Source organism: Odocoileus virginianus, chromosome 3 (genome assembly GCF_023699985.2).
Source record: "Odocoileus virginianus isolate 20LAN1187 ecotype Illinois chromosome 3, Ovbor_1.2, whole genome shotgun sequence".
NCBI classification, from domain to species: domain Eukaryota; kingdom Metazoa; phylum Chordata; class Mammalia; order Artiodactyla; family Cervidae; genus Odocoileus; species Odocoileus virginianus.
The window spans coordinates 33,658,635-33,730,723 of record NC_069676.1 but is presented as its reverse complement, the minus strand read 5'-3'; positions in this window follow the sequence as shown (position 1 = coordinate 33,730,723).

Below are 72,089 nucleotides of genomic sequence, written 5' to 3'. Positions count from 1 at the left end.
TGCTGGCATGTTGAGTGCAGCACTTTCACAGCATCATCTATTAGGATTTGAAATAGCTCAATTGGGAGAGAACTTAGTCCCTCTTAATTTCCAGGTCATGGTTCAGAAAATGATGGTTTAAATACTGATTGTGAACAGGTCGGTCATTGTGCCCATTCATGATGATAATATTTAAATACATGATATTTAACATTTTTTGGCCTTTTTTTTTTTAACTTATGGAATTGTAGAGAGCCTTCTTTGTACCCCGTTCAGTTACCTTTTCCTTTCTAACAGAACATTATTTTCTTTTAGTTTGACCTCTCAGTCAACTTAGTTGACTTGAAGGATGCTAAATTCAAACCATTTCAGGACCTAGACAAGATCTAATCACCTGATTGGAAATATTGGTTTGGCCAAAAATTTCATTTGGGTTTTTCCATACGCTGTTATGGAAAAAGCTGAACAAACTTTTTGGCCAATCCATTATTTTTGATCCAGGCATGGGTACTAGTGTAATTTGGCCCAGTCAGTTTGAAGGGAAGGACTGTAGTTGCATAACTCTGGAAATCTCTCCTCCTCTTCACTAATGCTGGTCTCGTTGCTGCTGGCCTCCCTCCCTCAGTCAAAAGCAGACCTAGCTGAAGCTGTTAAAGGAAGACAGAGACAAGAAGATAACTTGGGGTTTTTATGACATCACTGAGTCACTAAATCAACAAAGTCAGGGTTTTCTATTTATTGTGAGATAAATTTCTTTCCTGCCTAAATCACTTGGAGTCTGAGTTTATGGTTACTTTCAGAAAACAGCTTCCAAACTGATGGAAAAGATAGTCAGTTTTTCTCTCCTTAGTGTAAATGTCTGATGTTGATTAATATTTGGTGAATCATGCCATTAGCTGGGATTTGGAATTTTCAATTTTGAAAGCATACATGTGTATCTTTATAGATAATACATGTGCACACATTTATGAATAAACATGTATATGGAAATAGGCAATACAGTTAATATGTGTGTAAGTATGTATATGGCAATTATGTTTGTACCTTCATTTTTGTATATGTAGAGCATATGTTGTTAACCTTGTTGTTATTTAATGATTAAATGGTGTCTGACTTTTTTGTCATCCCATTGTAGACTGCCAGGCAAGTCTGTCCCTGGTATTTCCCAGGCAAAAATACTGGAGTGGGTTGCCATTTCCTTCTCCAGGGAATCTTCCTGGTCCAGGGATCGAACATGACTCTCTTACATTGGCAGGCAGATTCTTTACCTACCATTCTTTAGCTACCGTGGAAGCCTGTACTAATCATGTTTTATATTAAAATACTTCTATTTCTAGTTTTTTTTTTTTTTAGAGTAGAAGCTACATCTCTTGTTATTTGTCCTTTAAAGCACTCACCATCTTCTGGTGAAAAATAATGCATTCTGAAGTAGAGAATCTCAATCAGGCATTTTGAAAATTTGGTTAGTTTCCAAGAGTCTGGGTTCCCTGGGAACCCAGGCAAAAGTCTAGGTTCAGACTGTATGTCAGAATACAATTATGAGAGACAGAATAAATTATAAATTTTGAGATTAAGTCTAGGTGATGTATGTGGAAAAGATACAGACCAAAAATAAAAGGAAGACGTGCAGTGTGCTCAGGAGTCAATGAAGTTTTTAGTGAATTTTTCACTGTGCTTCAGTCCCCTTGTCTGAATTGTGTGCTGCTGTGGGTTGGCTCTGGTTGTCCCACCTTCCTACGAAACAACACTGCCTGCTCCTCCGAAAGGAACATCCACAAGAAAGGGGATTTTTAAGGAGAAAAATAAAAATGCCTTTCAGCTTTCTCATGGGATTTGAGGCAATGAATTCATGGAAATTTATTCAGAAGATATTCTTTGATAATTTAGGGCCCAAGTTTTATAAATGATAAACAATACATTTTTTTTTGCAGCTGTTTTTTTTTAAAGTTTTTTTTTCTTCAAATTAAGTTTAAACAGATGTAGCTTAAGTAAAAACTGTGACCAAGAAACTCTTTTACAAAAATTTAATGTTGCTGCAGTTCATGGTACCCCAAACTTGGGAGTTCCAAAGTTTGATATGAAGACTATACTAAGACAGAGTTACATTTCAGCCCAGTGGATCCTAAAAAGTAAGGACTTAGTCATCTAGGCAGTCCCAAATGAGGACTCTGAAGGGGAGCAGAGCTTAACAACATCCACACAACAGATGAGTTTGTTGCAAGATGGATGGGGATGATGTAATACTGGTATATAACATAGGTGAGGGCACTATGGGATACATTTTGATATTTTAGCAAGTGGTGAACGCTAAGAAACATTTTTTTTAATCCTCCTATATTAGAAGCTCAGAGACAAACTACTCCTCCACCTTCCTCACATCACCCAGTACAATGCAGTATTTTCATTTCTGCATGTGTGTGAGTGGGTGGCAGAATCAAAATCTAATATAACATTTGCCTGCAAAGCAGGTACTCACATGAAAATGTAGCTAGAGGAGAGGTCTAAACACCACTTGTACAAGAGGCCATATAGGTTTGCTCTCACACTCAGGACCCATTGCTTTACCAGCTGACTAGTTTATATTTTAAGAAAGAAAGAAAATTGAGTTTAGTGTTATACAAATAAATTGGGCATTTGGAATAAATTGTCATTCCACAAAATTCATGATTAGCACATCCATCTTGCTTTTTTCTAAATACTAAATATTGAACCAAATTGTCTCTATGTAACTGTAACTTTTAATTTAGCAAGCCCAGCATAAAATTCATGTCGGGTGGTGATCATTAGTACTTAGGGCTTTTTAGAATTAATTAAATTTCTAGTTGATATTTATCACTGCTACTGTATCAGAGTTTTGTGCCAATTAGCTCACCATTTATCTTTGCCACCCCTTGAACAGGCTCCTTTGTTCATGCAATTCACCAGGCAAGAATACGGGTGTGGGTTGCCATTCCCTTCTTCAGGGGATCTTCTTGACACAGGGACCGAACCTGGGTCTCCTGCTTTGTAGGCAGATTCTTTACCATCTGAGCCACCAGGGAAGCCCTATTTGTTATCAGTGAGAAAAAAGTGTGTTTAACTGTTTGGTGTTATGATAAGATGTGCTTATCATTTTGTAACTGAAGGTAGAAACAGCACTAGTTTCGGGGTCAGAAAGCTTTGGAATATTAGGGCAATTTTCAGGTCTTTTCTAATCTGTAGAAAAGGATTGAAGATCCTCACTTTATATAACAAGTTTGAGAGTAATGAGGCAATGTTTTTAAAAATAATTTTAAAAAGCGCAATGTCCTATACTATTGTGAGGTTTGGTTATTTTAAATATTTGGGAACTAGCATGGTATTTCACCTCAGATGCTTTCAACTGCAAGTAATAGAAACCCCGATTCCAAGTGGTTTTGGGATAAGGAGATTTGTCATCTTAATTAACAAGAAGTCCAGGAGCATGGAAGCTACACGGCTGGCCAACTCAGTGGTTCAATGGCATGATCATGGATTCTGGCTCTTTCCTTTTATAAAATCTTCCCACCTCTAGCGTGCCAGCTAGCTCGCCTCATGGTCAAATATCTTTCCAGGAGTCTGATGCTGTCTTATTCTGCAATGTCTACTAGAACGAGATACCACAAATGGCAATTTAACAGAACAAAATTTCTTTCCCATAGTTCCAAAGGCTGGGAAGTCCAAGGTTAAGATGCCAACAGATTGTGTCTGATGAGAGCCCTCTTGTGGGTTGCAGACTATCCTTACATGGTGGTAGAAGCAGGGGAATCTCTTTCAGCTTCCCTTATGAAGATCCTAATCCCCCTGGTGAGAACTCTGCCCTCATGGTCTTATCGCCTCCCAAAAGGCCTGCTTCCAAACACAATCACATGCAAATATAAACTCAACATATGAGTTTTGGGGGAGGACAGCAAACCTTCGGTCCATAGTAGATGCCTGATACAGCAGTGTCCTCATGTCTCTTTTTAAGGCCTAAAAAGCTATTCCCTAAAATCTTCATCTCATCCTCCAGTAGAATTCTTTTTATGTATTTCCCTTTTTGCAAACCATTGGCCAGAAGCACTGGAGGGAATGATTGGCTTTGACTAACTTGTCCTCATCCCCTGTCTGGCACAGACTGGGCATAGGGGTCAAACTTGCTTCTGTCTAACATTATCGAGAAGGGGGCAAGACAGGGATCCTGACTCTTATGTGGTGGCACTCAGCAGTTTCTGTTAAAAATGGCCTCAGAAATGAGTAGTTCTAATATATGTTATACTTTAAGCAAAGCAAAACCCCACCTAAAATGGTTTAACCAACAAAAGAATTTTATTGGCTCAATAATTGAAAAATCAGGTGTCGACTGTTATCAGGCATATTTATATGCAGAAGCTCAGGATGTCATCATGGTTTCAGCCTCATCTCTCTATGAGTCTGTGAACTTTCCTCAGTTTTGAAGGTCAGCGTCATCTTTGTCTTCAGGCTTTCTTCATAGCAGTGTTTTTCAGTTGTATATTTTAACACCACACCATCTAGAAGAAGAGAGGACTTCCTTGCCTTTTGGTCACCATGGAACAGAGAGGGAGTTAAGATACTGGAAACTCTAATAATAAAGTCTCCTCATGTTTCATTGACTCTAATTAGGATTTGGATTCACTTTTTGACCAAAAGTTGTGATGAGGGAATGGAATGTGGTGATTGGTTTAAGTCATCAAACATCCACCCCTCGAGTGCAGGCGGAATCTGCCACATCTTAACCTCAGGATGGTTAGAAGTTAGACACTGGATGCTGTGGAAGATGGCATTGGATGGCTCCTGAATGGAAATGGATGATGTGAAGGCAGCCGTCAAATATTCAATATGTAGTTAAGTTACAGGGAGGACTCTTGGGACATAGTGGTTGAAATGGCCTGTCTGTTGATTACTGACAGTACCTGAATGCAAGACTTTTAACTTCCAAGATGCTCCTTCGAGTAAATCACAATTTCTCCTTTTACTCTTCAGTATTATCTCTTCTTATAGTTTATTTATTTATTACAGTTTTTGTTAACATTTCTTTGGCAGTTACTTCCAACATTTGAATATTGCATATATTTTCCTAAAGCTGAGTTTAACCGTAAATTGAGTTTTTGAGGTTTCAGCATTATTTCAAATTACCTCATGCAGAATGTGCTTTGTGGCATTCACATGATTTGTTGTATTTTAGGAAATGTAGTAAATTTAAGTCCTTAATAGGCTGGGAGAGATTGATTGTTTAACTCTTCCTATTGTAATAAACCCTTTCAAGACTCCTGAGTATTATAAAACAGAGGACATATATTTTACTATCTTATATTTATAAGCACCTTTATGAATGAAGCTAAAGTTAATAGTTTTGAATTAATCCTTTGTATATTAGTTTGTGAAAATATCATAATTTACAATCTGTTTGACATTTATTCTACATTGTAGCTATGAGGTATATTCTATCACTTGACAGCTTGATTCCCAGAGGAAGACATTACGTGTGAAAGAAATCTCAATTTCTTCCTTTAGTCTTAACTATTTGCTTAGAAAAACGTGTACATAGCCAACTAGGATTTGGTTCAGATCACCAGTTATGTCATTTGAAATTAATTTTTTTAATTAACTGAACAGTGTGTTGTTTCTCATAGTAACAAGACAAGGGTGATTTTATTATTTAATAGCATTGAGAAATAACAGCTGCATTTTGGACTTAGGATACTTGGAACACACTTGATGTAGTGAAAAGACTGTGCATCTTTGTCAGGGGAACCTGGATTTTGGTTGGGGTTTGAATCAACATAAACTGAGGTCATAGGCAAGACGCTCATGTATCAAACTAGATAATGGTAAGGGATTACTAGTTGCCAAATGCTTTGAATAGCATAATTTTTAAAAAATAAATAAGATCTTTTAAAAACTTTTTATTTTATATTGAAGCATAGTTGGTTAACAATGTTGTGTTAGTTTTAGGTATACAGCAAAGTGATTCAGTTATATGTATGCATGTATCTATTTTTTCACAAATTCTTTTCACATTTAGGTGTTACAGAATATTGAACAGAGTTCCCTGGGCTATACAGTAAGTCCTTGTTGGTTATCTATTTTAAATATAGCAGTGTGTACATGACATGACATTCCCAAACTTTCTAACTGTCCTTTCCTCACACTCTTCCCCCAGGAACCAAAAAAATCTTATATGGATGCCATTGCATAAACAGATAAAATCAGAATATTCCGATTGAATCAGTTGAAGGCTAAAAGCTAAGCCAGCATGGTTTCACTCTCTGCCTGTTTCCTCTGCCACTGAAGAACTTTAGCAAAACTCCAGAACTCGAAAGAAGGTATTTTGTAAAACAATGAAATAGATGAATGAGTTATTTAAAAAATAGTCATTGGGCTGCTACTTGCTGGGAGCAAAAAAATAGTGGGAAAATAGGCCAAAGCAAAGTCACTGATTTCCTAAAGTTTATATTCTAGTAGAGAGAAAGAGAGGAAAAGACAAGTAAATAACATAACTTTGAAGATGGGTTAATGATAAGAACATAAGTTGGGTACCATGATAGCCCTTGGCAGGTCTGTGGATATCACTACTCAGTGAGGGTGAACATGAAGGTGTTCCTGAGGAGGTGACTTTTGAAGCTGGGTCTAAAAGACCTCAAGGGAGGAGAAAGGTTGGGTTATTTCAGGAAGAAAAAAAGACCAGTATGAATGAGCAGGGAGCTAGTGGAGCTAAACTTTGCAGTAAAATACTCAGGGACTAGATTTGCTGTAGGCTTTATGCCGTGTTCAAGTTTGGACTCTGCCATAAAAACAAATGAGAAGGCACTTGAGCGTTTCAAGCAGAGAATTATAAGATTCTATCTGCATGAAATGGTTCTGTTAGCTGTTGATGAAGAACAGAAACAGAGAGGGTTTTCCAAGGTTCCAATCAGGTAACAGAAATGACAGGATAGATGCAAAGAAGTAGGAAAGCTCGATACATTTTTTGGATAAATTAACCAAGGCTTGCTCATGGAGTAAATACATTAGATGAGGGAAAAGGAGGAATCAAGGATGAAGCCTAGTTTTATATTGGAGCTCCTGGCTTTTATTGAACTAACTGAGGTTGAGGAAGAAAAAGACTGGGGTGGTAGGGAGGTTTGTTTTAGACATGCAAGTGGAGATGTCAAGTAGGCAATTTGATATTAATATATAAATCAGGGGAAAGGTCAGAGTGATATAAATTTGAGAGTCATTGACATACAGATGATATTTAAGAGAATGGAATGGGTTGAGATCACCTAGGGAGAGAGTAGAGATGGAGAAGATAGGAGGGCAAAAAAGCTGAGACCAAGACACTCCAACTTTCAGACCTTTCCAGGCAACTCTCAGGTCTCTCTTAGTTCTGGAAGTCCTAATCATACTGAAAAAATATAGCATCTTCTTTACTGTAAGGCTCTTTTCACCTGAAACTTGTGGTTAATGGTCTCAAACTTTCTTCTCTGTCCTTCAGTTCTTTCTGTCTTCCCTCTTTTTTCTTTTAATATTTATTTGGCTGCACTGGGTCTTAGTTGCAGCATTCAGGATCTTCAATCTTAGTTGTTCCCTGTGGGATCTAGTTCCCTGACCAGGGAGGGATCGAACCCTGGCCCCTTCCACTGAGAGTTCAGAATCTTAGCCATTGAACTGTCAAGGATGTTCCCAGTCCTCCTTAATTGGGAATGTGTGAAAGGTGCTGCTTAGCATGACCCCACAGATCTATTTGTCATGCACACTGTGATTGTTAGATAGTGTTTCCTCTGGTTAGGATCATGTGGGCAGGTGGTACTTAGTTATGGAACAAAATAGTTTCCAGCTGCCAGATGTTAGGAGTTTCTAAGACTGTTGGACTTGCAGCCCATGGAGAACTTGCCATCATCCAGGACTCAGCTTGCATACTGGCTGAGCTTGAATGGCAGCCTAAGCCTTCATATCATACATGTTTGGGTTTTGAAGTAAGAAAGGATAGTCACTTCTGAAGTGTCGGTCCTAGAAAGGTGCCTCTATTTCTTGTGCCAGTTGAGAGGTCCAGAGGTAAGTATTTTATCTTCCATTAGGGAAGTTGGCAGTCCACTGGGCAAAAATGAATTTTTACCTCTGAATGCCACATGTGAGGGCTGACCTATAGCCTATGGATATGGTTATTATTTAGTCATTAAGTCGTGTCTGACTCTTTGTGACCCTATGGGCTGTAGTCTTCCAGGCTCCTCTGTCCATTGGAATTTTCCAGGCAAGAATACTGGAGTGGGTTGCCATTCCATTTTTCCAGGGGATCTTCCTGATCCAGGGATCGAACCCGGGTTTCCTGCATTGCAGGCAGATTCTTTACCATTTGAACTACTTGGCAATTTGTTGTCTAGGAGACATTGTATTCTCTAATGATTCCTACTCTTGGCTTTCTGTCTAGTTCAGGTAAAAGCAATATCCTCAGCATAAAACATAGAAATCACCTAATGCTGAAACTTGCAAAATCTAAAGATTGTAAATGTCGTAACAGTTCTCAAAATGTTAAAACTAGAACTGAATTTGGAGCATGTCTAACCTGCCATTTTATAGATAGCACATATATTCAACACCCTCTACCCATCTCCAATGGGAAATCTAAAGGCATTTCAAAATTAAAGTTAACAAGATTGAAACTGGATCTTTGATTACTATCACTTTCCCCAATAATCTGTTCCATCTTCAGAGTTCTCTGTCTTAATAAATGGCACCACTATTCAGTGAACTCCTAATGCTGAAAACATAGAAGCTATTTTTTTGTTTCTTCTCTTTTCCTTACACAGCATATTCAGTCAATTCAACTCAAATCTGAGGTTTCTACCTTTAAGATATCTCCAAATGTGGTAATATCTTGTCTCTTACATGGCTTTCACTCACATCTACCATTTTATTTCCCCTTTACTAGTGATCTATTGTGTACTGTCTTGGCTAATTATTACTCCAGTAATGCTATGCAACATACCATTCTCAAAATGAAGTGTATTAAGACAGCAAACGTTTTTCCTCATGACTCCAGGTTGTTAGGTCAGCATTTAGGACCTGGCATCTCTAGTAGATAATTGACAGTAATGCTGCCTGTTGGTTTCACTTTGTGCCAATCCCCTGGATTTTTATACCTCACTACTTCTTGGATCTGCATTTGGTTTGGATTTGATATTTCCCGATTCCTGGGCCATGGAGACTAGTTCAGGGATGACTGTACATACCATATAATGAATGTTACGCCTGCTGGGTGATGAAGTGGAAGAAGGGTTTCCTTCTAGACGGTGAGGGCAGTATGGTATGTGCCTGGAAGTTGTGTTTGTTTAGCTGATGCCTGAGGGGTGAGCCCGGAGCTGCTGGATGACCCTTTAGGAGTCTGAGGATGAAACTGACACTGGAAAGCAGAAGGGAGAACAGAGAAAGCCGTTTCCTGGTGAAACAGTTCAAAGCTTGCCTGAAACCAGCATTGCTTCTGGAGTCTGCGGTAACAGGAGCCATACATTTATTTATAAAGGTCAGTTTGCATCGGGTTTTCTCTCCCTTGAAACTGACAAAGTTCTGACTGCTAGAAGATCTTAGATCATAGCACCATTTGCATAGGAGGGAAGGCCCTCACTGCCCTGCAGATAAAAGTGGCTTCAGAATAGAAGGGAAGCAAATTGTTCATTAAGTGCCTGGTGCTCTGAGGAACGTTGCATATATCACCTCATTTACTCGTCAGACAGTCCTCAGATGTAAGAATTATGCTGCCTAGATTTAAGGCAGTGGAAGTTAAGGTTCAGGAACACTGGGGGATTTCCTAAACTTGAATCTCTCATTTGGCTTTTGTCTTGTGTGAGCTGACAGAGAAAGTTACATGTGGGAACGGTGATGCAATTCATAATGCTGGCATTGATAGCCTTTGACTAATCAGGTCTCATGTTGTGCTCATTTTTGTCCCCATATTTCCCATTGATTTCTCACTTTAACACGTCTGAACTTCACTTTATCTGCTGCCATATTATTATGGGTGCTTATAACTGTTCTGACAGGAATGCAGTCACACTGCTCGATCCATAATGTCCAAGCATAAAAGTATCCACTTTCTGGATGGAGATGGAGGGAGAAGCATATATTTAACAGCTCAAATCAATAAGACATTTGCCCAAAGGAGCAGATTGATTTTATTTACACCTGCGGCAGTGGGCTCTCTGCATCTCTCCTCCTTGGAGCTCATACTGTTCATGGCATTGACAGTGACAAGACTGCCAGAGATCAATGAGAATGGAAACCACATTTAAGCGATGGTCGGCTGCAGCTGGAGATCTAGCTGCCTGTAATCGACTTAAAGGCAGAACAGTTGAATTTTCGCCGAGTGCGCGACTCTACTTTCCTTAAAAAGCATTTCTTGCCAAGTAGAAGTTTTTGTGTTCACCATGATTTTCTGGAAAGAGGCCTTTAAAGAAGGCATTCTCCAAAGGTAGCTGAGACGGTAGTTGACTTCCTCTTTGGAAGTTTAACACTTAACTGCATCAGGCTCAGTTGTTTTATGATTCTGAATGGTAAGTTCAAGTTCAAAGTCTTGACTCTTTAAATGACCTTGACAAGTCATTTCTCTCCTTGAGAGCTAAGTGTGCTTTCAGACTTTGGGTGGTCAAATCAATATGTAGGTTCTTTAAAATTAAAAAAATAGTCTTGGCCTTTCCTGTCTTCAGCAATTGACAAATCATAACCCCCAAGCTCAATGGTTGGTTTTTCTCTTCCCCTATGTTAATCTTTCAAACTTTATAATTCTCTCCTTAGCAACTGCTTTCTCTTAACAGTTTGTTCCACATTCAGTAAATGTAGCCCCTCGAAAATCCTAGATTGCCATGTGACTGTCCCCAAGTCTATTTTTGCTAGGGCTTCCCTAGTCATCCCTGAGTGGTTCTTAGGCCATAAATGGCAAACAGACTCTGTGTCATATGCCAACTGTGAATATGCAAGAGTGGCTGCCTGGAGCCCTGGGTTGAGGCTTGGAGGCCAGGCTGTATCTGGGTCCAGTTGGAGGGAATTCTGTGATTGGGCATCAAAGTCTTCCTTGGCTTTCACACAGCAGGAGTGATGGCATCACCCTTTCCAAGTGTCTGAAATGAAGTATCTATGGCTGCATATATGTATTTGTGGGTTAGGCAAGGGCTCAGGAAGGAACAAAGCAGTACTTTTCATCCTGACTCAGGCAGTTGTTTACTTCAAAGTGGCAGCTGTCACACTGGCCAGGTGGCTGTGGAGATGTTCCGAAGGCCATGGAACTGGAGAGTATCTTTCTGGATCTAGACAGACCTCAAGCTGAGGTGACCTTAGGAGGACAGCCCAGACTGAGAGCTGGGACAGGACTTCACAGAATGTGCATGCTGAAGACTCCACTGGTGTCTGAACTTCAGCCTCTGTAGTCAGTTTCACTTAGGTGAAAGTAACCTGTCTGCTTGTCCTCGGAGATTTAAATGCAATCTGAGCTATGCCGGATAAGGTCCTTTTTACATGGACCTTACCATGTCAAATAATCATAATCTTTAGCTAAATTTAGCAAAATTCATTAGCCCAGATTATAAACTATTGATCCTTCTTTAACCATAGCAATTGGTTTTACTAGGGATATTTTTTGAATGCTACCTCAGTTTGAATATTTGAAGCACCACTTATCAGATCAGCTCTTGTTAAGCTTCCATTTATGGCACCTAATATAATAGATCACAGTCCTAGAATAATTTGACTATGCCAAATTAGGCCTATTTATTAGCAATTGAGCAATCATATTCATATTTCATAGAATATTCTGTCATCGCTTGTCCATATCCATTACTTTTTATGTGAATTTCAGTAACATATACCAAATTGTTCAGTATTACATCATATTAACCTTCTATTTTTATTTCAGTATTTTCAGTTGTCCCTATTGAGAGAGTGATGGAGCTTCAGTTTCATGTGCTTCTTTATACTCTTCCAACATTTAGCATAGTGCCAGATAGAGCAAAACATGTTAGGACGTGTAAAATATAATATTCTCATTTTAGTGAAATAATGACTTCTTTTGCTAGTCTACAAGAAGAGACTAATTAATAGATCCAGTAAAAGCGACTTCAGCATCTGCACCGTTATATTTGAAAGAAACTACAGATCTGGTGTGTGAATTAATCCATTGCCTCCTTGTTCCACTGAAACTTTATGATTGATGTGGACTTGGATTTTTCTTTTTTTTTTTTCATAGATGGTTAAGTCAGCCAGAGGAGGAACTTACAAGTTAATGAAGAACTTGGTAGAAAGGATGAACCTATTAACTACAACTTCATATAATAATTTTTTCTTTTTTGTATATTTAATCCTTTTTCATATATTTAAACCACTTTAACTGAAGATATTTTTTATATCATAAAATATATTTTGGGAATGTATAATACAGGTTGCCTTGAAAAAAAAGTTTTATCATGTAGGAATTATATGAAGGTCCCCATTTGTCTAAAAAGTTCTACTCATGAAATTTATGGAAGTACCTACTCATTTTAGAGGTCATATTTGTGCTACAAGTATACTGTAGCCTTCATATGAGTAAAATCTGTGATGTATATAATAACTTATTTTAGAGAAATGAAGAAGCAAAAGCTTATCTTGCGCAACATTCCAGAATGTTCATGTAACATTGAAGAAATTGCTGTGTGCAGTCCCACAATCTGAAAGGCAAGTGTTGTTATTACTGCTCCACACCCAACCTCCCTCTTCTCAATTTGATGTTGTATGGGAAGAGAGATAATTTTCTTTATGGTTTGAATTAGGCAAACGATTTGTAATGCATTGCATCTGGCCCTCTCAATAAAAATGGACCAAAAAATATTTTGCATTCCATTGTAAATTAAACTACAAATTCTGTTATTCCAGATGTTTGTCTCCTGACTGGGGATTATTTTCTGGGAAAGAATATTAATTTCTGAATGTCAGTCTGGAGGTTCTCAGTCTTGTCAGTGATGGTGTCTTATTTCCCTTACATTCAGAGTAAAAAGAGAGTCCCAAAAGCAGGTTAAATGGCCATAAGGAAAAGACCAGAATTGACTGATTGAGGTGTCTAAACTTTTTACAGCAGGGATTCATTACTTTGATTATAAAAGCCTTTTTATTCTTAGTGAGTCTTCTATTAAAACACAAATACTCAGGGAGAGTTAGAATTTAAAAGCACAAACTAATAGTGAGAAGTGGGAGGTGGATTATTCAATACTTGATTACACTCCCAAGGAGAGTGGGCCATGGGAAGGGGATGTAGGCTATGGGAGAGGAGGCTTGAACCTAATCAGGAATAGTCAGATAAGAGGAGAGGTTCTTAAACTTGACTGATTAGAACCACTTGGGAAAACTTAGTTGGAATAATTGGATGGAATTAGTTATGAATTCTTGTGGGCCTTGAAGAAATGTGATCATGGTTTTTAAGTAATCATTGAAAAAAAGTTTAGAATGCAGGTATGTGAGATCAAAGTATCACTTTTAATAAAACAAGATGACTGTATTACCTTAGGACAGGTAGTTATCCTTCCCTAAAGTTCACTTTTAGTTAGACAATAAGGTTTTGGCTTAGATAATGAAATAAGCAATATTTTTTCTTTTCTCTTTTGCATCTCTGACAAGCAAATATAAGATATATGTGTTCATCTTGATATGTTTTTCTTTATCACTGGTAGGTAATAATTGTCTTAGTGAATTATATATTGTGAATGGTTGTCGTATAATCATTTTGACATGAGAAAAGTTAGAATAACTAAAGACTTTTTTGCATTAAAAATTAGAAAAATTTCCCTTATGTCTGTTATATTTAGTACTATTTGGTGCTATGAAACTTAACTAGAAGGAAAATAAAGAATTGAACAATTTATGTTCTCTATTTTCATAGTAGTTTCAAACCACTATGAGAGACCAGAAAGAGTGGTGAGTTACAAGTCTTGGTTGTCTTTATGGACAGGGAATCTTCCAGTTCAGAGCTGTGATTTGCTCCACTGTGTAAAACATAGGTCTCCTGAAATAACATTCCTTTAATCATTTACTCCTACATTCTTTAACCCCACATGACCATTACTACTGGAACATAGTCACTGGGGACTGGGACCTGACTTGAAGTCAGTTTCTTAGTAGTGAACCCACTAAACATAAGGGTGCTCACTGGTATCCATTTCTCTTTTTATGGTGGTCTGAAGGCACAAGATAATTGTTTTAAGGTACTGTGGGAAGTTGACTTTCTAGCGAGCTAGTAGTTGCTAGAACACCCTGGTGGGAGATAATCTCTGATCCGATGACTCTGTCTAAGATTCTCTAAGTAAAGGAGACAAAACTCTGCAAATAGAGTGAGATTAAATGCTTATGTCACACAACTGGCTTTATGTGTTTCCAATGTAGAATGACCGATTTTTTATTTTGAGAGGAAAGAGGCTTACCATTTCCTGTATTTGTCATCTACAAATTGCTTTCAGACCCAGGAAATCATTCTTTTCTCACAAGGACAATGCAGTGTACAAAGAACATGTATGACTCTGTTCCTTCTATGAAGAGAAACAAAGCATTAGAATAGCTTAAGTGATAGATTGTAGCTCTCACTCAAGGTGTAGAGAGAATACCCCTCCTTATCGTGGCCCTTAAGACCCAACCGTGGAGCTGGGGGCCAGGAGAGGCAGGATAGAGGAAGTCTCCATCCATTTGCGATGAGCTCCTGGGAGGGAGAGTCTAGAGCCTGCCTCATGACACGTAAGTGAGGTAGCTCTGGAGAGGCCGTCTTCCAGGCCTTTCTGTAGAGTGTGGCAGCGACTGCTGTGTTCTTACTCCCAGGAGTGTGTCTAGGCACACAGCAGAGGTTGAAAGCCATATTAGTGTCATGGGGACTGCCTTGGTTAAGAGCAAGATGATCATATGGCTAAGGCAGAGAGTCGAACACTCAGTTGGGAGACAAAATGGAGGTTGGTCCAAGACTTTGTGTATGTCTGTGCACAGAAGAGCCCAGGTTAGGTCCCTTTGACCAAAACCAGACCCCTGCCCAAGCCAAGAGAAGGAAGCAGTACCACTACCCACCACTGCCCTAGATTTGAGAGGAACAAAGGACTCTGCCGGGGAAGCCTCTTCTCTTCACAAGAAGGTTTTAGAAGCCATTGCCCTCATCTACCCCTGTACCTCAGACATGCCTAGCGGTGCTGATGAGGGGGCCAAATCGAGAGCACTTGAAAAAGATGAAATAACATTCTTTTAAAGGATTAAAAAAAAAATAATGGGTCAAAATATATTTTAAATTGAATAGCTTTCCTGAACTCAATTTTCTAACTAGCCAGTAGGGGCTCAGTAAGAAAAGTAGATTGTTCATTCACAAATTAAGGGACCTATATAAATTGTGGTGTGAGTAGATTTGGGATCCCCTTAGACTTACATATACAGAGGCTTCTCTTAATATACATGGCTGTTCCTTCAAAATAACTTGTTCCCAGAACATGTATTTTAGACTTGTGTTATTTGCAGCTCAAGCCTGCAAATGTTTAGAGTTACTGTAGCTTTTATTTTACAATGTTCAAGAGTAACTGGGTAAAAAAATAAATAAAAGAACTCAGGAAAAGTGCTTACTTTATTAGTCACTTAAATGGGGAGTACTGCCATAAAGAAAAGAAGGGAAATGAAAATTTTAACCTGAGGCACTTAAGGCAAGGCTAGTTAGAGGTTGTTTACCTAGGGAATTCTATTTCCTCCACCTACATGTGAATTGTGGGGAGGGAGGGTGGAAAAAAATCTCCCACCACTACTTCTGGACTCCTGTAAGCAGTTGACATTACTAAATGTTCCCTGGTCATGAAAACTTACAAAAACCATTCTGGTACTCAGAATGATCTTTGAGTTTATATAGCATTTGATCCAGAGGAAAGGGCATCTGATAATACAACAGAACTATTTCATGAACTTCTCTGGGTCAGAAGTTTGATTACACTATTGTTTCCACTGAAGTTGTAAGTTCTGCAAATTGCCTCTTTTTTCCCACGTTTAGAAGCTTCTTATTGTTAATATGGTAAATATTTAATTGCCCACAGCTGGAAGTTTCCTTCAGTAATTGAGATTCTTTTCTGCATTTATATTGTTGATGATCCTGTGTGAGATTCTGTAACAGCCCTCATCTAACTCTTCTAGAGTGCTTGAAAAATGATCACTTTGGAGACAGGAACAAGATCATATGAGGTACTTTTTTTTTCCTTTTGGCATTGGAGCAGGTTCCCACTGTTAAAAGTAGGAATGATTAAAATATTTTAAAATCATTCTCACTTGTTTGGGAATTAAAATTCCTTTTAGATTCAAGCTTGAAGGCTTTGATCTCAGTCTGAAACTTTTTTCTTCTGCTTTTATGAAAGTGACTTCCCCCATTTTTGATTTTGAAAAGCAAAAAATGCTATCCATGTGCTGGAGACTTTCCAATTTCTGTCCCATTTGAAAAGTACATTAGCTAGTTTTCTTTCAAGACAGATTTATGAAATTACTATTACTTTATCTATTGTTATTTCACCCATTTTAAAACAAACTCCTTAAAACCATTTTCTGAATTTGCCTTTGGCTCACTTTAATGTAAAGCTTTTAGCCTCAGTGAAACCCATTGAGTTGTAAAGGACAGTCCTCTACAGAGATTTGCTCACCATCACCACATGGAATGGGTTGAAAGGCATGATTATAATTTATATTACCACACTACTCAACAAACATACATTAATTTCTTCTCCCAAAAAGAGAGATGAGGTTTCCCTCTAGAGTATGAGACCTTGACTCAGAAATTAACATATACATTTTACATTTTTACCTTTTCCACTTAAAACTTTGTGTTGGCTTCTTATCTGGATGAGGGAAAGCAATTTCAGTAAGTACTATCTAATTGTTTCATATCCACAGGATCTCTGGGGGTTTTCTTCAATATTCCACTGTGTATTTTTGTGTATGTGTATATGTGTAAAACATTCCCCCAATTCTCTCTGTCTACAAAGAACTCTTCCCTCAGGACCTGTGTGTTACTGGCTGTTCATTGTACCTGTGTCACACTTATTACATAGCTTTGTGAAATCGTGTTCATTAACTGGACAGTCTTTGCTCAGGAAGGACTTGAGAAGGATAAAACTGCAGGGAACCAAGCAAGTTGAATGTACACCTTCAACAAGTCACTGGAAGAATTTGTTGGTTTCCCTGTGTGAGATATCACCCATGTATTTTTAAATAATAATTATTGCTAATATTTATTGAGAAATTGTTGGTCTAAGTGCTTTGCATAATCATCTCACTTTGTCCTCACAATGTCCTTATGCAGTAGGTACAGCTATTCACTGTTGTGAACCAGAGGAACAGAAAATTGGAGTTACTACTTTGCCTGAGTTCCCATAGCCAGTAAGTGCCAAGGTAGTATAAATCCAGCCAATGTAACTCAAGAGCTTGAGTGCGTAAAATTCTCTGCTGTTCTTGTCTAGATAAGGGCTTCATGGTTTCAAGTGCTCAATGGTGGCGGTGTGTGTCAGCTTTCAAAACAAGCGTTACTTGAAGTAATTCCAGACTAAAGTATTAAATTGGATTTGATCTTACAGTTTTCTAATTTGCTTGTACTTTATAATTCCTTTTGATGCATCACTTTTTCCTTGTTGTTTGTTGTTTAGTTACTTCAGTTGTGTCCAGCTCTTTGTAACCCCATGAACTGTAGCCCACTTGTCCATGGAATTCTTCAGGCAGGAAAACTGGAGTGGGTTGCTAGTCCCTTCTCCAGGGGATCTTCCCAACCCAGGGACTGAACCCGAGTCTCTTGCCTTGGTAGGTGGATTCTTTACCACTGAGCCCCCAGGGGAGCCCCATTAAAAAAAAATAGAGTTCTATAAAAATGCTCACAACAATTTAAAAATGCTACATTCAACACAGTAAACAAAACATTTAAGAAGCATTTAAAAATTAAAAAAAAAATACTCAATAACTTCTAGAAACTCCCAGGTATGGAGACACATGGAATTCACAGTTTCGATGGAGCTTCTGTGACTTCTTCCATGGTTAAGATCTCTTCCTTGTCACCTTTTCCAGTTTTGTGTGTAAACTTCTCCCGGAGGATCTTGTGGTCAATTTGATGGTTATCCTTCAATTTATCTTTGATCTATGGAACTGGCGAGAATAATCTGTGCATCCTGAGGAATGGAACTCAAGGGGCTGGCTCTAGGCAGTGCAGTGGACTTTCCGGCTGTCCACTGTTCTTATTTTCACAATATGTTTTGCTTTGGTCCCTGGTTTCGGAGAGTTGTATCCATTCCTCAAGTTACCAAACACCACAATCAGTTGATTTCTACCACTTTTAGTATCATGGCTTCTCTGGCTATCTTATTAAACATATTCACTGGTATTACATATCTCATTTAGACCATAAGATCACTCCTAATATGACCTCTATTTCCCTCATTCACCTATTCATTCATTCATCCACCAAATATTTATTGAACTAACACTGGGTCCCTGGCCTTAGTTTATCCTTCATTTATTTGATAACATCTGGTTTCTCAGAACAGTTGGGGCTAAGGAACTTGGAGGGGGAAAACCCCAGGGATTGTGAGTACTCTGAGAAGAAGAGCAGGAAGAACATCACAGGAGCACTGGAGGCGGAAAGGCGGGAGCCACAGGGTGACTCTAGCAAGCAGGACCTGAACAGGAGATGGTGGGCACATGCGTCCTTATCTATTTATGTGATAAGATATAATCCTACCTTTGAAACTAACAGTTAAGTGATGAGTCTTTGCAGCTCTCTGTAGTCCAGTAACATGCCCATTAGGCGTGCTTAATTAACATTCGTTTTTAAAATGAATGAATCATGTCAGTCACACTGAGAATACATAAATAAGAAGGTAAATCAGTCAAATAAGCTGCAAAGACCTTCTGGTTGATATGCAAGAAGGAGATTCTGGTTACACTGAGTGAATCTTCTTCAGAGCCTAGTAAGCTCTGCTATGGGGCTGATGAATCCTTGGTGTAAGTTAAGCCTTCTCTTCTTGGAACAGTGTGGTGGGGAAGAACTGTTTCAGCTCAGGTTTTCTCTGTTCACTAGCTCATCTTGATGCTGGTTTATCATTTAACCCACTCCAGATAATAGAGGCTCTCACTATGTCTGAATTACTATGTTTTAGGTCTTGAGAGTGCCTTGTATATTGTTTTTGAGTATGTTTATTTTTATTTAATTTATTTCATAGCTTCATTCCCTGGGTGGCAAATTGGAAATCTGCCCAAGTATATAATATGCTTTATTCAATGGTCTAAAAATCACTTTAAAATATTTCCCTTTAAAAGACTTGAAAAATAATACAATTGGGCCAATAGAAGGAACATTAATGCATTTTTAAAAAGTATGTAATGGCTTTCAATTTATCCATGAAATGTGGTGCAAATTCTGATATCTGGGAATTGGACAGTGTATGTCAGAGCCATGTTGCAGTGCTCCATCTCCTGAGCAGTTCACACCACAGAGTGACTCGGAGAGCAGCTAGAGGTGAGTGCATCATTGGGCTCCAGAGCTTGACTTCATGGGATGATACGTGAACTGTTTGTTTCTGCCCAACCAGAGCTTGGGAAGGCAATCCTCTTCCGTCTTCAGGATGTGGGGTGGCCTGGGCAACTGTCGTGTGGATAACCAGGAGAGGAGAGAGAGGAGCCCTGTGTCATGGTTTCAGATTTGTTTAAGGGCAACATGAGAGGTAGACAGCAAACGTTTTAAAATACTGCAAAGGGTTCTCTCCAGGCATATCAAGGGCTTAGCATCAGGGGAAAGGATTGTGACAGATGCCCTCCAGATTACCTTGCTGAGTGGCTTTGTGGACTCAAGCTGCTGTTTTGTGTGGCTTCCAGCTGACCTTTCATTAAAGCCATGCCTTGGGCTGACCCCCAGGCCCTGGCCTCTGCTCTGGTGCGCTTCTCTGCATAGGCAAATGGCCAGGACCACAGACGGTTGTGTGATGAGCTGGACACCCCTGGGGTGTAAGAGGTGCCCTTCTCCTGTCTCTGCAGGCTCTGCCAGATAGGGCAATACCCTGCCTTTTGAAAGCCATTAGTGTGACCAGATGTGCCCTTGGAGAGCCTGGGCCTCTCAGAACCACTCAGAAATAACAACCAGCAACAAGGGCTCATTATGTCTCCAACGTTTAAGTGTTTTCAAATAGAAACAACTTAGGACACGGCTGAACTGTGGGAGAGTCTGCCACAGTCTCCTGCCCGTTTCTTGTCCCTGGGTTTGCTCGGCCCGCCTGAGAGCAGCATAGCATGATGGAATTTTATGATTGCATTTACTCAACCTTTGCTGTTCAAAGTTACGTGAGGGGCGTGTGGTTCATGCAGAACCAAAATTTAAGTAATGGTTGATTAGTGGAAAAATGAGCCTTGACTGTTAAGGAATCCCTCCCATGTAAATGAATCCTCGTGTTAGTAACAAAAGGGAATTTCTTATTCTGCAAAGCTAGATGCATTCGACAAGTTTTTGCTAGTCCACAGAACACACCTTCAGGGTTTTGTTGGTGGCAAGCATTTTACTCTTAAAAGCAACAGCATCTTGGTATTCAGTATTTTAGGGAAATGGCATTTATAAAGATGCTCTAGGCACTTTTGCAGGATGCCATTGGTGCTCCCTGGCCATCTCACTCAGCATCAGCATCCTCCACTCAGATGGGAATTGATTGCTGCTGAACAAATTACCACAGCGCTTTGGGACAGTCAGAGCACCAGGCCCCGGGCAATTTACAACAGGAACAGGGCTGTGCCCTTTTGCAATTCACTGTGAAAAGGAAGACCAAATGGAGAGAGACACTAAAAGTGGTGGATGAATCAACCGATCAGCATCTTCCTCTGCCAGATCCCCTCTGAATTCCTCCCCTCACCAGGTGAAGCGGCCCACTTAGAATGCTTATTCTTCCCTGATCCAGAAGGACATGACCTTTCAAGGGTCAGGGGTCAGGCTCTTGCCACCCCCTACCCCCAAGCTTTGTGCAATGTCCTAAATTTTTCTGACGGGAAAAACATCCAGAGATAGTGCAACCAGCATATAAATTTTGCTATAAATTCTGGTATGTTTTTGTTCCCAAGAGTCATGGTAAAAACAGCCAAGCTTTTCACCTTCCCCTCTTTTGAACTGACCAATAAGCAACTCTAAGCAAGTCAGGGAATCCCAAGGGCTTCCATTTTACAACTTGTTAATTGGGGGGAGTTGCATTTAGAGGCAACTTACACTAACATCCCATTCAGCTCTAAAATTATAAGCCTCAGAGGCTTTCTCTTTCTGCCTGCATAAGTCTTTCCCTTCTCTGAATTCGAACTAACTTACTTTTTGTGCTTTATAGTATAGGAGAGCAACATGGCATCACCTGGGAATTTGTGAGAAATCGAAATTCTTGGGCCCTGTACTGAATAAAACTCTGCAGTGGACCATCTCTGCTGGACCATCTCTGCTGATTCTGATACACACTGAAATTGAGAACTCCTGGTCTAGGGCTCTGATTATTTATCTACTTTTAGCATGTTTTGGGGAGGAGTGAAGCCTAATACAACTTATTTTTCCTATGGTTCAGAAAATGAATCCTGAAAAACACTGTTTATTAAGTGTGTTTGCATGATACCAAATCAACTGTTACCCTGTGATACACACCTAAATTCCAGCAGTGACTTTTGCCAAGAGCTCTGTACCACAGGGTAAGAGAAATTAAACAGTTCTTGCCTTACTCACAAACTGCTTTCTCTTTCATTCCTTCTCTCTTAATTGACCTCTTCCTTCTGCAAAAAACATTCTCTCATTTTGCCTTTTGCTTCCTATGATTTATTCTTTCAGTGGACCATGTTGCATTTTATGGAGCTGAGAGACAAAGGTATTGATACTTTCTTTAAATACATCAGGAGGCTGAGCTTCCTTCCAGCAGGGAAACAAACAAACAAATAAGCAATGTTTATTTTAGTATTTGAAGCCATGATTTAAGACCTGTTTACATGGCTAATTATTAAAGCATGATCAATGGACTTTTTTGAAGACATGAGGAAAAGTGCATTTTTTAGCCTACCTTCTGTTTCTGCTGGTTTGTGTTTCCAACAGATGGCAGGACCATCTATCTGGGAAGCAAGCCAGTTAGACGCACTGATGGGCCCTGTACTTACATAGCAACGGCTCCTGGTCATTTCCATAAGTCAAGAGTGCGGATGAGAGAGGTATTAACGCTGAGCTTAGACATAAATCCTGAGCTGTCTCCCAGAGCGAGACCGGAAGTAAAGGGATCATAGATTTGATAGAACTGGGAAGGATTGCTAACTTCCTTGCATTTTAGATGTGATTAGTGTTGGGAAGAATTCATATGTGTAGGTGCGTTTTTAATGATACAGAGGTTATCTCTCTTGTTGAAAGGACCACAGCCAGAGGAAATTAAGCATGTCATTCCCTGCTGGCAACTGCTGGGTTTCCGTGCTGTTTTTATGCCCATTTAGCTGTTTTCCACAGTAAAATACTCTAGAATCAACAAGGACATATATGTGACAGGCAAAACATCCACTTCTTGCAATTAGTATCTCATAAAACTATGAATGGCAATATCTGAGAATGCAGTTAGCTTTATAGAGCATGCAAAATTTATTCATGGGTAGATCTGCAGGGAGACTTGGGTAAATACTGCAAAACAGTCACAAGACACTGAATAACTTTGCAATTCTGATGACATTTCTTGGAGCCAGTATGCAACACGATGAAGGAAGATTCACATTTTGTGAAATAAGTTGAAGGCTGCAGGATAAAAAGAGGAAAACACATTTTCCTTTAAAAAATAGAATGCATTTGACTTGAAAATCAGTGGCAGAGATGGCCTTTCCAAAGGAATACTAGAGAAGGTATCATTCTCAGCTTCAACTACCCACACAGAAATGTCCTGAATACACCTGGGAAATTGTAAGTAAAACAGGATAAACATTTTAAGGAATATCAAAGACCATTTCACTAAAAGTAAGGTACAGAATAAAACAAAAGCTTTCAGGGAATGTTTACCCCTTTGGGTTTGTAGTACCAGTCAGCAATTGGCAGGGACCAACCAGTCTTCTCTAGAGTTTGGGCCTTGATTTGAGGAGCTATTACACTATCCCCGGAAAGACAGGAAAACTTTACTTTTTTTTGGGCCCCCATGGTCAAGTCTATAAGGACTGAATAAACGTAGAGTGTTCCCTGACTTAAGTCCATATGGAGTCTCTGGTTGTCAGACTTAAACTTGGCTTGTTATCAAACCCAGCTCTTTCTTTATCATCTGTCAGTGACCCCCTGCTCATCTTAGGCCCCTTGCCCAGATTCTGACCTCCAGTTAGCTTGGCTGCCTCTCACTTGACTCTGATACTGGGGGCCCACAAGAGAAGTGGAGGTGGGATGGAAGGAATGAACACTTAAGAAAGGCTCCGTTTACAAGGAAAATTGCATTGTAGTGGGCTAATCACATCGTTTCCCTCTTTCTCCTGGGAAGAATCCTTAGGGGCAAGTGAAAATGTCCATTCTGCTTATTTGAATCTTCTGTATAGTAGTTCTTTTGCAGTCAGGTCTGTCTTTACCATTCAGGAAAGGCAATAAAGTGAATAGTGTAGAATGTGAAGGCCAGATAGGACAATGGACTTCTTGGTGTTATTTTGGGGAATATGGCAGCTGGATTCTTGTTCATCCCCAGATTTCTTCCTTCTACTACTTGTTAAGCCTACAATTCTACAGTTGGTGTGTATATATATATATATATATATATATATATATATATATTTCATTAAGTGTAAAGAAACCTGCACATATTCCTGGTAGAAGTTATAAATTACCCATCCTGTAGTATATCATTATCAGGGTTATACAACATTAGAATATGTGATCATCATTCACATTGCTATGAATCAGTTTACTATTTCTAGGTACTTTAAGCATCTTGCCACAAAAATCTTCACCACAGACATTTTCACTGCATGACCAATTGGCTGTAAGGCAATTTTGCTACAAAAGATACACTATTTGGTTGGCAGTTTTGTTTCAATTGATTGAAGCACATTCGTGTTTCTTTTAGTTACAGATGTTATTGATGGCTTTATTGAGCTGACAGGTGATGGTGGTTTGCCCCCAAAGTTTTATTTTTATTGAGGTTTAGTTAATGATGTACAATATTATCTAAGTTTTAGGTATACAACATAGTGATTCACATTTTTAAAAGTTATATTCCATTTATAGCTATTAAAAATATTGGTTGTATTTCTTGTGTTGTACAGCATATCCTTGTAGCTTATTTACTTTATACATAGTAGTTTGTATCTCTTAATCTCCTACCTGTTTTGTTCCTCCCTTTCCTTCTACCTACTGGTAACCACTGGCTTGTTCTCTATATCTTGAGACTCTTTATTTTTTTGCTAATTTACTAGTTTGTTTTAATTTTTAGATTCCATGTATAAATGACATTGCATGGTATTTGTCTTTCTCTTACTTCAAGTAGCATAATACTCTGAGTTCATCCATGTTGTTACAAAAAGCAAATTTTGATTCCTTTATATGACTGAGTAGAATTCCATTGTATATACACACCATTGTTTCTGTATCTATTCTTCTTGTTGAGGGATGTTCAGGTTGCTTCAATATCTTGGCAGTTCTAAATAATGCTATGAACATTGGGGTGCATGTATCTTTTAATATTAGTCTTCTTGTTTTTTTATATGCTTTTTGGATAAATAACCAGAGTGAAATTGCTAAGTCATATGGTAGGTTTTTGTTTGTTTAATATCCATACTGTTTTCCACAGTGGCTTTACCAATTTGTACCCCACTAACAGAGTGACTTTTCAACAGTGTATGAGGATCCCTTTTCATCACATCCATACCAACTTTTGTTATGTGCAATCATTTTGATGATAGCTATTCTGAAAGATGTGAGGTGATATCTCATTGTAGTTCTAATTTGTATTTCTCTTGGTTAGCTATATCGAGCATTTTTTCATGTGCTTATTGGCCATCTGCATGTCCTCTTTGAAAACATGTCTATATATGTCTTCTGCCCATTTTTCTGGGTTGTTTGTTTTTTGAGTTTTGAGCTATTTGAGCTGTTTATATATTTTGGATATCAACCCCTCATCAGTTCTATCATTTGCAAATATTTTCTCTCATTCAGCAGGTTGTCTTTTTTTGTGTTGTTGATGATGATGGCTTCCACTGGTATATAAAGCTTTTAAGCTTAATTAATTAGATCCTATTTTCATGTATGGATGTGAGAGTTGGACTGTGAAGAAAGCTGAGCACTGAAAAATTGATGCTTTTGAACTGTGGTGTTGGAAAAGACTCTTGAGAGTCCCTTGGATTGCAAGGAGATCCAACCAGTCCACCCTGAAGGAGATCAGTCCTCGGTGTTCATTGGAAGGACTGATGCTGAAGCTGAAACTCCAATACTTTGGTCACCTCATGTGAAGAGTTGACTCATTGGAAAAGACTCTGATGCTGGGAGGGATTGGGGGCAGGAGGAGAAGGGGACAGCAGAGGATGAGATGGTTGGATGGCATCACCGACTCAGTGGGCATGAGTTTGAGTAGACTCCGGGAGTTTGTGATGGATAGGGAGGTCTGGCATGCTGCGATTCATGGCGTCGCAAAGAGTTGGACACGACTGAGCAACTAAACTGAACTGAACTGACTGTTTTGCTTTCATTTTCTTTGTGTTAGGAGGCAAAAAAAAAAAAAAATGTGGTTTACATTAAAGAGCATTCTACCTATGTTTTCTTCTGGGAGTTTTATGCTTTCCAGTCTTAGATTTGGGTCTTTAATCCATTTTGAATTTATTTATGTAAATGATGTTAGAGAATATTCTAATTTCATTTAAGACATGTAGCTGTCCAGTTTTCCAAGCATTATTTATTGCAGTGACTATCTTCCCTCTCTTGTATATTCTTTTTAAAAAAACAAAACTATTTGTTTTAATTGGAGGCTAACTACTTCACAATATTATGGTGGTGTTTGCCATACATTGACATGAATCAGCCACGGGTGTACATGTGTCCCCCAATCCCAATCCTCCCTCCCACCTCTCTCCCCATCCCATCCCTCTGGGTTGTCCCAGTGCACCGGCTTTGAGCGCCCTGTTTCATTCATCAGACTTAGACTGGTCATCTATTTCATATATGGTAATATGCATGTTTCAATGCTATTCTCTCAAATCATCCCACCATTGCCTTCTCCCGCAGAGTCCAAAAGTCTGTTCTTTGAATCTGTGTCTCTTTTGCTGTCTCACATATAGGGTCATTGTTACCATCTTTCTAAACTCCATATATATGCCTTAATATACTGTATTAGTGCCTTTCTTTCTGACTTACTTCACTTTGTATAACAGGCTCCAATTTCATCCACCTCATTATAACTGACTCAAATGTGTTCTTTTTAATAGCTGAGTAATATTCCATTGTGTATATGTACCACAGCTTTCTTATCCATTCATCTGCTGATGGACATCTAGGTTGCTTCCATGTCCTAGCTATGTAAACAGTGCTGCGATAAACATTGGGGTACATGGGTTTCTTTCAGTTCTGGTTTCCTTGGTGTGTATGCCCAGCAGTGGGATTGCTGGGTCATATGGCAGTTCTATTTGAAGCTTTTTAAGGAATCTCCACACTGTTCTCCATAGTGGCTGTACTAGTTTGCATTCCCGCCAACAGTGTAAGTAAGAGGGGGGGTCCCTTTTCTCCACACCCTCTCCAGCATTTATTGTTTGTAGACTTTTGGATAGCAGCCATTCTGACTGGCTGCTGAGATGGTACCTCATTGTGGTTTTGATTTGCATTTCTGTGAAAATGAGTGATGTTGAGCATCTTTTCATGTGTTTGTTAGCCATCTGTATGTCTTCTTTGGAGAAATGTCTGTTTAGTTCTTTGGCCCATTTTTTTATTGAGTTGATTTATTTTTTCTGGTATTGAGCTGCCTGAACTGCTTGTGTATTTTTGAGATTAATTCTTTGTCAGTTGCTTTATTTGCTATTATTTTCTCCCATTTTGAAGGCTGTATTTTCACCTTGCTTCTAGTTTCCTTCATTGTGCAAAAGTTTTTAAGTTTAATTAGGTTCCATTTGTTTTTGCTTTCATTTCCATTACTCTAGGAGGTGGGTCATAGAGGATCTTGTTGTGATTTATGTCGGAGAGTGTTTTGCCTATGTTTTCCTCTAGGTGTTTTATAGTTACTGGTCTTACATTGTAGATCTTTAATCCATTTTGAGTTTATTTTTGTGTATGGTGTTAGAAAGTGTCCTAGTTTCATTCTTTTATAGGTGGTTGACCAGTTTTCTCTGCACCACTTATTAAAGAGATTGTCTTTTCTCCATTGTATATTTTTGCCTACTTCATCAAAGATAAGGTATCCGTAGGTGCATGGATTTATCTCTGGGCTTTCTATTTTGTTCCATTGATCTATATCTCTGTCTTTATGCCAGTACCATACTGTCTTGATGACTGTAGCTTTGTATATAGTCAGTCAGGCAGGTTGATTCCTCAAATTCCATTCTTTCTCAAGATTGCTTTGGCTATTCGAGGCTTTTTGTATTTCCATACAAATTGTGAAATTATTTGATTTAGTTGTGTGTGAGATACCATTGGTAGCTTGATAGGGATTGCGTTGGATCTATAGATTGCTTTGGATAGTATACTTATTTTCACTATATTGATTCTGCTTCTGATCCATAAACATGGTATATTTCTTCATATATTTGTGTTATCTTTGATTTCTTTCATCAGTATTTTATAGTTTTCTATATATGGGTCTTTTGTTTCATTAGGTAAATTTATTCCTAAGATTTTATTCTTTTCATTGCAGTGGTGAATGGGATTGTTTCCTTAATTTCTCTGTTTTCTCATTGTTAGTGTATAGGAATGCACAGGATTTCTGTGTATTAATTTTATATCCTGCAACTTTACAATATTGATTGTTTAGCTCTAGTAATTTTATGGTGGTGTCTTTAGGGTTTTCCATGTAAAGGATCATGATTTCTGGAGAGTTTTGATCATAAATGGGTGTAGAATTTTGTCAAAGACTTTCTCTGCATCTATTGAGATAATCATATGATTTTTATGTTTCAATTTGTTAATGTGTATCACACTGATTTGTGAATACTGAAGAATCCTTGCATCCCTGGGATAAAGCCCACTTGGTCATGATGTATAATCTTTTTAATATGTTGTTGGATTCTGTTTGATAAAATTTTGTTGAGGATTTTTGCATCTATGTTCATCAGTGATATTGGCCTGTAGTTTTCTTTTTTTGTGGCATCTTTGCCTGGTTTTGGTATTAGGTGGCCTCATAGAATGAGTTTGGGAGTTTACCTTCCTCTGCAATTTTCTGGAAGAGTTTGAGTAGGATAGGTGTTAACTCGTCTCTAAATTTTTGGTAGAATTCACCTGTGAAGCCATTTGGTTCTGGGCTTTTGTTTGTTGGAAGATTTTTGATTAGAGTTTCTATTTCTGTGCTTGTGTTGGGTCTGTTAAGGTTTTCTATTTCTTCCTGGTTCAGTTTTGGAAGGTTATGCATTTCTAAGAATTTGTCCATTTCTTCCAAGTTGTCTGCTTTATTGGCATATAATTGCTGATGATAGTCTCTTATTGTCCTTTGTATTTCTGTGTTGTCTGTGGTGATTTCTGCATTTTCATTTTTAATTTTGTTGATTTAATTCTTCTCCCCTTTTTTCTTGGTGAGTCTGGCTAATGGTTTATCTATTTTAGTTATCTTCTCAAAAAAACCAGCTTTTAGTTTTGCTGATTTTTGCTATAGTTTCCTTTGTTTCTTTTTCATTTATTTCTGTTCTGATTTTTATTATTTCTTTCTTTCTACTAACTTTGAGTTTCTTCATTTCTTCTTTTTCTAGCTCCTTTATGTGTAAAGTTAGGTTATTTATTTGACTTTTGTCTTGTTTCTTGAGGTAAGCTTGTATAGCTATGAATCTTCCTCTTTAAGCACTGATTTTACTGAATCCCATAGATTTGGGGTAGTTGTGTTTTCACTTTCTTTTGTTTCTATGCATATTTGGTTTCCTTTTTGATTTCTTCCTTGATTTTCTGCTTATTCAGAAGCGTGTTTTTTCGCTTCCATATGTTTGTGTTTTCGATAGTTTTATTTTTCCTTCTGTAGTTGATATCTAATCTTACTGTGTTGATATCAGAAAAGATGCTTGAAATGATTTCAATTTTTCTGAACTTTCCAAGGCTAGATTTATGTCCCAGGATGTGATCTATCCTGGAGAATGTTCTATGTGCACTTGAGGAAAAGATGAAATCCATTGTTTTGGGGTGAAATGTCCTATAGATATCAGTTAAGTCTAACTGGTCCTTGTGTTTCCTTCCTAATTTGCTGTTTGGTTGATCTATCCATAGGTGTGAGTGGGGTATTAAAGTCTCCCACTATTATTGTGTTAATATTAATTTCCCCTTTCATAATTGTTAGCATTTGCCTTATGTATTGGGGTGCTCCTATTTTGCGTGCATATATATTTATAATTGTTATATCATCTTCTTTGATCATTTATGTAGTGTCCTTCTTTGTCTCTTTTCATGGTCTTTATTTCAAAGTCTGTTTTATCTGATATGAGTATCGCTACTCCTGCTTTTTTTTGGTTTCTGTTATCATGGCATCTGGCCCCATCACTTCATGGGAAATAGATGGGGAGACAGTGGAAACAGGGTCAGACTTTATTTTTTGGGCTCCAAAATCACTGCAGATGGTGACTGCAGCCATGAAATTAAAAGATGCTTACTCCTTGGAAGGAAAGTTATGACCAACCTAGATAGCATATTAAAAAGCAGAGACATTACTTTGCCAACAAAGATCTGTCTGGTCAAGGCTATGGTTTTTCCAGTGGTCATGTATGGATGTGAGAGTTGGACTGTGAAGAAAGCTGAGTGCCGAAATATTGATGCTTTTGAACTGTGGTGTTGGAGAAGACTCTTGAGAGTCCCTTGGACTGCAAGGAGATCCAACCAGTCCATCCTGAAGGAGATCAGTCCTGGGTGTGCATTGGAAGGACTGATGCTGAAGCTGAAACTCCAATACTGTGGCCACCTCATGTGAAGAGTTGACTCATTGGAAAAGACCCTGATGCTGGGAGGGATTGAGGGCAGGGGATGACAGAGGATGAAATAGCTGGATGACATCACCGACTCAATGGGCACGAGTTTGAATAAACTCTGGGAGTTTGTGATTGACAGGGAGGCCTGGCATGCTGCGATTCATGGGGTCTCAAAGAGTCGGACATGACTGGGCGACTGAACTGAACTGAACTGCATGAAATATCTTTTTCCAGCCCTTTACTTTCAGTCTGTATATGTCCCTTGGTTTGAGGCAGGTCTCTTGTAGACAACATACATAGGGGTCTTGTTTTTGTATCCATTCAGCCAGTCTTTGTCTTTTAGTTGGGGCATTCAACCCATTTACATTTAAGGTAATTATTGATAAGTGTGATCCCACTGCCATTTACTTGGTCGTTTTGGGCTTGAGTTTATAAACCTTTTCTGTGTTTCCTGTCTAGAGAATATCCTTTAGCATTTGTTGAACAGTTGGTTTGGTGGTGCTGAATTGTCTCAGCTTTTGTTGTCTGTAAAGCTTTTGATTTCTCCTTCATATTTGAATGAGATTCTTGCTGGGTACAGTAATCTGGACAGTAAGTTTTTCTTTTTCATCACTTTAAGTATGTCTTGCCATTCCCTTCTGGCCTGAAGAGTTTCTTTTGAAAGATTAGTTGTTATCCTTATGGGGATCCCCTTGTGTGTTGTTTGTTGATTTTCCCTTTCTGCTTTTAATATTTGCTCTTTGTTAGTTTGATTAATATGTGTCTTAGGGTGTTTTGCCTTGGTTTATCCTGTTTGGGACTCTCTGGGTTCTGTGGACTTGGGTGGCAATTTCTCCATTTTAGGGAAATTTTCAACTATTATCTCCTCGAGTATTTTCTCATGCTGTTTCTTTTGTCTTCTTCTTCTGGGACACATTTGATTCAAATGTTGGGGCATTTAACATTGTCCCAGAGGTCTCTGAGGTTGTCCTTATTTCTTTTAATTATTTTTTCCTCTCTGCTTCATTTATTCCCCCATTCTATCTTCCTCCTCACTTATCCTCTCTTCTGCCTCAGTTATTCTACTGTTGGTTCCCTCCAGAGTGCTTTTGCTCTCAGTTATTGCATTATTCATTATTGATGGACTCTTTATTGTTTTTTTTTAGTTTCATGTTAAACATTTGTTGCATCTTCTCAATCCTGTTCTCTGGTCTATTTATCTGTAACTCCATTTGATTTTCAAGATTGTGGATCATCTTCACTATCATAATTCTAAATTCTTTTTCAGGTAGACTTCCTATCTCTTCCTCTTTGGTCTGGTTTGGTGGGCATTTATCAAGCTTCTTTACCTGCTGAATGTTTCTCTGCCTTTTCACTTTGTTTAGATTGCTGTGGTTGGGGTGCCCTTTCTGTAGGGTGGAAGTTTGTGTTTCCTCTTAATTGTGGAGCCTGCTCCCTGTGGGTGGGGTTTGAGTAGTGACTTGTCAAAGTTTCCTGGTTAGGGGAGCTTGTGTCTGTATTATGGTTGGTGGAGCTGTATCTCTTCTCTCTGGAGTGCAATGAAGTGTCCAGTAGTGAGTTTTGGAGTGTCTATGGGCTTGGCACATAGCTTTGGGCAGCATGTTTTTTTAATGCTCAGGGCTGTGTGCCTGCCTTGTGGGAGAATGAGCATGGTATGTCTTGCACTGGAACTTGTTGGCTCTTGGGTGGAGCTTGGTTTCAGTGTAGATATGGAGGTTTTTGGGTGTTTTTGTCTATTACTATTCCCTGGAATCAGGAGTTCTCTGATGTTCTCAAGTTTTGGAGTTAAACCTCCTGCCTCTGGCTTTCAGTCTTTCTTTTACAGTAGCCTAAAGACTTCTCCATCCATACAGCACAGATGATAAAACATCTAGGTTAATGGTGAAACAATTCTCCACAGTGAGGGACACCCAGAGAGATTCACAGAGTTACATAGAGAAGAGAAGAGGGAGGAGGGAGATAGAGGTGACCAGGAGGAGAAGAGGGGGAGTCAGAAGAGTAGAGATCAGTCTAGCCAGTAAGCAGTTCCCTAAGTGTTCTCCACAACCTAGAACACCCAGAGAGTTTAACAGAGTTAACTAGAGAAGAGAAGGGGGAGGAAGGAGATAGGGTGACCTGGGGGAGAAAAAGTAGACTCAAAAGGGGAGAGAACAATCAAGCCAGTAATCACATCCCTAAGTGAAAATGGATACTGAAGATTACAATCTTAAAGGTACAAAATTGATAACAAATACTAAAAAGCAAAGATTAAACATCTAGAATAGAGGTTAGACTCTTAAAAATACAATATAAAAAATACAAAACAAAATCACAAAAATTTAAAAAATGTGTATATGAATTTTGCTTTAAAAATAGGGCCTGTTTTTTGCAAGGTAATAGGTTATAAAAATGAAAATTAAAGGAGTAATAAATTTAAAAAAATTAAAAGGTGATAATAGTTTAAAAAAAATATATAGCTGTGGTGGGCAGTGTGGGGTCAGTTCAGCTTCAGATAGTTCCTTCTTCCAACTTGTACTTGTTTTCAAGGTCTATAGGCCCCCTCCAATGCTTAGTCAATGTTAGCTACAGGGTTTTAATCTGTTGCACTATCACTTCAGAATGGTCCCCTCTTCTTCATTTTGCTTCCTCTGTTTGCAAATCTCTTTAGTGTCCAATGTCCACCCTGGCACAAGGGGGCGGAGGTGTTCACTTATCTAGGCTCGCTTGTTCAGCTGTGCTGTGGGTGGGGAGGGACACTGCAAACAAACATTGCTGGCGTGTGTGGGGAGTGCGTGCCCTGTATGGACCACACTGGGTTTGCCGCAGCTAAAGGTGGCATGTGCTTCCTGGGTCTACACTGCTCAGGCTCCAGGTGCTTTGCAGTGGCACAGTCCGAAGCGGGCCCTGCCTTTCGTGCACTTCCCAGGTCTAAGCCACTCAGGTTCTCGGGTATTCCGCAAGGGCACTGACTCGGTTGGGCCTGCGTTTTGTGCCCTTCCCTGGTGTGAGCAGCTCAGGAGACCAGGTGCTTGGTGAATGCACTGTCCCAGGTGGGCTGTGTGTCTTAATCACCTCCCTGGACCCGGCTGCTCAGTTTCCCAGGTGTGCTGTGAGAGCACCCTCGCAGATGTGACCTGTGTCTCCTCTGGGGAGCTGATCTCAGGCTGTGACCCTCCTGGCAGATGTCAACCATCCAGAATCCCAGGAAGACGTGGTTAGCAACTGGGAACCTGCTCACAGTTTGGTGGAGGATGCCGTCTCTGGGGCCGAGATTGCAGCAGCCCCTTGCTTTCTGGCTGTGGCTGTCTCATGCCTGCCTCTCTGCCTCGGTGGTGGACAGGGGTGGGTGGGGGGTGCCTCTGTGCAGCTGGCTAGCTCTCCTTTGTTATTTGCTCAGGCCTTTGTTCTGTGAGCGGGCCAGGCTGTGTGTTAGAGCCTCTCACAGAAAGTTCTCTCTCTCTCTTATTTTTTTTCTTCTGGCGATCGCACAGTTTGGGTTGTTATCTCATGTTCGTTCCCTCAGATTGTCCTCAGGGCGTTCAGGCCTTGTCCTACTCTAAGCACCAGTGACTCAGCCGGTGCCTCCCTGCCCAGCCCCAGCTTGCTGGTGACAGGTGGGAGCGTCTGGGCTACTTCTCCACTGGCAGTTGTGGTTAGGTGCGTATTCTGTGGTTTTTCTTTTTCTTTGTCCTGGTTATGTTGCCCTCTGATATTCCAAAACTCCCCACAGATCAGCTTGTGAGAGGGCTTCCGACTCTGTGGGAACTTCTCCTCCTCATGACTCTCTTTCCAGGGAAGGGTCTTCATCCCTAGCTCTTTTGTCTCTCTCTCTTTGTCTTTTATATTTCATCTACTCCTTTCAAAGAGAATGGGCTGCCCTTCTGGGTACCTGGTGTCCTCTGCCAGTGTTCAGAAGTTGTTTTTGGAAGTTGCTCAGCATTCAAATGATTTTTTGATGAGTTTGTGGGGGAGAAAGTGGTCTCCCTGTCCTATTCCTCTGCCATCTTGGGACCACCCTCCCCTCTATTGTATATTCTTGTCTCCTTTGTCATAGGTTAATTGATCATAGCATATAGGTTTCCTTCTGGGTTCTCCATTCTGTTCCACTAATCTTTGTGTCTATTTTGTGCCATTACGCTTAGATTACTGTATCTCTGTACCAGAGTCTGAAGTCAGGGAGCATGATACCTCCAGCTGATCTTATATCTCAAGATTCTTTTGGCTATTTAGGGTCTTTTTTGTTTCTATGTGGGCTTTCCTGGTGGCGCAAATGGTAAAGAATCTGCCTGCAATGCAGGAAACCCAGGTTCAATCCCTGGGTCGAGAAGATCCCCTGGAGAAGGGAATGGCAACCCTCTTCAATATTCTTGCCTGGAAAATATCATGGACAGAGGAGCCTGGTGGGCTAAAGTCCAGGGGATCGTAAGGAGCTGTACATGACTGAGTTGCTTTCACTTTTCTTTCTTTCTTTTTTTTTTTCTGTACAGATTTTAAAATTATTTGTTCTAGTTTTGTGAGGAATTCTTCTGGTATTCTGGTAGGGATTGTATTGCATCTGTAGACTCTCTTGGGTAATATAGGCATTTTAACCAATATTTTTCTAATTAAGCAATATGGTATACCTTTCCTTCTGTGTGTAATCTTCGTTTTCTTTGGTAAGTGTCTTAGTTTTCTGAGTGCTCATCTTATATCCCTTAACGTAGGCTTATTCTTAGATCTTTTATTCTTTTGTTGTGATTGTAAATGGAGATGTTTTCCTAATTTCTTTTTTCAGGCATTTAATTGTTAATATATAAAAATTCAACAGGTTTCTGTAATACTAATTTTGTATCTTGCAAACTTAAAGAATTACTTGAACTCTAGTAGTTTTATTGTGCCATCCTTAGGATTTTCTATGTATAGTATCATGTCATCTGCAGACAGTGACAGTTTTACCTCTTTTTGAAATTTGGATTCCTTTTATTTATTTTTCTTGTCTGATTGCTGTGACTAGAATTTCTGAAACTATATTGAAATAAAGTGGAAAGAGTGGGCATCTTGCCCTGTTCCTAATTTTAAAGGAAATGTTTTCAAATTTTTGCCGCATATGATGTTAACTTTGGATTTGTTAAAGGTGGCCTTTTTTTTTAAAAAAAATTGAGGTATGTTCCCTTCGTGTCCACCTCTTTTTGCATTGTTTTTATCATACATGGATACAGACCTTTGTCAAAAGCTCTTTCTACATCTACTGAGAGGTCCATGTGATTTTCATTCTTCAATTTGTTAATGTGGTGTATCATATTGATTGATTTTCAGATATTGAGCCATCCTTGCATCTCTGGGGTAAATCCCACTTGATCATGGTGTATGATCTTTTTGATGTATTGTTACATATAGTTTCCTGATATTTTGTTAAGAATTTCTGCATCTATGTTCATCAATGATATTGGCCTTTAACATCCTTTTTTGTGATATTTTGTCTGATTTTGGTATCAGGGTGGTGCTAGTCTTGTAAAATGAGGTCAGAAGTATTCCTTTTTCTGAAATTATTTGGAATAGTTAGAGGAGAATAGGTGTTAGCTCTTCTCTAAATATTTGGTAGAATTTAGCTGTGAGGACATCTGGTTCTGGACTTTCAAAAAATTTTTTTGGTTGGAATTTTTTTTTAATTACTCATTCAGTTTAGTTACTTGTAATTAGTCTGTTTATATTTTTATTTCTTCCTGGTTCAGTCCTGGGAGATTGTACATTCCTTGGAATTTCTTTATTTCTTCTAAGTTATCTGTTTTATTGGCATATAGTTATTCACAGTAGTCTCCTGTGATCTTTTGTATTTCTGTGGTATTAATTGTAACTTCTCTGTTTTCATTTCTGATTTTTACTGATTTGAGCCCTCTCTCTTGTTTATTTTGATAAGTATGGCTTAAGATTTATCAATTTTGTTTATCTTTTCAAAGAGCCATCTTGTAGTTTCATTGATCTTTTCTAATTTTTTTTCAGTAAGAGTTAGTATCTTATTTTGAAACACACTACATTGGAAGAGAGTTGAACCCACATTTCCTATAGAATTTTGGAGTGTCTATCAATGGTCATGTGATATAAACAACGATGCAAAACTCTTTTACAGCACAATGCAAACTTCAGTTATAGTTATGCATCAATTATTTGGAAATTGACACCTCCCTTAATAAAGGAAGAAATTTTATCAAAAAAGAAAAATAGTGATGGTGAATGAGGAGATGAAACAGCAAGCATAAAAGGGAAAGAATATAATACTATGTCACTTTTTTATATCTTAGAACAAGATTGCCCATTTATTTATATGCATAAATACTTATGGCAAAGGGCAAAAATGTCTGTGGCAAAGATGCTTATGGTGAAAACACTAGATCTTTGATCAAGAGATATAAGAAAGGAGAGTCTTGTACAAGACCAAATCTTACAGAGAAAAAGGTAAGCTTTGCTGTGTATCTAAGGGAATGCCTGCACTGTCTAATAATGTCTCCCACCAGCTCAGCCGTGTCCTTCAATGGCCAAGGTACTGGACATATGGACGTAGCATGTTTATGTCCTCTTACATATGCCAGGGTATACCTCTACTCTCTAGTAATCTCTTCACTGAATGTTAAAGACAAGAACATTACTACTTAATTCTGAATGAATGAATCTAACCCATGCTTCACATTGCATCAGTCAGTTCAGTTCAATCACTCAGTCCTGTCCAACTCTTTGCGATCCCATGAATCACAGCATGCCAGGCCTCCCTGTCCATCACCAACTCCCAGAGTTTACTCAAACTCATGTCCATCGAGCCAGTGATGCCATCCAGCCATCTCATTCTCTGTTGTCCCCTTCTCCTCCTGCCCCCAATCCCTCCCAGCATCAGGGTCTTTTCCAATGAGTCAAATCTGTGCATCAGGTGGCCAAAGTATTGGAGTTTCAGCTTCAGCATCAGTCCTTCCAATGAACACCCAGGACTGATCTCCTTTAGGATGGACTGGTTGGATCTCCTTGCAGTCCAAGGGACTCTCAAGAGTCTTTTCCAACACCACAGTTCAAAAGCATCAGTTTTTCAGCACTCAGCTTTCTTTATAGTTCAACTCTCACATCCATACATGACCACTGGAAAAACAATAGGCTTGACTAGACGGACCTTTGTTGGCAAAGTAATGTCTCTGCTTTTTAATATGCTATCTAGGTTGGTCATAACTTTCCTTCCAAGGACTAAGCATCTTTCAATTTCATGGCTGCAATCACCATCTGCAGTGATTTTGGAGCCCAAAAAAATAAAGTCTGACACTGCTTCCACTGTCTCCCCATCTAATTGCCATGAAGTGATGGGGCCAGATGCTATGATCTTAGTTTTCTGAAAGTTAAGCTTTAAGCCAACTTTTTCACTCACCTCTTTCACTTTCATCAAGAGGCTCTTTAGTTCCTCTTCACTTTCTGCCATTAGGGTGATGTCATCTGCATATCTGAGATTATTGATATTTCTCCTGGCAATCTTGATTCCAGCTTGTGCTTCTTTCAGCCCAGCGTTTCTCATGATGTACTCTGCATATAAGTTAAATAGGCAAGGTGACAATATACAGCCTTGAGGTACTCCTTTTCCTATTTGGAACCAGTCTGTTGTTCCATGTCCAGTTCTAACTGTTGCTTCCTGACCTGCATATAGATTTCTCAACAGGTGGGTCAGGTGGTCTGGTATGCCCATCTCTTTCAGAATTTTCCAGTTTATTGTGATCCATACAGTCAAAGGCTTTGGCATAGTCAATAAAGCAGAAATAGATGTTTTTCTGGAGCTCTCTTGCCTTTTTGATGATCCAACGGATGTTGGCAATTTGGTCTCTAGTTCCTCTGCCTTTTATAAAACCAGCTTGAACATCTGGAATAGGCACTCTTAAAAAAAAAAAAAAAAAAACCACAATGCTACCAAAAACAGGTGAAACTCCTTGACATCAATTCAGTTTAAGTCAATTGATTTCATTATCTGACTGGGCCATCTCTAAAATTAAAGGGCAAAGCCCATCTGCCACCCTTGGGAAGTGAAATCCGTGCTGATTCTTCATTTATTTTTTCCTTTAGAGATCCAGTCTTTCAGTGCTAAGGGTATTTTATTTCTGAGTATTTGTTATCCTAGAGTTGTCTTTCTCATAACTAGTCTCATCTGCAAGAAATTTGCTTGTGCAGTGAACTGACTGACGATTGTTGTGAGTGGAATCCTCAGGCTGAGTTCTTGGTTCACTTCAGTAACCACCATGTGAGAGGTGGTCACTGTCTTCCTGAAATGGATGAGACTGATAGCAGTGGTCAGACATGTAGATTAGTATGTAAACTGCTTAGCTGACCTTTGAACCATGACACCATATCCATGTCTAATAATTTGGATTCTGTCGCCTTCCTTCCATTTTATTTGCTTTACTTTTATTAGTCAATCCAATTGGAGATTGGGATATATTTTTTGAGAACTTTCTCGAGAATGTGCCAGAATTATTACCACAGTATATATATATGCCAACACAATGAAACCATCAGGATAAATGCTCCAGTATGGAAAAACCATTTTCAGAATTAAGATTAGTAACATAGGAAAATAAAAAAATATTAAACTCAAGAAAGTATCAGTGAAACAAGAGGACTTGGGAGGCCCTGTGTTGTTCTATAAAAATAGGCTTTCACTTTGAAGAGCATTCCTGAGAGAGGAAATCACCTTACCTCCTCTGTGCAGCACGTGCCTTTAGAGAGCACATTATTTTGTTTATTAGAATCATGGAATTTTAAATGTGGAAGGTAATTTAGTATTATTTGATCCAATCTTCATTTTAGGACAGTGTCTTGGCTTTGGGTTCCCGACGAAAGCAGAGCCTGAGGCTAAAGCTTGGGTGTTCCTGCTTTACTAGAGGGTATAATCCTAGAGGAACAGGGCAGGTGGGAAATGTGAAGACACCTCATTGGGCTGGCTGCAGCAAAGTGCCACTGGGTGGTCCAATCTGTTGGATGCTTCTCCAAAAATCCACATAAACTATGGTTCCTGACAGTCCATTTTGGAGACATTGGGAGTTCAGAGGACTTAGAAATGAGCAAGACATGTTTATTTTAGAGTATAACTATCCTTTCCTCTTCCTTTCTTTATTAGTTCCCCCCCACTCCCCACCCCATAAATATTCTTGCTGGTCCAGTTTTGTTTCAACATTGTTTCATATATATTCAAAGCTTTCTTTGTCATGCTGCCATCCTGGTTCAGAATTACATTACCTCTTACCCAGACAGTCTATGAACTGAGTTCTCCTAACCACTTTCCCCCTACCTGAATCCACCCCACGTGCTATGTTGGATGAATCTCCCACTCATCTTTTACTTATTAAATTCTATGGTTCCTCAATGTCTGCTCTATTATGAGTAAGTCCAAATGCCTTTGCCTTGGTGTATTAAAATGGTTTGAGATGAAAAATATACAAAATTCAATTTAAATGGACTAAGCAGTACCAGGATTTATTATATCTCAAATATTAAGTAATTCAGAGATAGATTCCAATCTTTGTTCCTAAGCAGTTCTTTTGGTCCATATTCTTCCTCTTGTTGGCTTCATCTAAAGGTTAACGATAAGACAGTGGTATAAGTTTCAAGGATCACAGGCAGAACCAACATTGAAAGTAGAGGGACCATTTCTAAAGCTTAAGAACAAAGTGACATTTATGGGCTAGAAGGCCCATAAGTAGACAACCGTTTTCTCTGATGGGCTATGTGCTTCTTCTAAACTCTAATTAAGGGAAGATACGGTTATGACCAACCTAAATAACATATTAAAAAGCAGAGACATTACTTTGCCAACAAAGGTCCGTCTAGTCAAGCCTATCGTTTTTCCAGTGGTTATGTATAGATATGAGAGTTGGACTGTGAAGAAAGTTGAACACAAAAAAATTGATGCTTTTGAACTGTGGTGTTGGAGAAGACTCTTGAGAGTCCCTTGGACTGCAAGGAGATCCAACCAGTCCATCCTAAAGGAGGTCAGTCCTGGGTGTTCATTGGAAGGACTGATGCTGAAGCTGAAACTCCAATACTTTGGCCACCTCATGCAAAGAGTAGACTCATTGGAAAAGACCCTGATGCTGGGAGGGATTGGGGGTAAGAGGAGAAGGGGACGACATAGGATGAGATGGCTGGATGGCATCACCGACTTGATGGGCATGAGTTTGAGTAAACTCTGGGAGTTGGTGATGGACAGGGAGGCCTGGCGTGCTGCGATTCATGGGGTCGCAAAGAGTCGGACAGGACTGAGCTACTGAACTGAACTGAGGGTTACTTTGAGGATTTAGCCTTGGGATTGGGGATAGGATTAATATCACAGAATCATGCAGAAGAGGGAAGGTAGCTCAACAGTATCTGCTTCATGCATTCCAGATCCTCCATGTGTCATGTCTAATTAACTTTTAGCTTATTTCTCACTATTTCCTTTCACCCATATTGTATGATAGCCATGTCTGACTCCTTATGGTCCAGTCTTCCCTGCATTCTTACCCTATGGAATACCTTTTCCTCATTGCTGCCTACTAAAATCAGATCCTAAGTCTATCTGCAATGTAACATTTTTGTTACTTTGCAGTGTATCTATTCTAAATTACATTAATCTCCAGTTAGTGCCACAGTATAATACATGATTAAGCATCTTCACCTCTTCCATTTATTAGGACAATATTCCACTGTGTATTTGTATTTTTCAAGATTGGAGTTGAAGCAGCATGAAGCAATGTTAGAAGGTGATTTTGTATCATATTTGAGAAAATCTAACTACTCTGTTTTATGGTGGCAAAATTCCTATGTGCATATAAAATTCAGTAAGAGTGTTTGGGTATTGGCTTATTTTATTTCTGGAAAAAGATAGTTAGATTAATTGTCTAAATTCCACTGGGTGTGTAATAGTTATTGAACAAGTCATTTAACTTCTCTGGCTCATTTTTCTCATCTATAAACTAAGAATAAAACTAATAACTATGCTTTACGGATGTTGAAAGAATTTAAATGGTTACTCTAGACCCTTCTGTGATGACGAAATTGCTCTATATTTTAGCCATTAGCTACGTGCAGCTATTGAGCGCTTAAAAGTTGGCTAATCTCTCTGTGTAACTGAATTCATATTTTAATTTAATTTAAATTGTATTTAAATAGTTATTAATATGTATCGCTAGTGGCTACCTTATCTGACTGCAGGTTTAGAGGTAGTACTTGACGTGTGACAAATAATCAATAAATACTAAATATTTTCAGCTTCTTCTCTGGACAAAATGTACCACACACATGGTTCTTAGCACTCAGATACATATTAGTACTTTTATTTTTATTTATTTATTTTTTCCATTTATTTTTATTAGTTGGAGGCTAATTACTTTACATCATTGCAGTAGTTTTTGTCATACATTGAAATGAATTAGCCATGGATTTACATGTATTCCCCATCCCAGTCCCCCCTCCCACCTCCCTCTCCACCCGATCCCTCTGGGTCTTCCCAGCGCACCAGGCCCGAGCACTTGTCTCATGCACCCAACCTGGGCTGGTGATCTGTTTCACCCTAGATAATATACATGTTTCGATGCTGTTCTCTTGAAACATCCCACCCTCGCCTTCTCCCAGAGTCCACAAGTCTGTTCTATACATCTGAGTCTCTTTTTCTGTTTTGCATATAGGGTTATCATTACCATCTTTCTAAATTCCATATATATGTGTTAGTATACTGTAATGGTCTTTATCTTTCTGGCTTACTTCACTCTGTATAATGGGCTCCAGTTTCATCCATCTCATTAGAACTGATTCAAATGAATTCTTTTTAATGGCTGAGTAATATTCCATGGTGTATATGTACCACAGCTTCCTCATCCATTCGTCTGCTGATGGGCATCTAGGTTGCTTCCATGTTCTGGCTATTATAAACAGTGCTGCGATGAACATTGGGGTGCACGTGTCTCTTTCAGATCTGGTTTCCTCGGTGTGTATGCCCAGAAGTGGGATTGCTGGGTCATATGGCAGTTCTATTTCCAGCTTTTTAAGAAATCTCCACACTGTTTTCCATATTAGTACTTTTATTTTTAAAGAGAACAAAATGTATCTAGGAAAGTTGTTCATAATCTTTTTCTATTTTGTTATGTGCATGTTTGATCATTGAGTGAATTTATTACCTTATCCAGTAAAGAAAAAAATCTGGAAAATTTTCTAAGTTTTATCTATTTTTTTAGGTTTGGCTGCACCAGGTCTTCATTGTTGTGTATAGGCTTTCTCTAGTTGCAATGAGCAGGGCCTACTCTTGCTTGTAGCACTGGGCTTCTCACTGCGGTGACTTTTCTTGTTGTGGAGCACTGCTTCTAGTCCCGCCGGCTTCAGTACTTGTGACTCATGGGCTCCGAGAGCGAGCTCAGTAGTTGTGGTGCTTGGACTCAGCTGCCTTGTGGCATGGGCGTATGGAAGCCTCCCAGACATGGGGTTGAACCCTTGTTTCCTGCATTGGCAGGCATGCTCTCAAACACTGGACCACAAGGGAAGCCCTGTTTGTTTATTTTTATTTTGGGGAAAATTTTCTAAGTTTCAGCTCAATACTTCAATTGAAAAATTAAAGAGGAAGGCAAATAAGACCTCTGTCCATGGAATTCTGCAAGCAAGAATACTGGAGTGGGTAGCTGTTCCCTTCTCCAGGGGCTCTTTCCAACCCAGGGTTCGAACCCAGGTCTCCCTTATTGCAAGCAAATTTTTACCAGCTGAGCCACCAGGGAAGCCCATTAAAACTTAGATATAGCTAACAAACTGGTCAAACTGCAAGCACCCAGTGTTGGCAGACATGTGAAAAAATAGGCACCTGATGCCATGCTGATGCATTAGGGTTTTCTTTTTCCATTTGCCTGGAAAGCTCTTCCCACAGTATCTTCATGCCTTGATTCATTACTCCCTTCAGGTCTCTGCTTTGATGTTACTTATAAAAATCTTTGAGCATCTGTATCATGACCAGCCTGGATAAAATTGTGCCTTCCCATGTCTACCTCTGCCTATCATTCTCCTCACCTCTAAATTGTTTCATTTTTCTTTATAATATGCATCACTTCTTACTGTGGTATTTAGTTTCCGGTTTGTCATCTGCTTCCATTCACCAGTATGAAAGTTTCCTGAAAGCAGGAGTTTTGTTCAAAGTACTAATTCAAGTGAAAAATGGGAAGTCATCCAAATGTTATCAGAGTCTCATATATTAACACAATGAATGCAGTGATATGAAACCAAATGAAGGTGTTAAAGGTTATTAATGGTTGAATTATTTAAGTGAGTCCTTATGTACTGCCCCCCCCTCACATACACAGACATACTTACATTGGGTATGTTTCTTTCTCTTTAAGATGCACTTCTTATTGACTTTGGGAAAGATTCCAAAAATACACATTCATTATAAAAAGTCAAAACATACCATACATAATACATAAAATTTATTCTGTCATTCTGTTTATGAAAATCAAATGTTGTTAAGGATTTTTGCATCTATAATCTTTAGGGATATTGTAATTTTCTGTTCTTGAAGGGTCCTTGTTTGGTTTTGGTTCAAGAGAGCATTTGTGAAAATAGAGTTCCTGAAGTAGATACAGTCAGAATAAAAGCTCTAGGGCGGGAGCATACGTGGTGTATTCAAGGGACACCAAGTTGGCCAGTGTGCCTAGATCAGAGTGATCCAGGGCAGTAGTGAGAGAAGATGTGAGAAAGGTTACAGGGGACCAGCTTATGCTGGATTTTGTAAGCCACAGGAGGGACTTTGGCTTTGACTACAAGTTAACTGGGAGGCCATTGCTGTCAACTGAATTAAACAAAATGCTATTTCAACTCAGATAAGAGAAGTTGAAATGGTAATTCTTAAATACAGTAAGCTTCTGAGGTTAATCTATATATAATATATATAATGCAATATATAGAAGCATCTGTCTTTAAGAAAATCAATGATACCAAATGCTTGAATCACATTAATATAAACCTTTACCCTAATTCCCCTGTGCATAACTGATTTAGGAACACTTAATCTGCAGGGCTTCCAATAGTTTTGTATACCTGGCTACAGTAGTCAGGAAATTTTGATAATTTAATCTCATTTGATTATCTTAATCTGTCACTAAGGTAACAGTAGTAAACTATTTTTTTTCTTTAGCAGTGGTAAACTCCTAAAGAATAAAAAAAGTTAAAAATAAATTATATATTTCTCTCAGACATTGCAAAATTTTCAACTGTGTCCCACAAAAACAAATATATATTATATACACAGAAAACCAATCACAGTGATTCAAGTATATATAACTGAGACATTAGTTTCTTACAACTACTTACGTCTGTGAATTCTACTATTTTTAGTTTAATTACTGATTATTAAAATTAAATTTAAAATAGTAGAATTATTTATTGTGCCCTGTTCAGCCTTAACTTTTTTTTTTTTTTTCTTTTTATTCCTTCTTGGAGTGATACCTTGCTGGTCACTGGAGAATCCCCTGACCTCCTTGTGATTTCACCTTTAAATTCAGCTTTAAGAACATCTAGGGATACATTTATAATTAAACGCAAAAGGCTGATATCACTTGAATTGTGTTGTATTCCCCAGGACACTCTTCAGAAAAAGAGTGGAGGTTGCCTGGAAAAAGACAGAGAGATTCTAGGCAGAGGCTAATTGGTGAGCACTGGTCAGGAAGTCTTTGCAGGAGAGGTCAGATGTCACACCCTGTAGGCAGGAGCAGCAGGTGCCACAGGCCAGCTGAACTGGGCTTCATTTTGCAAAGACTTTGTCACTGTCTCTGCTTTTCAGGAGGTGCATGGTCAGTAACCTCAGTTCTGAGATAATGCAGAGAATACGAGGCAGTCCTAGCATCCAGGGAAAATAAGGAAAATAAGAGCCAGCTCCCCCTCCCTGAACACATACCCTATAGTTACGCAGCTGCACAGGCACTGGTGTCCCTGGTTCCAATTTTTCTGGCAGTTCTCAGAGTCTAGGGCAAATTACAGAGTCAGAATATTTATTTTTAATCTTCAAACTTCACAATCATTCGTAGTAAGTTCTGCTCTGACCAATTACACTTCCCCCATGCCAACTGTAATAAACTCCCCAAAAGAATATAGAGCATTTTTGTTTCCTTGAAGAAAACTGGAAAGAAAAATGTGCTGGGGAGCCACTTAAACATAGCAACGTGGATCTATACCAAAACAGAGAAAGAGGCTAACAAAGACCAACTGATGATTTGTAAGTTTAAGCACAGACAATTGCCTCCTAAAATTCCTATGGAATCTACTTCAGGTACAGTTAGCTGTGTGACTTTGCTTGTTGTTCTAGCTCTCTGAACCTCAATTTGCTCATCTGAAAACAAAACAGAAACAAAACAATAAGTATTTGGATATGGTTATGCAAGTTACTCTCTAGCTTCATTTCTCTAAGGTTTTGTTACTGAACTTGATCTTGTATAATGGTGACATTTGTGAGGTTCTCTTTTTCCCTTTCTGATTAATCCAACTAGGTAAAATCCAGGTAGTAAAATATCTCAGAGAATGCAGAAACTCACCATGCTTACAGTATGCCTGACTAAAAACCGTATGTCTGATGTAGTCCACAAGTTGGGATTTATTAGATTAAGTTGCTTCCTTTATGAAACTGTTCAGCTATCAGTTTCCCAGATTCATTTGGACCATAGTGTGATGTCACGAACACTGTGAAATGATTTTAGGAGAACCAAGAAAGTCACAGGGAGGACAAAATGAGTAGTTTTATTCCTGATCTAAGTGCTTGAAGGGCACAAACAGAACCTTGTGTGCACCAGGGCCTAGGAAAAAGGAGCAGTAACCCCACAAGAGACTGACCCAGACTTGCCCGGGAGTGTCCAGGAGTATCCAGGGGAGGTGTGGGTCGGTGGTGGCCTGCTGAAGGGTTGGGGGCACTGAGTGTAGTAGAACGTGCGTGGGATCTTTTGAGGGAGGTCCCCATTACCTTCATTACCTCCACTATAGTTTGGCCCCAGGTAAATAGCAGGGAGGGAACACAGCTCCACCCATCAACAGAAAATTGGATTAAAGATTTATTGAGCATGGCCCTGCCCATCAGAAAAAGATCCAGTTTCCCCCCCAGTCAGTATCTCCCATCAAGAAGCTTCCATAAGCCTCTTATCCTTCTCCATCAGAGGGCAAACAGACTAAAAACCACAATCACAGAAAACTAACCAATCTGATCACATGGGCCATAGCCTTGTCTAACTCAATGGAACTCTGAGCCATACCGTGTAGGGCCACCCCAGATGGACAGGTCTTTATGGAGAGTTCTGACAAAATGAGGTCCACTGGAGAAGGGAATGACAAACCACTTCATTATTCTTGCCTTGAGAACCTCATGAACAGTATGAAAAGGCAAAAAGACAGGGATGAATGGTGAACTGAAGGATGAACTCCCCAGGTCGGTAGGTGCCCAATATGCTACCAGAGATCAATGGAGAAATAACTCCAGAAAGAATGAAGAGACAGAGCCAAAGCAAAAACAACACCCAGTTGTGGATGTGACTGGTGATAGAAGCAAAGTCCAGTCCTATAAAGAGCAATATTGCATAGGAACCTGGAATGTTAGGTTCACGAATCAAGGCAAATTGGAAGTGATCAAAGAGGAGACGGCAAGAGTGAACATAGACATTTTAGGAAGCAGTGAACTAAAATGGGCTGGAATGGGTGAATTTAACTCAGATGACCATTATATCTACTACTGGTCAAGAATCCCTTAGAAGAAATGGAGTAGCCATCATAGTCAACAAAAGAGTCTGAAATGCAGTACTTTAATGCAATCTCAAAAACGACAGAATGATCTCTGTTCATTACCAAGACAAACCATTCAATATCATGATAATCGAAGTCTATGCCCCAACCAATAATGCTGAAGAAGCTGAAGTTGAACAGTTCTATGAAGACCTACAAGCCCTCTAGAACTAACACCCAAAAAAGAAGTCATTTTCATTATAGGGGACTAGAATGCAAAAGTAGTAAGTCAAGAAATACCTGGAGTAACAGGCAAATTTGGCCTTGGAGTATGGAATGAAGCAGGGCAAAGGCTAGTAGAGTTTTGCCAAGAGAACGCACTGGTCATAGCAAACACCCTCTTCCAACAACACAAGAGAAGACTCTACACATGGACATCACCAGATGTTCAACACTGAAATCAGATTGATTATATTCTTTGCAGCCAAAGATGGAGAAGCTCTATACAGTCAGCAAAAGCAAGACCGGGAGCTGACTATGGCTCAGATCATGAACTCATTGCCAAATTCAGACTTAACTTGAAGAATGTAGGGAAAACCACTAGACCATTTAGGTATAACCTAAATCAAATCCCTTATGATTATACAGTGGAAGTGACAAATAGATTCAAGGGATTAGATCTTATAGACAGAGTGCATAAAGAACTATGGGTGGAGGTTCATGACATTGTACAGAAGACAGGGACCAAGACCATCCCCAAGAAAAAGAAATGCAAAAAAAGCAAAATGGCTGTCTGAGGAGGCCTAACAAATAGCTGTGAAAAGAAGAGAAGTGATAAAGCAAAGGAAAAAAGGAAAAATATACCCATTTGAATGCAGAGTTCCAGAGAATAGCAAGGAGAGATAAAGTCTTCCTCAGTGATCAGTGCAAAGAAATAGAGGAGAAAAATAGAATGGGAAAGACAAGAGATCTCTTCAAGAAAATTAGAGATACCAAGGGAATATTTCATGCAAAGATAGGCTCAATAAAGGACATAAATGGTATGGACCTAACAGAAGCAGACGATATTAAGATGAGGTGGCAAGAATAGACAGAAGAACTGTACAAATAAGATCTTCATGACCCAGATAACCACAATGGTGTGATCACACATTTAGAGTCAGACATCCCAGAATGTGAAGTCAGGTGGGCCTTAGAAAGCATCACTACAAACAAAGCTAGTGGAAGTGATGGAATTCCAGTTGAGCTATTTCAAATCCTGAAAGAGGATGCTGTGAAAGTGCTGCACTCAATATGCCAGCAAATTTGGAAAACTCAGGAGTGGCCACAGGACTGGAAAAGGTCAGTTTTCATTCCAATCCCAAAGAAAGGCAATCCCAAAGAGTGCTCAACCTACCGCACAATTGCACTTATCTCACACGCTAGCAAAGTAATGCTCAAAATTTTCCAAGCCAGGCGTCAGTAATACGTGAACTGTGAACTTCCTGATGTTCAAGATGGTTTTAGAAAAGGCAGAGGAACCAGAGATCAAATTGCCAACATCTGTTGCATTATCAAAAAAGCAACAGAGTTGCAGTAAAACATGTATTTCTTCTTTATTGATTATGCCAAAACCTTTGACTGTGTGGATCACCACAAACTGCGAAAAATTCTTAAAGAATTGGGAATACTAAACCACGTGACCTGACTCTTGTGAAATCTGTATGCAGGTCAGGAAGCAACGGTTTAGAAATGGACATGGAACAGCAGACTCGTTCCAAATCAGAGAAGAAGTACTTCAAGACTGTATATTGTCACTGTGCTTATTTAACTTATATACAGAGTACATCATGAGAAATGCTGGACTGGATGAAGCAAAAGCTGAAATCAAGATTGCTGGGAAAAATATCAGTAACCTCAGATATGCAGATGACACCACCCTTATGGCAGAAAGCAAAGAACTAAAGAGCCTCTTGATGAAAGTGAAAGAGGGGAGTGAAAAAGTTGGCTTAAAACTCAATATTCAGAAAACTAAGATCATGGCATCTGGTCCCATCACTTCATGGCAAATAGATGGGGACACAGTGGAAACAGAGGTTTTATTTTTTTGGACTCCAAAATCACTCCAAAGGCATAAATTTTTTCATAGTTTCACCTTTCCCTTCCTGTTATATACTTGGTCATTATTAATAACATTTTCCTTTTTGGAAAATATTAAGAAAGGGGTCAAAAAGTAGTTTCAACATAGAAAATTTTCTACTGAAAGGAATCAAAACTTAAAATCTGTTTGAGGCTCTATGAAAGTGAAAGTGTTAGTTGCTCAGTCATGTCCGACTCTGCGACACCATGGACTGTAGTCCTCCCAGCTCCTCTGTCCATGGAATTCTCCAGGCAAGAATGGAGTGTGTTGCCATTTCCTCTCGGGGGAACTTCCCGGCCCAGGTGTCGAACCTGGATCTCCTGCATTATAGGCAGATTCTTTACCATCTAAGCCACCAGGGAAGCCCCTGAAGCTCTAAAGTTAGAGTATATTTTCTTCAACTATACAAATAGCCTTCTAAATATTTTATGTTCTTTGTTGTTGGTAAGTTGCCAAGTCACGTCCAACTCTTTGCAACCCCATGGACTGCAGGATGCCAGGATTCCCTGCCGCTCACCATCTCCTAGAGTTTGCCCAAGTTCAGGTCCATTGAATTGGTGATGTCACCCACCCATGTCATCCTCTGTTGCCCTCTTCTTTTGCCTTCAGTCTTACCCAGCATCAGGGTCTTTTCCAATGAATCAGCTGTTCACATCAGGTGGCCCTAGTATTGGAGCTTCAGCTTCAGTATCAGTTGTTTCAATGAGTATTCAGGGTTGATTTCCTTTAAGACTGATTGGTTTGGTCTCCTTACTTTCCAAGGGACTCAAGAGTCTTCTCCAGCAGCACAGTTTGAAAGCATTGATTCTTTGGCACTCAGCCTTCTTTATGATCCAGCTCTCATATCTGTACATGACTACTGGAAAGACCATAGCCTTCACAATACTTGATTTATTTTATTTCTCAATATGCTGGTTGTTGCCGTTTGTGACAGACTGTTGACTATGGTCTTGTGCTTATTTCTCTGTTCTTAGTGACAGCATTTTTTCTGAGCACATCAGCCCATCTGTAGACTTTGCCCATCTTCTCTTGTGGGTACAGAGGCCTAACAACTGTTTTCCTTAGATGTTTTCTTATTAACAATTTCTAATTTAACTTTCTTGTGATGACTATGCTCCATATCATTCTAATTCTTTTCAGCATATTGTTTTATGACAGTTAATGCATATTCTTTTCTAACACACCAGATAGATTCACATTTACCATATAAATGTGCACATTTATAAATTTTATTTCTTCTTGATGAATTGTCCCTTTCATCACTGTAAAACATCCTTCTTTATCTTTGTTTTAACTACTTTTCTAAAGTCTGTGTTATAGTGACAAGTTTATAGTTCTTAGGCTTACTGTTTGCATCATATGTCTTTTTTTTTTTAAATCAGTTTGTTGGTCTTCATACTTAAAGGGTGCTTCTTTTAGGTGGCATACAATCAGATCTTTTTTTGTTTGTTTGTGTTAGTTTCCATTTTTTTGGAATAGTTTGAGAGATATTGATACAAATTATTTAAATATTTGATAAAATTTACTAGTGACGCTTCAACTGATTATTGGTCTGTTCGGGTTTTCTGCTTTTTCCTGGTTTAGTCTTGGTAGGTTACATTTCTATGAATATATCCATTTCCACTGTGTTATCTAATTTATTGGCATGTAATTTTTCATGACAATCTCTATCACCCTATGTATTTCTTCAGCATCAGTTATAATGTCTCCTCTCCTATCTCTGATTTAGAGTCTTCTTTTTTCCTTGTTAGTCTAGCTAAATGGTTCTCAGTCTTGTTTATCTTAAAAAGCCAAACAAACAAAAAACAGCTCTTAATTTTTTTAATCCTTTCTTTGTTTTTCCGGTTTCTATTTCATTTGTTTCTGCTCTTACCTTTATCATTGTCTTCTGTCTCCTACCTTTGGGCCTAATTTGTCCTTTTTTTCTACTTCTTGTTCTTTGTAAAGTTAGGTTCTTTGAGATCTAATTTCTTAATATGCATTTATTGCTATAAACTTCCCTCTCAGTTATTTTTGCAGTATCCCATAGGTTTTGTTATGTTATATTTCTCTTTATATTTGTTTAAAGATATTTTTAAATATCCCCTTTGATTGCTTGACCTACCAGTTGTTCAAAAGAGTGTTGTTTAGTTACTAGAAGTTTGTAGATTAAAATCTAATTTTTTCATTCATGTTGGTAGTTTCTGCCTTTTAACTGGGGTTTAGATAAGTAACATTTGCTGTTATTATGATAGGATTTTTGTCCATTACTTCATTAACTAATTTGCTTTCCACTACTTTTTCTGTCCCTCCCTTCTACTTTCATTTAGATTTTTTTCAATAATTTCTGTTTTTCAGTTAGAGATATCTATTAGCTTTTGGCTATAGTATTTTGTTTTCATAGTTGCTTTAGTAATTATAATATACACGGGTAAATTATTACAGTCTACTTAGAGTTAAATTGGTATCAGTTCATATAAAATATAGAAACTTCACCAAGTAACTTTACCACCACCCTTTATATTGTCATTTATATTACATCTAAATATATTACCCCTCTTGTACCCAACTATCAAGACTTTATTTTATTTCATCTTCCATCTCTTTCCCAAGAGATAACTTTTTTGAATTGTTACTGTGCATAATTTCATTCTATCTCACCCTATATAGCATGTGTATATACATCTATATTTTTATACATGAATGTCATGTGGCTAAAGTCAGCCAGGGGAGACTATTAAATGGTGCAATCAGTGAGGTGACAGGGAACTAGACCATGGAGGGCTTCATAGGCCATTTTAAGGATTTGAGCATTTAGTTTGAGAAATGATTTGCCAAGTTTTCAGGAAAATATGATTGCATTTTAAAAAGTTGCTGTATTAAGAATAGGATGAATTAGGTCAAGGGTAGAAGCAAGGAAGCCAGAAACGAGGCTATTACAAAAATAAAAGAAGACTTGATAGCATAGATCAGGAGGTGGTGACTACTGTTTGGATTCCTGATTTATTTTGAGAGTAATGGCAATACTCTCTCTAGGTGGATTGGAGGTGTAACATGAGAGGAGTCAAGGATGACTCGAAGATTTTTGGCCTCAGCAACTCAAAGTTCAGATGTCATTCAGTGAGATGAGAAGAAAGTAGATGGGAGCAGTTTGAGGTAATGGAAAATGAATTCACTTTTAGAGATGTCACATCATCAGTTTTTTGGATCAATGTAATTCACCAACGGTTCTGGACAGAAAATAAAAATTTGGAGATTACATCATGTAGATGAATGAGATCTCCTAGGGGGCAAGTATGTATAGAAAAGGGGAAAGAAAATGACTCAGTCCCAGGGTATGCCAACAATAAAAGATCTAGAAGAAAAGGAGAGTAAAGAGTTTTAATTATCTAAATAGAAAGTGTTATCTAAATAGAAGTTAATGGAAGGATGTGTAGTGTCCTGAAGCCAAGTGAACAAAACACAAGAAGAAAGAAATATTAATGATTTGTGTTAAATGTGACTGGCAGATCAAATAAAAAGAGAATTAATACTAGACCTTTGGATTTAGCATTTGGCATGATTGATGTCCTTGACAAAAGTAATTTTGGTGGAAAGATTTTGACAGGGAAAGTGATTGATGTAGGAAGGAAAAAATGGAAAATAAAAGGAAAGAATGAGTGGAACTAGAGGCAAGGTGTAAGATAATCCTTTTGAGCAAATATGCTTTAAAAAAGAGTAAAGAAATGTTGATAGTTAAAGGCTTAAGTGGGGTGAAGAGAAGATTTTTTAAGATGTAAAAGATAAGCATATTTGTATCTGATAGGATTGATCAAATAGAGAAGAAAATTCCGATCATAAAAAGAGGCATACTCATTTGAACAGTGTTCTTGAGTATGCAGGAGTGAATGGGATTAAGAACCTAGAAATTGGTTTAAGTTAAGAAAATAGGTTTATTCTTTTTCTGAAAGGTTAGAAAGTGAAAGTTCTGGGCATAGATGCTGACAGTAAGTAGATGTGGTTAATAAGAATCTGAAAATTGTCTTCTATCTTTTTAAAAATATTTTTTATTGCGGTACAGTAGGTTTGCAATATTGCATTAGTTTCTGTTGTACAGCAAAGTGAGCCACTTATACATACCCATATATCCACTCCTTTTTAGATTTTATTTCCATATAAGTCATTACAGAGTGTTGAGGAGAGCTCCCTGAGCTATACAGTAGGTCCTTTTTAGCTATCCATTTTGCATTAATATATAGTAGGGTATATATATCAATCTCAACCTCCCAGTTTATCCTTCTCCCTTCTTTTGCCCCTGGTCACCACAAGTTTTCTACATCTGTGACTCTATTTCCATTTTGTAAATAGGTTAATTTGTACTATTTCTTTAGATTCCACATGTAAACAGTATCATAGGATATTTGTCTTTCTCTGTTTGACTTCCCTCAGACAAGGGATAATCTCTGGGCCCATCCATGTTGCTACAAATGCTATAAATCCATTTTTTATGGCTGAGTAATATTCCACTGTGTATATGTGCCTTATCTTTGTCCATTCCTCCACTGATGGACATTTAGGTTGTTCCATGTCCTGGGTTTGGAAAATAGTGCTGCAGTGAATGTTGAGCTGCATGTATCTTTCTGAATTAGGTTTTCTCCAGATATAAGCTCAGGAGTGGGATTGCTACGTCATATGGTAATTCTGTTTTTAGTTTTTTAAGGAACCTCCATACTGCTCTCCAGAGTAGCTGTACCAATTTACATCCCCGCCCACAGGGTAGGCGGGTTACCTTATCCCCATACCCTCTCCCACATGCTTCAGTTTTCCTGGCAGAGAAGGAAGATCGTCAGCTGTGAATGCAGATCGAGGGAGAGGATTTGAAGTTTAGAAGAGTGAAAAGTTATGAAACAGTCACTTAGAAGCATGAAAAAATTGATGGTTTCTGGAACTGTTTTCTTTTTTCCTGAATGTCAGGAAATTTCAGTAATGTGTGTTCTGATGTGGGCTTTTAAATTCATCCTGTTTTGCACTTGGTGAACCCTTTTAATTTGAAGACCTGTTTTTTTTCTTATACTTCAGACAGGGTAAATACCACAAACCAGCATATGGAACTTCAAGAAGAAGAACCCTAATGAAAAATAATATTACAGTGGTAGTTTGGTGATAAGATGGATTCTTATATGCTAGATCAAGAAGGTAGATAATGACAAAATATTAAATATTTTAAGCTGAAGAGTTATGTGCTTACTGGCATATTTAAGAAAATGTATCTTGTGTGCTGCTAGTCCTTTATATGCAATTGACTTTCCTTAATTCAACATTATGCTAAGTACTATAAAGCCAGGTATATATGAAAGAAAGTGAAAGTGTTAGTCACTCAGTCTTGTCCAACTCTTTGATCTCGTAGCCCTGCAGGCTCCTCTGTCTATGGAATTCTCCAGGCAAGGACACTGAAGTGGGTAGCCATTCCTTTCTCCAGGAGTTCTTCCTGACCCAGTGATCGAACTTGGGTCTCCCACATTGCAGGCAGATTCTTTACTGTCTGAGCTACCTGGGAAGCCCCCAGCATGTATAATAAATAGTACCTGGCTTGAGTATTCATTATACTTACCTCCTGCTCTCCAGTAACTGCTCACACACCTTGATCCTCAGCCTTCTTGCTTTTGTTTTCTGCTTCTGGATTCCTAGATTTAGGAATTATTAGCTTAGTGTTTTGCTCCCAGCTTACCTTTCCTTAATAATGTCTTTCCTATTTTGGTTTACTGCTTCCCTCCCTGATCATTTGCTCTCTCTGCCTATCTACCAGCTACCATAGCTCCTGAAACTTACTTGTAAAATAAATTTATGGACCTTATTTATAAATAAATTTCTTATAAGTCACAGGGAGATTGTATATGTTAGACCCTTTGATAGTAGTCTAAAAATGAGCTAGAGAGAAAGATTGGTAGTTAACAAGAATATCCCATAGCTATTTCAGGTGATGAATAAGGTAAGGAGTGAGGAGGTTCTGAACTCAGAAAGCATAGGAATTAGTTTTAAACAGTAGTGTTGTGACAAACTTTACTAAAAATGCACTTCTCAGTTATGCTTCTGATCACTTTGCACTTACTTAAAGAGTAGAAATTAAATAGAATGAAATTGCTTATAAAGTTAGTAATAACTTATGGGGAAATCAAAATAACCCACACAAATGGAAAGCTGTGTTCATATTGTCTCTACTCTGTCTTTAGCTGGGCCTGGGTTGTGATGCCAGGCTATTACTATTCAGCTGTTCACCATAATCATGCCAAGGACACACACACTTTGGAAAATCTTCTAAATTTTTATTTCCCTTTTCTTGAAGATGATCTGATTTCCTCTTCACAGTGGAAAGTCGCAGGTACATGGTCACAGCAGGCATCTGGGCACAGTAGTTAGAATGAAAACTATATTTATCTTCAATAATGAATGTTAGATTGATAGTCTGTTTCTCAGCTCCCAGGCATCAGTTCAAATGGGATTTACTTAATAAGGAATTCATCATAGAGATAATTTATGGTAGAGAAATGTACTGCAGAATTTGAGGTATAGATACTAGGACTTTCTTCTAAGTCACCAAAGACTCAGGAGATTTTGAGAGTGCTCTGTGCTGACATGAAAATTGTCTTATAAAAATGAAGATAGTGACAAGATAAGACAGGACTTACCTTTGTGTTAAAATAATTTCTATATGAAAGAATAACCTTTGAATGTCTATACAGAGCTGAAATGCGTGTGTGAGTGAATGAATTTAGCTTCATAGTCTAGGGTTTTGATGTCCTCAAACCCATTCACTGACTTCGCATTGAGAGTTCTGCCAGGATGCATAGTATAACACTCATCAGTTTGCATTCTTGCTTGCTCAGTCATGTCCTACTCTGCGATCCTGTGGACTGTAGACCACTAGGCTCCTCTGTCCATGGAATTTTTTTTAGGCAAGAATACTGGAGATGGTTGCCATTTCTTACTCTAGGGAATCTTCGCAACCCAGGAATCAAACCCACATCTCCTGCATGCCCTGCCTTGCAGGAGAATTCTTTACCAGCTGAGCCACTGGGAAAGCCCCACTCTAAATTTTGAAGGGAAGTGGGAGATTACTGGGGGCTTCCCTGCAGTATCTGCCTGCAATGCAGGAGTCCCTGGTTTGATTCCTGGATTGCGAAGATCCCCTGGAGAAGGGATGGACTACCCACCCTAGTATTCATGGGCTTCCCTGGTAGCTCAGCTGATAAAGAATCTGCCTGCAATGCAGGAGACCCCAGTTCGACCCCTGGGTTGGGAAGATTCCCTGGAGAAGGGCGTGGCAACCCACTCCAGTATTTTTGCCTGGAGAATCCCCATGGACAGAGGAGCCTGGCAGGCTACAGTCCATGGGGTCACAAAGAGTCAGACACAATTGAATGACTAAACACAGCACAGCACAGGAGATTATTGGATCAAGTTATTCAGATATTGCCTGATTTTATTTTATGTAGGTATAGACTCGAATATGTGCACATAGAACTTATTTTTAAATAGCTAATTTCTCTGGAAGTGGAAAAAGTTTGCATTGGATTATAGATGCCATCCAGAGAAATGTCTGGAAGGCAGACATTAACTCAATTTTAATTTGTTTCCTTTCTTTTATTACCATTTCTTCCTTTTTTAAATCCACATATATTCACAAAGTTGGACACATGCCAGTTTTTTGAGACAATTTTATGACAATCCAAATCAAAAATGTCTGTTTTCCAGAGAAAATTCTGTGGCAACAATCTCATACATTTTCATTCAATTTATTCTATGAATGTCAGGAAGAAAACTGACTGAGCAATTATAGCAGTGATATTTCACTGGCTAAACTTGTTATTTTGGAAACAGGATTATGATTTAAACAGAATCGAACACGTTGACCTCTGTATCCATGCCCTGGAGTCTTTGTGAACATTTCAGCCTTTCCTCTAGCTGGAAGGAGAATGGTGTCTCCTGATTCAGACAGCTGAGTCCGAGGGCCTCCTCTCACGTTGACAACTTTTGTTAATCAAATTAACGTATGGTCCATCACTCCAAAGAAAAAAACTTTTCATTTGGAAGTAATTATTAAACCATGCTAAAAATGGGTCATAAATTCTATAATTCTGTAGTATTAAATAAAACAGTAACAAAGCATCCCATAGAAGGCAGAGAGACCCCCGAGGGACCCAAAACACATGTGATATGGAGGATTCTTTGAGTTAAAGAAAAGCATTAAGAAAGAGGGGAAAGGCAAATGGAGGACTTTCAGCCAAAGAGGATGTAACTGCCATTTCCTTTTCAACATCTTCAGCCCCGCCCTGGAGACCATTTCCAGCTTTGATTTTTATTGGTATCTTGCCATATTAGCCTGACCGTGACTATTTAGGGTGTATGTGAATAGGTATGCAAGCATGCTGAATCCCTTCAGTTGTGTCGACTCTTTGGCGACCCCATGGACTGTAGCCCGCCAGGCTCCTATGTCCATGGGATTTTCCTGGGAATAATACTGGAGTGGGTTGCCATGCCATCCTCCAGGAGATCTTCCTGACACAGGGATTGAATACATGTCTCTTATATCTCCCGTATTGGTAGTTGGGTTCTTTACCACTAGCACCACCTGGGAAGCCCCATGAATGTGTATGATGACAAAGAAGCAAGAAAGCTTGTATTTTGTTTGTCTATGTTATATCTATATATTCTAAATGTAGGTGTCTTTTTAAATTATGTACTTATTTATTTTGACCATGCTAGGTGGCATGTGGGATCTTAGTTTCTCAACCAGGGGTTGAACCTGTGCCCTCTGCAGTGGAATTGGGAAGTCTCAACCACTGGACCGCCAGGGCAGTCCCATATCAATATGCTCTCTATATGGAGCTTCTATCATATGTCAGACAAACACCTGAGTGACTTTATGTATGTTATCTTATTAATTTTATACGTATCTCCATTATCAAATGAAGAATCCAAGACTACCTATTTGGAGATTCTAAAAAATACCGTGAGAAGAAATTCAGCATGATTCTTTTCAGGCAGTAGCAGGCACGGTTGTTGCAAAGCAGCAGGCACAGTTGTTGCAAAGCTTAAAAACTCATGGTGGTCATTTAGGAAGAGAAAAATAGACACATAAATTAGTCACCGCCTCCCAAATGAAGTGTCTCTAGGACAGGGGAAGAACATGACAGACTTTCTGTAGCCTGGAAAATTTAGCATTTGGTTTTATGAATTATTTTTTCTTGATCCTATAGTCCCATGGGTGCTCAGCTGACCATAAAACTGAATTTCACTGTTCATTTTAAAAAAAATTATCTCAGCAAGAAGACTCATTCAAAACTTCAAGAACAAAACTCAGAATATAAATATTATTTGTTGAAATAGTGCTTTTAAATGTCTTCCGGTGTTTCTTCCTCAGTTAACCCTTCTTAATCCTCTCTCCAACCTCTTCACCCCTCTTGAGCTGCCTTGTACACACAGTGAGTTCTTATTTCTGATTAAAGGCTAAATGTTATTTGCAAAGAGAGGTGGAGATGGGCTTCAGGCCATTTTCTTTCTCATTGCCTTCATTCATAACAGGAACAACTGATAGTGTTTTGCTTCTAATCCTGTGAATTGTTTGTTTTAAGCTTGCCTTTGAAAGAAGGTGGTGGTCCATGCCATTTAGGTCTCAAATGAAATGTCAATGGGTTAACAGCTAGACTGTCGGTAACCAATCTCCCCCTCTTCTACTCAGCAGTATTTTTCACTAGCAACCCGCAGAACCAACACTCACAGCCATCCTTGATCGCCATTCTTTGTCTGTTTCAACATTTAATAGCTTTTGCATTAATGATAAAAGGAAGGCCTCAGATAACATGTGTGATTTATTATTAAAATGATGTATGTAAGTTAAAAGTGGTGTTTTTTTTTTTTTTTTTTTCATATGTGGTACTTGATTTTAAAAAGACAGTATGCATGACTATACCTTAAGACATACTGGTGGGCTAAAATACACTACTGCTGTACCCACGGGCCTGGAAATTTTGAACAGTTGGATTTGTTTGTACAGAATGTTCCATGTTGTGTCTTTGAATCGAACACAATCTCCGAAAGTTATTAAGAGCTTCACCTGTTCTTAATGCTGAAGAGAGTTGGGAGCTGAAAGGACTGGCAGCTCTAATGTCTTTGCCAGGTTTGAAAAAGCAATTTAATCGTGCCTGAGTCCCCTTTATGAATGTGAAGTCCCCCATTGCTTTTGAAGAGCAGCTTGTTGCCTCTGAATCTTTGAACAGTCACCGAAGAAGACATTGCAGGAGGGGGATGTGTGTGCACAGGCAATAGTTGCACACTGTCCAAGAAGAACAGTTCTTTCTCCTCTCTGCTCATCCCTTGTGATTAGAAAGAAATTTGTTAGGTATGTCTAGAAAACTAATTACATCATCATGAGGAATATCCCAGTGGGGAAGTCTTTTCTTTTCAGATCAAAAGGATGGCCAGCGGCTACTGTGTTCAATCCGGTAATCTGCGGGAAATAGTGCCAGGGATGGGGTAACAGCTCTGCTCTTTCAGAACATCTGCTGACAGAAATTACCCATGTATTGAGAGGCAGCTGCAAAGCAGGCAGCCAACAGGAATCAGGGAAAAGCTCATCAGGTCAGAGGAGATAGAACAGGAAAGAAGCGAATGAGACAGGGAAGTTCAGTACAGTAAGAGGATTCTTGGTACAATAAGAGAACATGGCATCGAGAGCCGGGAGGCCTGGGTTTATGTGTCAGCTCTAATTCTTACAGACCAGTTTTCTCCTGCAGTCTCCTTTTTTTCCTCCCTAAATGGAGACTGTTACCTCCCCGGCTTGTTAGTGAGGATTCAGTTCAGTTCAGTCACTCAGTCGTGTCCGACTCTTTGTGACCCCATGAATCTCAGCATGCCAGGCCTCCCTGTCCATCACCAACTCCCGGAGTTTACTCAAACTCATGCCCATTGAGTTGGTGATGCCATCCAGCCATCTCATCCGCTGTCACCCCCTTCTCCTGCCCCCAATCCCTCCCAGCATTAGGGTCTTTTCCAATGAGTCTACTCTTCGCATGAGGTGGCCAAAGTATTAGTTTCAGCTTCAGCATCAGTCCTTCCAGTGAACACCCAGGACTGATCTCCTTTAGCATGGACTGGTTGATCTCCTTGTAGTCCAAGGGACTCTCAAGAGTCTTCTCCAACACCACAGTTCAAAAGCATCAATTTTTCGATACTCAGCTTTCTTCACAGTCCAACTCTTACATCCATACATGACCACTGGAAAAACTTTGCCAACAAAGTAATGTCTCTGCTTTTTAATATGCTATCGAGGTTGGTCATAACTTTCCTTCCAAGAAGTAAGGCTCTTTTAATTTCATGGCTGCAATCACCATCTGTAGTGATTTTGGAGCCCAAAAAAATAAAGTCTGCCACTGTTTCCACTGTCTCCCCATCTATTTGCCATGAAGTGATGGGACCAGATGCCATGATCTTAGTTTTCTGAATGTTAAGCTTTAAGCCAACTTTTTCACTCTCCTCTTTCATTAAGAGGCTTTTTAGTTCCTCTTCACTTTCTGCCATAAGGGTGGTGTCATCTGCATATCTGAGGTTATTGATATTTCTCCTGGAAATCTTGATTCCAGCTTGTGCTTCTTTCAGTCCAGCGTTTCTCATGATGTATTCTGCATATAAGTTAAATAAGCAGGGTGACAATATACAGCCTTGATGTACAGCCTTTTCCTATTTGAAACCAGTCTGTTGGTCCATGTCCAGTTCTAACTGTTGCTTCCTGACCTGCATACAGGTTTCTCAAGAGGCAGGTCGGGTGGTCTGGTATTCCCATCTCTTTCAGCATTTTCCACAGTTTATTGTGGTCCACACAGTCAAAGGTTTTGGCCTAGTCAATAAAGCAGAAATAGATGTTTTTCTGGAACTGTCTTGCTTTTTCGATGATCCAGAGGATATTCACAATTTGATCTCTGGTTCCTCTGCCTTTTCTAAAACCAGCTTGAACATCTGGAAGTTCACGGTTCACGTATTGCTGAAGCCTGACTTGGAGAATTTTGAGCATTACTTTACTAGCGTGTGAGATGAGTGCAATTGTTCGGTCGTTTGAGCATTCTTTGGGATTGCCTTTCTTAGGGATTGGAATGAAAATTGACCTTTTCCACTCCTGTGGCCACTGCTGAGTTTTCCAAATTTGCTGGCATATTGAGTGAAGCACTTTCACAGCATAATCTTTCAGTATTTGAAATAGCTCAACTGGAATTCCATCACTTCCACTAGCTTTGTTCATAGTGATGCTTTCTAACGTCCACTTGACTTCACATTCCAGGATGTCTGGCTCTAGGTGAGTGCTCACACCATTGTGATTATCTGGGTCATGAAGATCTTTTTTGTACAGTTCTTCTGTCTATTCTTGCCACCTCGTCTTAATATCTTCTGCTTCTGTTAGGTCCATACCATTTCTGTCCTTTATCAAACCCATCTTTGCCTGAAATGTTCCCTTGATATCTCTAATTTTCTTGAAGAGATCTCTAGTCTTTCCCATTCTGTTGTTTTCCTCTATTTCTTTGCACTGATCGCTGAGGATTAAATATGGTTAAATATATACAAGATACCAGATAGATACAGATACCATTATCTTTTCTAGAGTGAGACTCAATCTCATTGTTGATGTTTCAGCTGGCAGCCCCTCATTTTTCTTAGAATGATAATATATGCCATGCCATTGAAGGTCCACTGTCTTTAGGATGGAATCTCTAAAGACAGTACTCTCAATCCAGCACTGAAGGGTATGAACTCTAAATAACATGCTATTAAAATATCAGTGAGTAAACAAATGATGACATCAAAGATATGAACCATCAGCACTCAATCACTTAATGTCAGTGATGATAAAGAGAGACATTAATGATCCCAAGAATATATACTCAGGAATCCAGATTAAATTAAATCCTAAAATAAAAATGTGTAAGACCTGAAAATGGTGAGTCATAGAACTTTCTATGACCTGGGAGACAGAATACAGATCATCTGGTTCAATATCCACAATTCACAAAAGGAAAAATAAGGTGAGACAGCCTAGAGACTTCAGTTACAAGGTGTGGTAGAGATGAGTGGGTGTAAATCAAAGATGTCAAGCTCCCTTCCACAAGGTGGAGTGACTACCAGAAAGTGAGTGTACAGTAAGAGATGTTTCTCCCCTCTGTCAGCAAGGTGGGGCCATCTGGCCAGGTCTCACCCACGAAATGTGAGTTGAAATGATGTCAGTCACTGGAGAGACAAGAGGTTAAGAAGCTGGTGTGTCCGTATTCCTGCCCTTTCCTCTTGATTGGGGTTCAATGCCACAGATAGCTTTGGAAGCCAGATTTGAAGATGGCGGCACTGACTTTGGAGTTTTGGATAACTGTGTGAAGTAAGCCTTTCGGTCTTTCTACCCTGTCCTTTCTTTTCCAAAAACTGATCTTTCTCAGCTGGATAGGTATTTCTTTTTGAGTTAAGGTAGGGCTTCTTTGTTAGAGCAATAAGCTTTAGCTTAATGATGTAGAACTAGGTCCCAGAGTTTTGCTTATAGTATGTGTTCAGTCGCTCAGTCATGTCTGACTCTTTGCAACCCCATGGAGTGTAGTCTGCCAACCTCCTCTGTGAAATTTTCCAGGCGAGAATGCTAAAGTGGGTTGCCATTTCCTACTCCAAGGAATCTTCTCAACACAGGGATCAAACCTGCATCTTTTGAGTCTCCTTCATTGGCAGTGGATTCTTTACCCACTACACCACCTAGGAAGCCCTTGTTTATAATAACTTGCCTCTATCATGGGATGTTTTTTTTCCCTTTCTTTATGTCCCAATAGAAAACATGCCATTGGTACATGCAAGCTGCATCTTACTTTTAGATGTGTTTTTAGAGGTCAGTACTTCAAGAAGAGATAAACACTTCAAGAAAGATATTAAGAAAAGTAACAGCATTATGATAAACAGTAAATTGTATGTGAGCTCCCAAATAATTAGGTTAGTACTTGAGCCTTACTTTGTGCTCTTTCTTCTAAGAACCAAGGTTTAGAGGAAACTTTTACAAGTATTATGGTATGAATTTGCATTTCTTTGGCATGGTTATTATTGCCATCTATTTGTGTATCCACTATAGACAAAATGAAAAGGCAGAGCCAAAGGAAAATTTTAATGTAACCTAATGGTTAAGCACATAAACTTAAGGATTCTGGAACCAGATGGTCTGGGGCTAAATCTTGGTGATAACGCCAGCTCTGTGACCTTGGGAGTAGCACATACCTGTTCTGTGGCCTCAGGTTCCTTATCTGGAAAATGAGACTGTGATGGTCCATATTTTATAGAATTATTAGAAGGATGATATAGAGTAATATATGTAAATTATCCAACATAGAAACATACTCAATAGATATCCTTCTGGGGTGGAAAATGAGAGAATGTTTGATGAAATTTGTAGAGTCATCTAATATTAAAAAAAAAAAATTAGGATTCCTAAAGAGAATATATGAGGCTTTTAGAAGATTATTTGATGAGCTTCCCTTCTGGCTCAGGTGGTAAAGAATCTTCCTGCAATGCAGGAGACACAAATTTGATCCCTGGGTTTGGAAAATCCCCTGGAGAAATGAACGGCTACCCACTCCAGTATTCTTGCTTGAAGAATTCCATTGAGAGAGGAGCCTGACATGGCTATAGTCCATGGGGTTGCAAAGAGTCAGATATGACTGAGTGACCAACACAACACATTACATAGTGATAGTATTTGTGTTCTTTGAATATTAGGGAAATGAAGTGCTTTCCTTAAGCTACAATGAAATTAATAGGGTGGTCAATCATTTGCCATTGGCATGTTGAAAGATGTAACTGAATTTAGTAGATATTTTGCTACTTGCACCTTTCTCCATCATTTCCCATAAGAATTAAATGAGTTAAGCTATCGGAAAAGTCCTTCATAACCTGCAATGCTTTATTACATATTCACCCCTCCCCCCCATTTAATACATATCTGTTAGGTGTGGATTGCTGTTGTTATTCAGTTGTTTAGTTGTGTCCAACTCTGTGACCCCATGGATGTAGCTTCCCTGTTCTTGACCATCTTCCTCAAACTGATGTCCACTGAGTCAGTGATGCTATCCAACCACCTTGTCCTCTGTCATCCCCTTCTCCCCCTACCTGCAATCTTTCCCAGATTCAGAGCTTTTTCTTATGGGTAGACTATTTGCATCCGGTGACCAAAGTATTGGAGTTTCAGCATCAGTCCTTCTAATGAATATTCAGGATTGATTTCTTTCAGGCTTGATCTTCTTGCAGTCCAAGGCACTCTCAAGAGTCTTCAACACCACAGTTCAAAAGCATCAATTCTTCAATACTCAGCTTTCTTTATGATCCCATTCTCACATCCATACGTGACCACTGGAAAAACCATAGCTTTGACTAGATGGACCTTTGTTGGCAAAGTAATGTCTCTGCTTTTGAATATGCTGTCTAGATTTGCCACAGCTTTTCTTCTAGGGAGCAAGTGTCTTTTAATTTCATGGCTGCAGTCACCATCTGAAGTGATTTTGGAGCATAAAAAAATAAATTTCATCACTGTTTCCATTGTTTCCCCATCTATTTGCCATGAAGTGATGGGACTGGATGCCATGATCTTCTTTTTTGAATGTTGAGCTTTAAGCCAGCTTTTTCCAGGTGTGGATTAGGCATCATATATTCAGTTAAGGACAAGAGGTGTTATTTAATGGACTGTTCATGGGTTTTTGCCATCACACAGCACCAAGTCTAATGACAGATCATAGACAAGGGCACATTTTTCTAATCCATTGTGCTGCCCCACAGGAATGTACAGAGCTGTATGGAAATAGAAGAAAATGACAAATGGTTTTATTGCTAAAATGCCTTTTCCTTCTTTTAGAATAATTGATCTTAAATCTAAACTTTTCTCCAATTAAATTTCAAGGTCAGGATAAAGGGATTATTATCGCTGTCTAAAATTAATAATGTTTACAGCAGGAAACAGAATCTGGGTTTTCTGACTATCAAGATTTATTACCTAAGATAAAATATTGGTTTAGGCTTTACTCGAGTCAATATTTACCCAGTGCGGCTCTATTGCATGGCTGTCATCACAGAAATGTCTGCTTTTTTAACCTTATGTTAACAAACAGCTGTGAGCAATACTGGAATTCTGTCTTTGGAAATGGTCAAAGGATAGTAAGTAGGCTCCATTTGGTACAGAATAGAGTTAGGAGTTCATCCAGGAATCTTTGTAAAGCCCATGTTTCCTGCGCTCCAAAGGGAGCTGTGCGAATCACAGCCCAGAGCTCTGTGTGACTCGGTGGCCTGCCTTCTCCTGACCTGTTCTCACTGAGGTGCACCGTCTCTGCCAGGCACAGAACAAGGTCCTCAGGATGAGCCCAGATGAGTACAGCCAGAAAGGTCCATGACCAGAGACATTGGAGGCAGAGCAGGAAGGATTTCCTGAGGATGTATGTTTTTCCTTCATCCACTAGTCAATTTGCTGCCTAGAGTCTGCTTAATAGCGCTGGGGTCATGGATGTGTTTGGAGAATGATTTGCTAGTAATACAGTTTTATGTTTTATTATAACTGTTTATTGTACAAGAAATATGGGCTCACTGTGGAAAAATATACTATGGATGAACAAAAACAATAACAAAAATTCCCCAATCCCTACCACCAGTGGCTTCTAGGCTTTTTCTGTGCACATATGTATTAATTGCATTGCTTCACAACTCTCGTTATTAGGACCGTTGAGGAAAGACTTAGGACTAGGATGTTCATGTCCCTAGTATATTTGATGTTCTCTGATACCTTCAATAAGCTGAGTGCCAAAGAATTGATGCTTTTGAATTGTGGTGTTGGAGAAGACTGTTGAAAGTCCCTTGGACTGCAAGCAGATCAAACCAGTCAATCCTAAAGGAAGTCAATCCTGAGTACTCATTGGAAGGACTGATGCTAAACCTGAAGCTCCAATACTTTTGCCACCTGATATGAAGAACTGACTCACTGGAAAAGACCCTGATGTTGGGAAGGATTGAAGGCAGGAGGTGAAGGGGACAACAGAGGATGAGATGGTCGGATGGCATCGCCGACTCGATGGACATGAGTTTGAGAAAGCTCTGGGAGTTGGTGACGGACAGGGAGGCCTGGCGTGCTGTAGTCCATGGTTTTGCAAAGAGTCGGACATGCCTGAGTGACTGAACTGATACCTTCAATATATATAATGTCAAATATGGCATGGAATAATCTCATGGGGGAGATTTAAACATATATTCCCTCTTCTTTGAGTACTATGAAACATCATGGTAGAGTGAAAAGAGCTTGAGTTTTAGAAGCAGACAAAAATAATTCAAATTTTACTTTTTTTTACTTAGTGACTGTGCAACCTTGGCAAATTATATGGGTTAAACCTCATGAAACTGCCAGCATTTCACCTTTTCTGACTTACAAAACTGGCACTTTCATATGGTTTAGTCTAATTCCTAAGCTCTTTGAGTATAGCTTTTTCAAATATTAAATGTAGGATAATAATCTCTAGCAGAACTGATGTGTCAATTATTTTAAATTAGATAGTATCTATAAATTACTTGGCATATATATGATACTGAACAAGTGTTGATTCCTTATCCTAAAATCTTCATTTTGTGAAGAAAATGACAACCCACTCCAGTATTCTTGCCTGGGAAATCCCATGGACCAAGAAGCCTGGCAGGCTATGTTCCATGGGATCACAAAGAGTTAGACATGACTGAGTGTCTGAGCACAAAATCTTTGGGAATACAGAATATGGTTGGAAGGGTGAGTGAATGTTGGTCTTTCAAGAAGTAGATGCCCAGATGGAATAAATGCGTAGAAAACTTCTTAAGGAAATGCTTCTCAGAGAAGATGGAGGTGGAGTGGGGACAGGCGGTAGAATCATCAGTCCACAGTGGAGGTCTGACTTCTGTGAAGGAAAGAAGAAAGGAATGCTGGATGGAAGAGTCTCAGACCATCATGCAATTCTGAGGAAACTTTTTCAGGTGCATCAGAAGTTTGGAGCTGAGTTTGCCTCTTAGGAGTCCTGTGTCTCCCAGGAACTTGTCTGCCTGAATCTCCTGCCAAACTTAATTGTTGACTTGGGACTGGAAGATCCCAGGGAGGGTGGAATTGGAAAATCCCAGGGCAGGTGGCAGTTTCATAAGACAGTTCCTGGGGACTCAGGGAACTTCGAGGCACATTCTTATAGCCACTACTTGTGAATATCAGACATTAACCAGGGTAATATAATGCTCATTATTCTTGGAAGATTGAAATGAGAATTTAGGGAATAATTAGTCTGTACATTAAATCTTTCCTGCACTATTGATGTCTTCTTCCCCAAATCTACCTCTACATTCCCTTCCTAGTTAAATCTTTACTGACTTGACCCTTAACTCTGTTCTTAGTTTTGCCCTGAATCTCTTCCTCTGACCTCTCTTCCCACTTACATGCCTTGGGCTCTATATATGCTCTATAAATCCCTGAGAGTGACATTAGGTTTTTCATAATCATTGACAAAATATCTCTTCTGCTTTTGTTTTTGGTTCTTCCTCTTGATATTTCAAAGAGTCCTGACATGAGATCACTGTCCTTTTGTCTCTGAGTAAGGGAGTCCCCGAGAAGAAAAACAGAAGAGCTGATTGGGATAATATCCAGGGATGGAATCATGACTCTTTAATTACTGCCCAAAATATTCTTGCCTGTAGTTATGATAATGATGTAATTTTTGAGTATTAATAAGCTGATGAGATGGTATGATGCTTCAAGATGTAGCTGTTGAGTTTTTTTTGGGGGGGGTTATTACATGAAGACACAGGAGGACCATATAAAAAGTCTTAGATTATTTTAGTATGTGTCCATTATGAAATACTATACTGTCATTTTCTATTTTAACAAAATCACATGGTAATGTCACATAATCAGAGCAAAAGATGATTGACAAGCCTGTCATGCACACACATTTTTCTACCTTCTCTAGAGATTTAATGCATTTCAGCAGTTATTGTAACTGTGTTAGAATTTATTCTTTGCAAAACCATCAAAGTCAATGAGCTAATATCAAAGTTTATATTAACAACTCAAAATAGTTCCAACCTTTAAATTGTTGACATGGAAACACATCTTTCTTCACCTTATCAGAACTCTGCACATGTGCCTATGTGGACTGGGCCCTGGATTAATCAGAAATATATTATTTGATTGTGCCTTCAAGTCAGCAAGTTAAGAAGGGAAACATTACTATTCACATATTCCATGTATCTAAAGAAAACAATTAGTCTAATGGTGCCACCACATTGGCTGTTTTTCTGTCCCATTTCATTAAACTGTACAGTCTTCACACAATCTGAATTTTTTCAGCTCTAGCATCAGAGTAATTAACAGATGTTTACTTTGAAGAAGAGATGCAAAGCTTATTTTTGTGTTAGTGTTATGTTTGAAAGTTGAAAACATTTTTTTGAATTTAGTTTGCAGTATTAAAAAGAAAATAAGATGAGGAAAAAAAACTTGTATTCTGAACAGCTGATTCCTAAACCATGTTAGAGAAAGTCAGTTAGAGGGTTTGGGTTAATAACCATGTAGCATCGGGAACACAAACATCCCGAACCATTGTGGTTCACTGTGCTTTGTTTGAACTGTTAGGCCAGTCATTTGGGAGAAGGTAAAGGTGAATCAGTTAATCTAGGTGGGTTATAGGCCTTTGATGGCCAGAGTGATGATCCTAATGGCCATATGTCACTCACCTGAATTGCTTCATCAGGGTACTATTTTGGTGCAAAACCATATTTGAGAAATAATCTCAACATAGTTGTACCAGAGTTTGACTGTTTCCAGATACAATAAAGAAAGGTTGGATATCTTCTGCCAAAGACAGGCAAATCAGGATGGCTAACCTATCTACATGTATCAAAATCCATTTAAGAGATTTTCTCTTTAGTAATGCACCTCGATGAGTATGAAATTTAAAACAGCATGGAGAAAACTTCTGGCATACTGCAGAGAGAGATAAACCAATTAATATTGTCCCTTTTGTAGATTTTTAGAAGCTTTGAATATTAGACTCACTGTGAGTCTAACTCTTAATTCCATCTTTTTTCGAAACAGAACGTGCTTTTCCTTTCTTTGAATTCATAATTTCATCAGTGGATGAGGATCATGGTGCTGCAATCCAAGTCACTGAACATAGGGAAAGAGGATAGATGATGCTACACAGGGCCAAAAGTGAGGGTGTGGCCCAGGACAGCCTCTTGAACCTTGGAGTAAAGGGTGTTGGTGTCACACAGCCTGTCAATTGTGTGATTCATTCCTTTGGGTTTCACCCTTTTCTCCTAGGTAAAAAGCTTCCTCATCTATCTTTTGGTAGCATGTAGTTTTAGAGTCATTCATTTGTTCATTCACTCATCTATTATTCATTCATTCAACCAATACGTAGTTATAAAGCATTTGCTATATGTCAGGCACTGTGTACGTTTTGGGAGTGCAACAGTTCCTGCTTTCATGAACCATAGATGCTAAAGGTAAGGACTCTAGGGCTAAGAGAGTGTTGAACCTCTGTTTGCTCATACTGTATTGCCCCGATCTTAGAAGACAAGGTCCGTGTGTCCTCGGTGTCTGGTGTAGGGCTAGGCGTCGCAAAACTGATGACTGGGACACACTTGCAGCACTGCCCTCTATAGGTGCTACTGACTTCATTTGGAGCCTATAAGTATTTATTTAGATTCTTGCTAGCAGTCATAAGACAATCAGTGTTATAGTAATTGGCACAGATCACACGCCCCCCCCATCACATTTCATCAACTCCTACATACATCCATGGAGCTTGTGGCTAATCCAGAATGTATTCGTCATAAGCCCTTCTGTGTGGCCCCAAATAGTCAAATGCAGCCATGTGCTCCCATCAGCATTTTAGCAACTGGAACCAGTCTGAGGTGTTGTTTTTGTCAACCCTGATAACAGCTCATAGACTTTAATTACATTAAGAGTAAATCCCCATACAGTTATCTGGACTCCAGTGACATTTATTAAATCTGTGAGAAGGTGTATAAATACCCCATCTCAGGCACTTTTTTTTTTTTTCCACTGAATCTGTGTGATTCACTTCATAATAATCTGTTCTCTCTTTGCGGTATATTTTAGCTTTGATGTCAGAATTGTTGTTGGTCAACTAAAAGATGGCTGTCTGATTTTGGTTTGTGGAGTAGATGAAGAGGCAGAGCAGAAATCATTTTGTGTCTGATGCAGTTTTAAACCCTTTTGATGATGATTGCTGATAAGTGATATGGGTGACTGTGGTTCCGTCTGTCCCGTCAGAGATGTGTTGCCATGAAAAACATGAGTCACAGGTCCTATTCCCTTGGCTGAGTCACCACCATTTCCCTGGATATACCTGCTTCAAGGTTGTTCGTCAGTGGCTTTAATTCTGAACCAGGAGGAGCAATGTGCTTCAGAGAACAGCTCGTCTACCTGGGCAAAGAAGAAAGAGCTTCGGGAAAGGAACAAATATATGAGAAAGGGAAGTATATTGAGTGCTTCAGATATTCCTGAGGATATCCACACACATCCGAGTGATAGAACATGATGCCTTGTGAGCTGAGTGAATGTCCACACACAGCTCAGAGGCCTTCATACTTTCTTGCTCAGGGATTCAGTCTCCTGGCCTCCATCATGGAGTACATGCATTTCAGTGAGTCAGACAGGGAAGCCTCAGAGAAGAGCCTAACCTTGCTACAGATACTCTCCATCACTTGGGAGCAACTTAGAGAAACCTGGGAAGTCAAAGAAGGGTCAGAACTCATTAAGTCAAATGGCTATAGCTATGACAAATTAACGAGCAGAGCCTGAGAATGGGTATTGTGGTATCTGGGGCCCAGATACGCATGTCCATTTATAGTAGAGTATTGTCCACTATATTGGCAACTAGATTTAGGGTTGTTGATCTGATTTTTCAGCATGGATTCAAGAATAAATTCAGATCTTTATGTGAATTATCTCTGTTATTAGAGGTTGGCCATAATTTTTAAAAACACACTGTTATGGCACAAATAAAATAGAAGTATATTGAAAAGACAGTTAAGGCTTGCTTTTACATCCAGCAAGATAGTCACAGGTTAATAAACTCTTTCTTACCTGTTCAAAAAAATAAATAAATAAAAGGAAAGGAAAAAAATAAAAAAAATGAAATAGACAATTGAAATGCTAGGTTGCAAACTTGGTTTTTATAATATTGTGATGATTTCTGCCATATATCAACATGAATCAGCCTTAGCTATACACGTGTCTCCTCTTAAACCTCCCTCCCACCTCCTTCCCCATCCCCTTCCCTCCAGGTTGGCAGGGGGCAGTGGCTTTTGGTTCCCTGTGTCCTACAGCAAATACCCACTGGCCATCTATTTTATATATGGTAATGTGTATGTTTTAATGCTATTCTCTCAAATCATCCCGTCTTCTCTCTCCCCTACTGTGTCCAAAGCCTGTTCTCTGTCTGCGTATTCCTTGCCGCCCTGTAGATAGGTTCCGTCAGTACCATCTTTATTATCCTCCAGTTAAAAATAAAATAAAATTTTAAAAAGATTTTAGATATATTTACATTAGTGCCCTTGGCTCGCTGCTTTCTAGGAACATACTATTTGATGCAATCAAGTACCGAGAACTCAGTGATTATCTGAAGGACAAAGAGTACTCCTTCCTTTGTCAAAGGGAAAGCCTAAAATAGAATTTAACTTGATATCTTCTTAATCTTTGAGAAATTGAGAATCACAGAACTCTGTGATGAAATCGATTGTCTGAATCAGAGCTTGGTAGGTTACAGGTGACCACAGATGGCCAATCTTCCGCTGAGACGCAGGTTAACCTCCTACCTATGCGTGACCTCGTGCGTGCCTAGTTGGTCAGTCGTGTCCGACTTTTTGGAACCCCATGGATTGTAGCCTGCTAGGCTCCTCTGTCCATGGGGATTCATAAAATCCTTTCATGTGCATCATTTTATTAGTTTCTCATCTACAAGGGGAAACAGTATTTCTCTATCACAAATAAGCCAACTGAAACTCACAAAAATGAATTGATGAAGCAAGTTGACCTGGCTGGTATGGTAAGAAATGACTTAGTAAAACTGATGGGTTTCTTGTCAAATCATCCAGTCTCCTCTTGCAGGGCCCATGCTTACGTAGTTCAGTTCTCTTCTGCCAAATCTCTACGTGGTCATGTAAAGGAAAACCATTCAGTGACATAGCTTCAGAGACCCTGACTTATTAAAACATG